General features: G+C 44.2%; 1 protein-coding gene across 2 annotated transcripts; it reads right to left on the reverse strand.

Annotated features, from left to right (window-relative positions):
* Nucleotides 1–7,106: 7,106 nt before the first annotated feature.
* Nucleotides 7,107–46,899, reverse strand: MXD4 (MAX dimerization protein 4). Of its 2 annotated transcripts, none has more exons than XM_059817466.1 (6): nucleotides 46,786–46,899; nucleotides 46,078–46,177; nucleotides 36,513–36,542; nucleotides 14,132–14,246; nucleotides 10,911–11,070; nucleotides 7,107–9,892 (listed from the first exon to the last, which is right to left on the reverse strand). In XM_059817466.1, the coding sequence occupies exons 1-6, from the start codon at nucleotides 46,847–46,849 to the stop codon at nucleotides 9,744–9,746; spliced, it is 618 nt and encodes a 205-aa protein (XP_059673449.1). In that variant the 5' UTR covers nucleotides 46,850–46,899; the 3' UTR covers nucleotides 7,107–9,743. The 2 variants fall into 2 exon arrangements, with proteins under 2 accessions (XP_059673449.1, XP_059673448.1); XM_059817465.1 differs by having other exon boundaries at nucleotides 46,078–46,246.
* Nucleotides 46,900–72,089: the final 25,190 nt, after the last annotated feature.

Below are 72,089 nucleotides of genomic sequence, written 5' to 3' on the forward strand. Positions count from 1 at the left end.
GAAATGAATCCACACAGGGAACTGAGCAACCTCGCAGCTCAGCACAGCTAAGACTAACTCGCATGAGGTTTTCTAGATTAAAATCAGCACCTGTATCGTCTGCAAAGTGCAGTATGTTGATTTCTGGTATAATGTGGTCTGTGCAAGACACACTTTTAAATTAAACCCTGACCAGTCATGGGTAAAAGGAGCTGTAGTGTGGAATTCCTCCCCATCAGATTACAGCCTGATACGCAGCTGCAATTTAGGCTAGCTGAAGTTTTCAAATCGTCTTGCAGATAGAAGCATTGCATCTTTCTGACGGGGAAGGAACAAAAGCATTCACTAGCTTATTTCATAAGACAATGCGGTTTCAGTTCAGTCAGTTACTTGCACTAAAATCAACTTGTCCTACAGTAGTATTTCGGAGGCTTGCGTTTCACCGTATTGTTGTGGGGTTTTTTTTTAAATTTTGTAAATATCAATAACACCTAGAAAACTTTCTAAAGTTCTGCTGTCCTGAGAGCAATTCAGCTCTGTGACTGAAGCCCACATCCTAGATGAAAGAAGACACATCTGATAAAATATTGTCTATCTTTTGTCTATCAAGCTGTCTATCTGGATTGCTGCAACTAATGCCTTCAGTGCCCTGTATGACTGGTTCCTCTCCCTCTTTCCAGACTCAGCACGCATATGATGTCTCTCCTCCCTCATGGCCTTTCACAAAACCTATGTCCCCATCTGTTTCGCTGGGCAAGCAGGACTACTTGCTCATTCTGTAACTGGTTTGGAGCCATGTGCGTGCTGGCCAGTAGCCACCTCTCGAAAAAGTGAAGGTCTCAATTGGGCCAGCTTTTGGGCATGGTCAGTGCAGGAAATGATTTATTTCTCTTTCTACCCAGACATGGAATTTTCCTGAAAGTTTTCACCACGGATTATCATTGCAGCCCCCATCCTGTCTCTGCTTTGTCAAATTTGGTGAAAATTAGCCTGAAGGTTCAAAAGTTATCAAGGAAAGGAGGAGGGGAACAGATGGACAAAAGAGGAGTTGACAGACAGCATGATCTCATAATCCCCACTGGCATAGGAATTCAGGCTAGAATTGAAATATTTTAGGTCAGAACATTGTGCACTTCAACTTCTCATTTTGAAAGAACAAGCCTCTAATGTGAAACAAATTTTCATTTGTTAGACCATCAATGGGCTTTTAGGGCAGAGATTAAACAACTGCTTCCTCCTACAAACGTGCTACAAACGTATCTTCGAAATTTCTTACAGCCCCTTTCCCCACCCAACCACAGCCCCATGTGCTTCAGTGTTTGCTTTTGCAGCTCCTTACAGGTCAAGATTGTTTTTCTCTGATTCATTTTTTCTTGGTTTTGTTCAGTCAAAACATAATTAAACGCTCACCTTACCCCTTTTTTCCATTCTAGGAGCAGTTGTTTTGCATCTGTGTCCAAGAACCGGAGGGGTTGCCTAGATAGCATACTGCCTTTACAGCCATTTTATGGTGGATTCCAGCAGATTAAGACATAGACATTTCTGGAAGGATTTCTCCAAGCTCTGCACTATTCCATCGATGCCATGTTGCGTTTGTTCCACTGCAAAATATGACATTGTTGTGCCTGATACCTCAGAGAGAAGCTATCGGTTACCCATTGGCCCAGGCTGTAAAAAACAGCCGAGGAGTGCAGTTGCCATCATATAGGCATTGCAGCTGGCCAGTCTGTATAAACCCTCCCACTGGGATACATCTGTCAGATGCAAAACTCTTACAAAAGTGGTTTGCTTGTTACTGGATTTTATTTTGTTTTGTTTTGTTTTGTTTTGTTTTGTCTTGTTTTGTTTTGTTTTGTTTTGTTTTGTTTTGTTGTGTGAAAAGAAATAACAGAGAAGGCATGGAAATAAGTTTTTAGCTGATGAACTGTAACAGCGTAGAAGCTTTTTCACGTTGCATCACACTGCACATCTGCTCATAGCAGCAGCAGGATGTTAGAGGTCCCTACTGCAGATTGCTGGAGTACCAACCACTCTTTGGAAACACCCTGTCCTAAAAGGTAATTCCTTGCCTTAAGCAAATTTATATTCTGAATTAAGTACAGCTTTTGAAGTGCCATGTGAACTTTTATTATAACAAAGCCAGAAGACAGAAGTTTGGCACCAGCTTGCTTTCTCTCCCAAGCACATGTATCTTCTCTCTAGAGGAACAGTAGATTTCATTCTGAGACCTTGTATTCCCAGAAAAGCAGGTCAAAGCAATTAGTTTTCTTCTGCTTTGTTGGATTAAATGCCATAAATATTAAAGTGCCTCCACGTTTGGGCTAACACTACTAATGTATTTAGACATATGATGCACGAGGGGTCTTTTTTTCTAGAAAATGAATTGTTTACTCTTCTGACCCTATTTTGGATTAAAACCCTGAGCAGGGCTGAGCAGCTGGGCTGTCTGCAAATGGGTTTTGTTCACAAGAAACTGAACCTTTGTGTGGGAACATACACCAAGACTCAGCAGGGGCCTCGGCAGGGACGGTGAAGGACCAGCCTGATGCCTCCTGCTTCCTTCTTTGCTCCCTCTCTCCCATTGAACTCCAGCTGCCTCCTCCCCAGTGGAGCAGCAGTTCCTTTGCACAGCAGTGACACAGGGGAGCAAGCTTTCAGGAGGCTTTTACAGAGCTGCGTCCTCAGCCTGGGGGAGCGTAAAATCATAGTGGGCAAAAGGAAATCAGCCTCCTACCAGCAGCAATCTCTGCTATTCCAAACGCAGCTCTTCTGGCAGCAGTAATACCAGCCCTCCACTCCTCCTCTGTCCACCACACCGTAATCCTAACCTTTCTTGCATGCCACGGTCTGTAAAAACACTGGGTAATTCACATTTTCTAGAATAATAATAATAACTGAGAACTTTGCCATTGAAACCACTTTAAACTACCTTTTTTAGAGGAAGCTGATGATTATATAATCATGAATTTAATTATAATTTAAGGCTTTTTTCCATTTAAATAGGCTTTGACAAAACATTTTCATCCTGATTGATAGGCAAGGCAAGCTTCTGGACTTTTAATATTAAATTGGAAACATCCATCATTAGCAAAATGATGAAACTTACTTTTCTTATAAGACATTACAAATGTCAGGGAAGAAGCTGTACAGGTCATAAACTGTACAGGATTTACAAAAATAGTGCCACCACATTTGTCATAATTCTGTTACCCCATGCAGTTCTTTCTTGTGCTGAGAAAAGTGATGCTGTCCCAAAAGACAGCACTGCTAAATGTTTTTTATAGCTTTTTTCCTGTTGGAGATTAATTTATAATAAGCTAGTGATGCTCCTGGACTGTGTATTATGCTTATTCTGTGATAGAGGTAATTTCAAATAAAGCTTTCATTAAAAAAATAGTTTACTATGCTTTGCACATGAATATTTTTACTGATTCAAAAGCTCAGCTTATTTGAATCAAGCAAACATATCAACAAGCTACTTGCCATGATTTCAACTTAAAACTACTATTTCCATATTTTTAAGACATCACTGTATTTAAGTGCAACATGCTTGACAAACTGAAACAAAAAAGAGTGGATGTCACACACTACAGCTGAGAGTATAACGATGCAATTTGCAAAAGCATTTCCGTTCTGCCCCTCCTCTAATCTCTCCTAGTAACAAACTAAAATGCTCTTTTTTCTGTCTGGCTGTACATCACTTGTGATGTGACTTTCATATTCAACAAAATAGACATGCAGAATCACAGAATCATTAAGGCTGGAAAAGGCCTGTAAGATCATCAAGTCCAACCATCAACCCAACCCCACCATGCCCACTAAACCATGTCCCTCAATGCCTCATCCACACGTTCCTTGAACACCTCCAGTGAGGGTGACTCCACCACCTCCCTGGGCAGCCTCTTCCAATGCTTCACCACTCTCTCAGTAAAGAAATTTTTCCTAATATCCAGCCTGAGCCTCCCCTGGCGCAGAACTTGTAGTCTGCCTTTTAACGCTTTTTTCTCTGTCTTGTGTAGAGCTGGAATGATTTCAAGTATAATTACTTAGAACAGACACTAATGCATTTCAATTTGCACTTTGTTTTACAGGTTGGTTTGTCTTCAGAAATGTAAAAGTGGAAATTTATACAGCACCCATGGTTAGAGACAAATAACGTTAATGACTGTTGGGGTTACATTAGGCGAACGTATGTAAAAGAACTTTAATTTAAATAGCACTACAACCTTCATACCATACTATTAATTTGAATTGCTAAAACTCAGTGAGCTCCTTATGAAATAGTCATGAAGCCTATCTGAAAAGATTTGCAAAGAGAAGAAACGCTATACCCAAAAAAACAAATGATGAAAAATTGAAAAAAACCTGAAAACCACAACAAAAAGGTATCAAAATTTGTATTTAAATTATGACGAGATAATGATACAACACAATACTCTGCGTGCTACAGAATGTAGCAAGCACCGTGTACGTGCATACAAACGAATCTGTACAGTATAATACATCTCACAGACTATGAACCATTCCTTTGGCTCTGGGACCCGGTGGCTCTGGCACAGAACCCACTCACATACACCTTTAGGGAACAATTTGACCAGTAAAGAGCAGAAGGCTCTCTCAATGCTTCATATGCACCAACATTTCATCGCTTAAAAATCTGTATTGCACAGACCCTCTCAATGACATAAATTGTCTGTAACCAAATTTTACACCTCTCGTGCAAAATAGAAGGAAGAAATTCTGAAATTGGAGCACCTTCACTCTGTTTTGCCAACGGGCAAGTCTCCGGCTGGATGTACCTCCCTGGGAATCCTTTGCTGGGGTTAATTTACAATACTTCAGGTAGAGAGAACAGCCAAGGAGACCAAATGGTTTCTGATCTTTTCTGTTTCATATATCCCCTGCATTTTAATTCTAGGTAGTTACACAACACACTTGGATGTTTCTTTTGCAGCTACCAATTAACAACAGTGCATTTAGTCAGTCACTTAAGCAAATTGGCTCATTTCATTGCTGGTGAAATTAATTTCTGAGTGTTTTTGCCCCATTAGTATTTGAAAGGAGTACAGCCCTTCCTTAAGAGTATCTAAAGGGATTCAATTCTCCTTTCACCAGTTTTGGAAAGTGCAAGTTATTGGATTAAATATCAACACTGTTACTGGCTCTTACCACACATAAAACCAATGGCCTCTAGTAGTAAAAAAACCAAAACAAAACAAATCAGAATTCTGGAACAGTGATATTTTGCAGACATCCCTTTATCAACACCATCATAAAACAGAAGTGTATAAAATTCATATTCCTTGACTAAAAGCTGTGATGGTGTGGTTCTTTTTAAAAATGTGTTTCTTTTCCACAGGGCTGATCTGCGAGGATGAAAAATGTCACCAATAATAACCAGTCTGCTATAAAGTTGGTAAGATGGTGAAATAATCACTTGCTGCAGTAGCGGAGACTGCTGCAAATACCTCCAAGAAAAGCAGAAGTACGTCCTGTGGCTAAACACGCGCCGTGGCTCGGATCGGGAGCAGGTCTGCAGGCGGAGCTCCCGCACACGCAACTTCACCTCTTGCTGTTTCCCAGTTCTCTTCTTCTGGCATTTAAGTACATCCACTGAAATGGGTTATGCAGAGTGTACACTAGGATGCTCAGAATACCGGTATTTATCACAGTAATTTATTTGTAGATCAATAGAAGTAACTTTTTATTTTCAAAATTACGTTAGGCTGCGTGTGGTATAGCTAAACCCGTAACTCATCAATGTCAAAAACCAGTAACACTGTTTAAGGTCAGGAAAAGTCTTAATTCTTTACGTTAGATGCAAGTTGTATTAGATTTTAGTTCCTTTTTTTCCACCCCAAATCTTACACTAAGAAATTAGTATTTAGGATAGAAACTTGTCTATAAACATCAGATATAAAACTGTCCTTCTCATGGATTTTTGGGGGCCTTTTTATTTCTGCTTTTATCTGATAGAACTCACTCTGAACTGAGTTTGTTGTTGCACAAGACAATACAGGATCCGGTCTCTGGGTAGCAATGTGTTGTAGAGTTTCTACTGGCCAAACCCTGCTCTTTTCAGAAGATAAATAAACTAGCTGCAGTGGGCCTGGGGGGGTACATGTTGGGCAGAGAGAGGATGGGCGTGGAGTAGGAGTCATCCGCCCAATTGCAATGGAGCATCTGCAGAAAAAGCTAACAATTTTCGGCTGTTTTTTTAATGCCTCTTTCCTGTGATGGCAGAGAGTACACTCACGAAACTAGAGGAAGAGCTAACCCAGGAGCAACGAAGAGGCATGTATCCTCCCGACCCCTGCGTGCTGCAAGGGAAAGCCCTTCCTTTCTTCTCTCACCAGGAAACGGGCCAAACCTCTACGTCTCCATAAAAAGAACTTCTCGATGACTTCATCTCTCCAGCGCCTTCTCCACAGAGGAAAAGACCTAGCAACCCTGTAATCTTGTCCCTACTCCTTCTTTTCCTATGTGGTAATTGCAGAGAAAATAGATGAACTGAGCAGTGGTATCTCCTCACCTGCTAAAAGCACGGTCATGACACAGAACGGCAGAGCTGCCAAGGCGGTGGTAGCATTTCATCTTGCAGCAAGCAATATGCTTTTTGCAGTCATGTTGCGATTACAGATACAGTTGGACATGCACAGACGGATGGATGTATGCATGCATACACACGGAGCCCACACACAAATATCCAGCTTAAAAAAATTAATAAAAATAGAACGCTTTGCATCCCAAGGTGCCGCAGCCACAGGCAGCACTGTGCTGGCTGCTCAGTAGCAGGTGAATCACATCCCTAAAGGAATGTCAGAGCCCTGACTGTCGCTGCGGGTCGGCTGGGGCAGGGCTGGATGGCAGCACTGCTCAGGGGGCAGGCGGCCGCCCAAACCAGCCGCCAAACCCCACACTTGAAATAGTTGTGCCATCGCCTTCAACTGGGCTGCTTCTGTCCCTGCTGCAGAAAAGGGGGCTCTGCCTGAAAACACCACCTTAATTGGGCTGTACTTGAGGGAGAATGACACAGGCAGTATGGTGTTATTTTTCTTTACTGGCATAATAGCCCCCAGCTGTAATAATTGAAAAAGTAAAAACAAATAAACCTTTTTTATTTCCACTCAAGATTATTCGAGTAATTTTTATTGAAAATATAAGATCTACAAAGCCATGGATACCCAGCGTGGAAGAACTCATTAAGTTAGCACATTCATCTTTAAAAGGAAAATTTCAGGTCGACCTAAGGTACAATAATGTTCAATTTAAAAATCTCGTTTTTCCTTCTGTAAGTTTCAAATCTCTTTTCATTAGGAGGTTCTGTGCAAGAGCTGCTTGTCATGAAAGGAAACACTTTACAATTCATGAATGTGTTCATCATATAATAAATGAACAGCAACAATATACTAGCCTTTTTTTTTTCCTGTTAACAGTCGTGTGTTAAAGTAAACTCTTATTTTATTTTTTTTCCATGATTTGGAAATTAGTTACATATGCACCAAAGGAGCTAGTAATTTCTGCTGCTTGTCAGCTACACACAATGAGTATATTGCTGTGTGCTTTCCCCAACAATGAGGATTTTAGTAATATGCAAGGTGTATAGAACATAATACCAAAACCTGCATCACGGAAAAGGTTAATTGTTTTCTTATTCAGCTGCCAGAGTTTATAACCTTAGGCCCCTCCCCAGAGCCAAAGTAGGGGTGGCCGTCCATTAGGTTATGTAAATTAAACGTATACATTTTCCTTGTTGGCAAGTTCCAAGCAGTAAGCGAGAGTGCAAACAAGGATCTGTAAGCTGCCACAAAATGTATTCGTATTTCTACTCCGTGTTGTAAGAGCCAAAGGGAGGACACGTATGCAGATGTTGAAAGAACAACTGAATCTTTGTTTTTGATCATTATGGTCAGTCTGTCATGAGGTCTTGTATCCGAATGCTAAAAATGGCACCACACTTGGACATCCCATAGCCTTACACAGTACGTTTGTGTTTCCCTAGCCACTGAGCACTGGTCTCACAGAGACCCTGACTTTATAAGCTAACAAAATACAGGTTCGGGTGCTGAAGAATCCATGGGAGGGCTTCTACAAAGACAATTAACCCTCGCACCAAAACCTAATTTTATGATTTTACTTAAAGCCACACTGAATCAGTTGTGAGAGGGTGAAGATATAAATACACCTCTCTGCTTCATCCGTAAGAAGGTGGACAACTGACCATTCGAACTGAGGGTCTTGAAACAAAGCTTAGTTGTCCTTTAAACAATGAAAAGGAGAGGCATACATAAATGGTCACCAAGGCACAATATGACAAAGGTGAAGAGTCCCTGAGACTCTGGTCTGGGTCTGTACCATTCCCCTCCCTATACAAGTAAATGAGAACATTTAGGAAAATATAATACAAAATCTCTTACAGGAAATATAGACTACACTTGCTAAAATCACTTCCCTAAAAGTGTTTATAGCTTTTTTCTTTTTTTTTTCTTTTTTCTTTTTTTTTTTCTTCTTTTTTTTTTTAAAAGACCTTCTTTAAACAGATAATGCAAAGACTGGTCCATTTTTTTCTTACCCGGCAAGCCAAGCTCTAATGACTTCACTAAGCAGAAGTTGTATTAAAATACATCTTCATAGTATTGCTACAATTTGGGTAAATATGTTCTGAACAGCTTGATGAGTACTAAATAAACTTTGCTGTTTTACAGCATACATTTTAATTTTTTTGCACTTTTTTAAGAATAGAAAATGCAATTATAGTGTGCAAAAGAAAAAACAAAGATTAATTATCTTCTAGCTGAATACTGTAATTTTAAGCCATGCCTTCCATAAAAATGTATTGACATGTGTAAATAGAAGAAAAGAAAAAAAATACAAGCAAACAGAGATTTCATTTCCTTGCAAGGGAAGATTAACTATCACAAACTGGATCACTTGAGTCCTGTATTCTTCAGACAAAGAAATGAAAAAAAACAACCCAAAAAACCACTGAAATGCTTCAAATGTCATCCATTCCACGATAACAGGTTAAAATTGCAGTGTTGCTTTCCACTACTCCCATTAACATGGATAGAATGATTTGCTGCTGGTTGGATATTGAATACAATAAAGCAAAAGAAAGTTGAGATCATCCCACATGAAGTCATTATTAGAGCTGGCTTTTCCCCCGTTTTGAAGTACAGTAGTGACTTGTAAATATGACCTTTTCTAAAGATCATCTGAGATTTTAAGATTTATCTGCCTGCTTCACCCAAACAACAACGGCTGAAAGAATTTACTCTATAGAGCCCGCTATACAGCATTCAAAATGTTTTGGGTTTTTTTTATGAAAAAATACCACAAAAAGTAGTTTTAGGTTTTCATATCTCCGAATCACTAACACGTTGTAGAATCCATTTATTCTTCCATGTTTGAAATGGTTTCTGCAAAATCAAAATAACTGTCAAACTCCCTTACGCCATGCTTCCAACAGTTCGAATTTAATACTTCTTGAATGGAATGACATAATTTATTTTCTTTAATTTGCAGTATGGCTACATCAAGCTAGCTTTAAGTCACAACTGTACCTAACCACAGTTCTCTGCAGCAAACCCATGATTTACAATATCTAGTATTGTGGTTACAGTGCAGGGAACCGTGGGTAAGAAACCTCCATGTCAGAGTACTGTGGTTGGGGTTTCCCGGAAGAGTGGCAGTTGACACCTCTGGAATATTCATATATAAGTGCTTCAGTCAGATGGTCCTGAGTTGAAGGGGTAACTCAGGCACTATGAGAGCCTGGCATTCAGTCTGCGGGAATGTGTGTAACCTCCGTCACTTGAACCGCTTTGCAAACTGTAGTGGTCTTCAGCATCACTGGCACTTCCAATACTGTCCATTTCGCCTGGAGTAAACTCCATTCCTTCAATGTCTACTTCTAAAGAAAACAGAAGAAGGCACATTTTCAGAAAGGCAGCGGTTGTAGCAAGTAATCACGGGCCAGTAATGCCTGTGTCAATCAATGTTCAGGTGAAACCTGAATCGTACTTCATTTTCTGTCATTAAAAAAACCAAAACCCGGAACAGTAATTCTCGAGGAAAGGATCATCTTGTCCCCCTGAGAATTAAAATCCCTTCTGTCCTCATCCACATAAATATACTGCATGACATCAATACCAAATGCTGTCACAGAACCATTCCAACCCATGCCTAGACACTGATCTTAAAAAAAAAAAAAAAAAAAAAAAAAAAAAGAAAACCCTCTGAGGCCACAATACTGCAGCACCGTTCATGGCAATTCCAACCTATACAGGTGTCGGCTAGTAGTGACCGTGGTGTAGCCATCTGTCCACCGGTAACTGCACCGTGACCAACAACTCATCTCCCATAGGCCCTGAAAAAGTCAGGCTGTGCAAGTGGTCAGGCACAGAAAAACTTCAGATGAGAAAATAAGAAATGGGGACAGGGAGCTTGAAGAGCTCTGCCTTAAATGAGAACCAAATGTAGAGAAACTTGGTGATCATTACAGAGAAAATATTTTAAAATTTCACAATAAATTATGTGGGATTAATTTATTCACACAAATGAATTGAGACCAGTAAGATATTTTTTTTCCAAGAAGAAAATATTATGCCAGCCTTACCAATAATTACACTAAAAATTCAGAACATTAAGTGGTAATTGTTTAAAAAATTGGCAAAAACACATGCAGTATAAATAGCTTGAAAAATACATGCGGTATTAATAGCTTCAAAACTGATTAGAAAAAAGAAAGTTTTTTAAATAATGTAAAAAAGATGCAGGAGTTTTTTATTCTGCAAATTGCATAATGGAACAATTTTGTCTGGGTTTTGTGGAAAGCTTGCTTTTAGTTCAAAATAATGTTTTCTTGCTCCCCTACTTCCCTTTTCCTTCCTGCTCCTGCAGGTCCCTTTGGGAAGCCCTCGTTCAATTACCTTGTTCAGAGTCAGTGGATATTGTTGATCCCATACTGTCAGTGCGGATACGCTCCATGCCCTGCACGGATAGCTGCTCCAATCTGCGTTTGAGGTAGCGGTGTTCCCGCTGTAATTGTTCTTTAATATTTAGAGCTTTTCGGTCCTGTTCTTCCAATTTCTTAAAGGGAGAGAAAAGATAGTAAGCCGACAGTTTTTACTCATGTTAAAACATAAGTAACCTAAGATCTTTTCGTAAACAGTAATTTTAAAACAATTTACATTTTAAAAAATGAATTTATAACTAAATTTAAATTAAATTAAAAAATCAAATTTTTATTACCATTCTGTAGAGGTCAGTACAATTCAAGCTGGCTAAGCCAGAACTGAATTTGTTTCACAATAAGATACATGGATACAGGGCTAGAAAAAAAATCCCTGAGAGACTCTCTTGCCACTAGCAGACGTTCCTCAGCTAAGACCGAATTATTGTTACCTGGGTTGTGGGGAATATTTAAATCATTTTGTCAGGCAAAACTGGCATCATCTGTGATACCTCGAGCCCAGCTCAGGTTTCAGTCAGAATGTAATGCCTCTTTAGGTGAAAGAAGAGACTTATCACCATAAAGGAACCACTGCGAACCTCCTGAATGCTCTCTCTCCTACCACAGGCCGTGGAAATTTTTACCATTTAAAAAGCTTCATTAACAATAAGCAGTATTAATTATATATATTCGGAGGTATTTACTAACAATTCTCTTTATTCTTGCATTTTTTTTCCTTGAACTTCTGCAGAGCAAATATGATAATTCTGTGATAACGTCCTCCAAAATCAGTGGTATTAATCCAAAACTTCTCAGCAAACAGCCTGTGAAAGGATCCTTCCACACATCTACCTAAAATCTCCCCTCTGCTTGAAAAAAAGAAGGTATTAATTTTGGAAATAAAAAGAATACTTCACACCTGGTAAAATGCACTCCACTGTTGGTCCAAATGCAATAACAGAAATAGTATCTTTAAGAATTCAACTTAACCCTCTTCCAAATCACTGATGGCCATTTAAAAAAATTGACTATATAATTAGGGAAGAAAGTGAGTACGATGGGATCAAAAGCAGGAAGGACACACAAACCAAAACACCTTATATTATTTAAAAATATTATTTAACTGATGAAGTAAATTGCAGGTTGTAGCAGTAAAAGCACTTGTAAGAAAGACCAAATGTCTCTGTGAGCTGTGTTTACACGACCACTGAGATTTAGGAGATGTGCAGGGAGTGAAAACAGCTGCTGACAATTCCTCCCTACTGTCTGAATGCACCCATGCTTGGTTTTCTGAGGAGAGCGGGGTGGGACAGTGCATAGCAAACCACAAGCAAAATAATTTCAGAGATTTTGCTGTTCCAGTGCAAGCCTGAAAGCAAAAATATTTATCTTTGAAAAAATAATTGACACTATTGAACTGGGCAGTTTCCTGGCTGAATGAAATCTAACTTCTGCAGCCTTGTACTAAGCCCCCTCCCAGGCAATACACTACGTAGATATGCATCATACATGGCTACACAATGTTATAATAAGAAAAGGGGTTGGTACATCCCTGTACACAACAAACCAAATGTGCCCAATTGATCAGATTTCCTTTTCCTGTATTTTCCTGGCTCCAGTCCCAAACTCTAACAACTATTTTAGGAATGAACTCAGTGATTCATATCCAGGAGACTCAAAACCATCCAATCTTTCAGGGCAAGTTTCAATATATGGGCATGTGCGTGTGAAAAGTTCAAAACTAATGACTGTATTAGAAACGGCAGACAGGCATTGGCATGCTCTGGCAGTGCAGGGGGGAGGTAGCTGACCTGACGAAGAGGAGCAATTAAGTGGCAACCCAGTTAGGGTAGGTTCAGTTAAAATCTTAAGAAAGCTAAACTTCAGTTTCAGTTTTCAGAAAATGAGTACTTGGTACCATGCACCATGCACTTGGAAAGAATCTGTTCCTAGCTTTTTTTATCAGCAGCTGAAATGGTAACTACATGGCTAATCTCTCACACTTGCCACTTGTAAAAACAGTTTTTCAATTTGTATGCATAAGCCCATGATAGGGGGGCAGCCCAAGACAAAAACCACATGCAGTGCCTTTCACGCACGTTAGCCTGAATTATAAACAAGAGGCCAAAATCTCAAATGGTAAAAACAGGGGTTGCCCAGCTGGAGTAAATGTGCTTACAAGAGCTGAAGAAGTAGCTCAGTAAACTTGTTCACAAGAATGGTTTTGCTTAAATTAATCTTTAATTCTTCATATGAATTACACCCATTTCTGCGACTGCAGTGAATCTGAATGCTGTACAACAGCAGGCCGTTCTCCAGAACATTCCAAGATTACTGGCAGTGTTCAACCTCTCTTGACACTTTTCTTGACCTTTTTCCTATAACACTGAAAAATGCCAGATGAATAATTACAGTGCCAGACACAGCAGCACAAACCTGTTCTTTAACTTCTACATTTAAATACTTGTTTGTCTTATTTCTGTGCACAACCCTGTTCCCCTGAAGACTACGACAGTGAAAATGGGAGTGAAGGCGTCTTTGGAGAAGGGAGGCCTGAGGAATAATTCCCTCTGAATTACCTGTGCAAAGTATAACCTGTACTGCTGCTGGATCACAGGTGAGATTTTGTTTTGTTTTTTGTTGTAAACTTGTTACACACAAGAAACATGCAAGGGGAGCAGCAGCTAACAGGAGACTGCATCTCATTTTAGGAGTCTTTTAAATGATTGTCAAATGCTCCAGGATCTGGTCATCAAGATGTGGGATGGGGATAAGGCTTAGGAGTAGCTATAATCCCTTTGACTCCATTAGTTTTTTTGATCACAAATGGATCTGGCTTTTTACAATGAAATCAGTGCAGTACAATGCTACTTTGCCCAGACCTTAAAAAAAAAATAAAAATCAAAGAACAGCCTTGATAGATATATATTCTATTTTACAATACAAAGTAAAGCATTAGTAACAAAGCAGAAATCATGAAATCACCGTTTTTTGTGTATCTGAGACTGCAGGGTAAACTGCAAAACACAAAACCTTGCTACTGTGACTGAAATCCTTGCAACTAATAAAGGTCAATATATCCAGAAGATTGGACATATAGATATGGATTTTGTGTGAAAATTAGTTTCCTCTCTATGGATACACATTCTGGAAGATTCTGTTTTAAAAGAAATAAAAATATGGATAAACTTTTTTTACCTTGATATGCATCTTAGCTCTTTTCAACAGACTTAGAGTGGTGTGTCTGGTGCTGTCCGGCCCAAGAGGCACAAGCTGTTTTAGCTGTTCCAAATATAGCCGGAGTTTAGCCCGCCTGAAATTATTAAAAACGAAGAGCGTTGTAGTAAAGTTGCACCCGAACAGCATATCCTATATGCAAACACCATCTGTTTGCAGGATCTCTGAGCAGAACTCGATTCAACGGTGGCTTCCTTTCCCCTCCCTTTGGCAAACTTTCAGACCGAAAGGTCACTTGAAATGCAGTAACGCTGCTTAGCACATTCAGATAGTAGTTTCATACTATATTTCAAAGCAGTTTGCTCAGTCTGGTTAGTGCCATCTTAACGAAGGGGGAGTACGCTCAAGAGATCTGATAAATCTAGGCAAGGCTGCACACTGAATTCATGGCTGGGTAAGGAATTAAAACTGAGACTTCACTCCAACCCAGTGATTTTTTCAGGCAGAGATGGAGCTGTGAGAGGGAGCAGGGAGACTGCAGCCCCTGATTCCCCTCTCTCCCATTAGCCCTGCCTGATGCGATAGACATGCTCCTGCTATACAAGGCAAGGGCATCCATGCAGCTCTGCACAGCTCCGAGGTGCTTCCAGCCATGGTTTATCAATATATTGTAACACGGAGGTCCTGATCCCACCTTTCCCCCCATCTACTGAACCACAGTCTCCCCAAGGAGGAGACATTTCTCCTCTCGCTGTACAGCCAGCACAACGTTTATTATAAACGCACAAGAGAAAATAGTTCCAGCCATACTGGGTCCTGCTTTCTCCATTATTCTTTGCAAGTAGCACTACTGCTGCTCTCCACTCTCTCTCCTGTACTAATGACATTAAATCCTTCAGTAAAAAGAGGATAAACAAAGTGGTATCTCAACAGATACTCGGTTTCCAAACGTCTTGTCTGTCTTCTAGAATCAAGTTGGCAATACAGTAGTCCACAAAACAGTAGCTTCAACTATACAAAACAGGGCAGTGGCAAACCAACAACAGTGCACGAGTGTGTTTCTAAAGTTAAATCCAAAAGAAAATCCCTTCTAGTTTTAATGCACAATTCTTGAACAGGAATCCATACAAAATCACCTTTCAGTTTTGCGATGAGCTAGAAATAGATGCAGAAGCATTTACATGAGCAACATCTCTACTACCCTCCTTTCTGCCAGTCTGTTACAGACTGAACAAAGCCATGTCCTGGAGCACGCGAACATCCCCCACAAAGCAGTAATAGTAAGTGAAGTGGATCACAAGTGTGAGATGAATAACCATCTTTTTTCCAAATCTGCTCGATGCTGCATGAAGGAAACAAACTCTGCAGGAAGTTTAATGCTTCTGGTCAAGAATGAACTTTCTTTTGAACAATCATTTCAGAACCAGAATTCAGCATCAGTGTTTGAAATGCAGCTGAAGAGAATTTAACATGCACCAAATGACAAATTACACATGTGTAATTGGAATGATTAGTGTAATGTGAAAACAACCTGAGAATTAATAGAGAAAAAAACCCAAAGCAAAATAAAATCTAATTAAAATACAGTACTGTAATGACTACACACTCACATGTTTAGTTCTGGCTGCCTATAAATCAGCAGTGTATTAGGGAGGATTTCAAAGAGCATTTCTATAAAATTGTTAATTCTTTCTTCGAGCCACTTAGGGAAAAAAGAACATTGGTGAAAATGTGATTCCCAAGAGAAAACTGATGACAGATTCTTTGTTTAGGCCTGGGGTTTGTTTTTAAATACAAGGCTCTAAACATAACCATCTATATGCTTTTATTTAAACAATGGCAACGAAGATTGGGGTAAATATTCACAAAAATAGCTCCATCAGATCGCAGAGCACCTCTGTGGCTGCAAATTTAAACTGGAATCTAATTTAAATAGATCCCAAAGGGGAAATACCAGAATTAAGGACCACTGTTATTTATACAGAAACTCCTAATCTCCTAATCAAGTAAATTTATATTTCTGTGTCTGTAATCTCTAACAACTATCTGGCTGGTTTTGTATTCTAAATAAAAAAACTTGCTTCAGGGACTAAATTCAATTAATCTTTTTGTTTTTTAAATGGCCTCTAAACACACACACACACAATCATCTGCGTCACTCAGCACAACTTGGATGCAACTGTTATTTAGACAGCTGACAAGAAAGTGGGGACTGAAGATAAAGGAGGATGTGGCAAGGAAGAGGACAAGAATAGTAAAGTATTATTATATCCAAGTAGTAAATAGAGAGTTAAAGGCATTGAAATGGAACGATCAATATACTTGCAGTAACTAAAAGTCTGATAAGGAATATACAGAAATGTTGATCTAAGAGCTACTTGATATTAAACCTGGAAAACATTAATGAAACCACACTACATACTCAACTTACCTGCCTCTATTACTATCTGAAGAAAGTCTGCTTACCACAGGGAGAAAATAAGGATTTAGTGCACTTCCTTACCATCAACTGGGGAATTAACAGAAATGTTACCAAGATCCAGCGGGCACGGCTGTGTGTCTTTTTAAAGCGCTATGTTGCTTTATGTTGCTTGTCAGCCAGGTAAAGCAGGACTTTACAGAAGTGCCACAAAGAAAACATGACTGAAGCTAAGAAGAATATTTTAACAGACCTATGAGAAGAATTAAAAAGAGCTAAATATTAAAAAAATTGCTTTAAGGCATTCTCAGCACTAACAATTGATAGCACTAAATGTAATAAACACACTTGCCAAAAGACCTGCTCTAACGTCACCTTTTTTTTTAAAGGGACTTTTTCTTTCGTTTATTTACTCAGCACCTGTGAAACCATTAAAGATTTTAAAGCATAAGCACATAGATCTTTACATAACTACAGGTGTGTTTATGTGGCTAATTCATATATTATAACACAACAGCATAATGGATGGCACAGATTGTGAACATAAAGAAAAGAAAACCAGCCCACCACAATTCCAGTGGTACTGGAGTAAATATCCCCACGTTTTTCATTTTGCACATCTTAGAAAAAACTGTAAGAATGTAAGAAAACATTTCAGGCATGTTATGTTAACAGATCACACCAGGAGGAACAAGGGACTCAAACTTCACAGCAGATAAGTTGTCGCGTACAGACTCTGCCAGCACCAATTTCTCTCTTTTTTCTGCAGGGACCTGACAGCTTTCACTTTTCCTCGGCTGACTGTGACTGCCGCAGGAGGGAAAGGCACTCACAGAGGTAACTGCAACCGGAGCTGCTTTGTGTTTTGCAGCTCATGCCTTAAATTGCACCTAGAAAATAAGTAAAAAAAAAAGCAGCCCGGTCTCAGAGCAACAGGGTAACAATCTCTGTGCAGGAAATGGGGTTGAAGTTTGGTAATGATGCTCTGCTCCAGCTTCGAAACCTGACTGTTACACCTTCGCCCACACGAAGCACAGTGTCAGGCCACGACGCCGGTGCCTAGAGAAGCGGGCACTTTGCTCACCTCATGCGGCTGTGCAGAAATATCCCACCTGTCACTGCTACTGCATTTATCAGGGAAGGTAAGGATCTAAAAAAAGCCGTCCAAAATCTGAATCCTTAAACCTATAGCTCTCCGTTTTGGGTACGGCCCCGCGCATGGAGAGAGACGCATGGGTGACCTGTCTCTGTTTACCGCATTTTCCTTTCTGCCAGAAGATAAAGCGGTTTCAGATGTTCAAGACTTCAGTGTTTCCCCGTAAGTGACCTCACAACACGGTCCTATAAATCTGCATTATAGCTCTTGTAATGCTTAATAGAAATTAATTACTAAGCCCACAGACTTGGTCAGCGTTCCACAGCAGTGGCCATGTCGGGGAGCAGCCGGGTGGTTCATCACGTTCACTTAAAGGAGAATCTAACTTGCTGACAACTAACATAACAGGTGCCAGCTGGAATTCCCTTGAACTGGTTTTGAATCCAGGAAAGCTGTAATGGGCAATACTGGCAGGTATTTCAGAACCAGTAACAAAATGAACCCTGGAGCCCCACAACTTGGAGGCACAAAGCAGCAACACAGTGTTGTTAAGAATTTCCCTGTAGTATGAGGACATCCACCAGAAGTTCATTTGAAGACCACTCACCGACTGTAGTCCTCAGGACTCCAGTTTGCTCCAGCGCTTGGCTATGAAAATGCAGGAGCAATGCTAGCCAGAGAAGCTACGGTTCACCACTTCTCCAAAAAAGGCTGCCATGCAAAAGTAAACTAAGATCTTTGACCCTAACCGATTTAAAATTGTGCTAAATGAGTCTATTAGATAATGGTCAATAAGCTTCCCCATACATATGAAATCCCAGATGCAAATCCATTTATTACACCAAGAAATGGAATACTAAGATGCAGAGAAAAAAAAAAAAGGAAACAAAAAAGCCTATTGTTCACACTGGATAATCTTCATTCCAAAGAAACTGCAACAATTCCATGAAATTCCTACAACTACTTGACTGGTGGTTGCAATAGGAACAAAATATTTCTCAGTAGGGCCAAATAATATAACAAGAGACAATGATTGTGAACTGGGAGTTTCAGGATGGACATTAGGAAACTGATTTTTTACTAGGGCAGTGGTGCACAATCAGAATAGGCTGGCAGAAAGGCTGTAGCAGTGCTGTCCTTGGAGGTTTTTCACGATGTAGCCAGACAAAGCCATCGCCATTCAGAGGTCCCTCCAATGAACATTTCTGTAAGCATTTAAATCAGAGATTGCTTGTAAAGCTGTAGCATTCGAGTCACAAGATTGGTCCCATTCACGTAACAGCAAAAAAATACCCCAATTGTGTGCCTTAAACCTATGCCAGCCTGATCGATAGAGTGCTGGCAGGTTTGTGGAGTGACCAATCCACCTGCAGTCTTTCCACAGAGGCTCTCCAGGACTTTTTTAGGTCCAGCACAGCAGGTAGAAATGGCCTGCAGCTAGCCAGACAGCAAATAGTTGTTCAGGCAGTAGTTGCACAGATTTTTGATAGCAGCAAAGGTGTGTTTCCTAAACCATACAAGTATAAATTTATAGATCCTATTTGTGAGAGGGAACAGCATCCATCGTTTAAGCCACTGATCTGCACAAAGCCTGCTGGAAAGGTAAAGCCTTCCTGCAGCAAGTGCATGTCCAAAACAAGCTGCTTAGTTCTCAACATGGCATGCCTCAGCCAGGCCTCGACAAAATTAAATGGCCACAGACACTCATGGTAGTTTACACGGCGACGGTGAAAAACTCTGTAGCGTGAAACTCGTGCTTGTCAATCCTGCCACCCTGGCTGGGCAGCCCATGCAGACAAAGCTGCTGACAGCCTTCCATGCATTTATGGTGGGTAGCATGGGGTAGGCATTTCCTCAAAGCTACACTTGAAGACAGAAACAACGGTTCCTGCTGTTGACATTGTGCGGCTGACTGCCAGAGATCACTTGCAGAAACCCTCACAAGGGCCATGCTCGTCTGTTTCTCAACAATCATGGGCAAGAGCATAAAACTCACTAGAGAGAAGTCAAATTCATGACAGCGTTCACCTTGCATGTCCTCAAGGTCTCAGTCCACAGCCTCCCCAAATTAGAAGAATGACTCTTTCACATGTACACATTCTCTTGTTGACCCAAAGCTGGCTGTAAAAGGGAAGGAGCAACTCTATCAGCAAAGTTTGTCATCTCATGGAAAGTCCCAGAACAGCTCTGTCTGGTCCACACCCACTCACTCCTACTATCAGATTGCCCAGTCAAGACATGGAGCTCTCTTGGCCATACTGGGAGGCATCTTAGAGCTGCAGCATGTCCAGTTGATGGGCGGCAAGGCTGGGAAATGGACAAAAAGCTACTCAATGTCCATATTCCCATACTGCATGCTCTGAATTTCCCTTCATGCTGGCTCCAGCAGAAGCTGGCTAGGTTAGGCAGTGATGTTGCTTCAACACCCACAGCCCAATGTACCTCTCACACCATAGTTTATCACTGAAGCACGTATGGGCATGAAACAATGCCTGCCTCACAAGAAGGCCCTAAGCGTGCTTTCTGCAAGATGCTTTCAATGCTAAAAATGCTTGCGTGGCTGAACATGTGTCTGTATTTCAGATGTCCCAAATTTAGTCTACTAAACTAGCTGTGTGTACAGGAGGTTGACGTACTCTCAAATCAACTGCTAAATATACTTGCTTGGTGATGTTCTGAAAAGGACACTACAGATCAAACACTCAAATGACATCGAAAATGCAATCATCACAAGCCACACTAGTGAGAACAACAGATATATTTGAAATAGATGCAAAAATTAAAAATTCATCATTTCTGTACTTTAACTATTTCAGTCCAAAAACCAGACAGCCTCAGACCCTATCGCAAGGCAAATTCAGTCCTACTTCACAGAGTTTTTAATACAACCAACCCCCCACTTCCAAGAATATAAACCTATTTGAAATTAATCTAGAGGAAGACAAAAACTTGTTACAAACTGTACAGAGTTACCGAAGTATTTCGGATTCCTTCCCTCACGTTTCACATTTTTTTCCACATTCAAACCTATCCTGGTCCTGGTGTTGTGCAACGAAGTTAATACGCAAAGTTTTAAATATAGAGCAGTTACTACATTTTTCATTGTTGCATAATGACTATGTAATCTGGCTTAATAATGTACATAGGATAAAGCCAGAGAAGAATCTCTGCACCAAAAATTCACTTCTGGAGTCAAATGTTCTCCAGGTACATTTGTGAACCAAAGTGGTCTGGGCTGAGCCCACATCTCTGGGGCAGAGCGCCCTGTGGTGAACTAATGGTTGTGTTTTCTCCCTGAAGAAAGGTGATTTTACCTCCCTACCAGACATGAAATTCAGCATAAAATACAGAAGTGAGCTAACTGCAATTGTAAGATGCTCGCGTTTTTACAGGAAGACTCTTCACAGTTTTATTTATGAAATGCAAATACCTGCGTTCAGGGAGCACTCAAGTTTTAGATAGAGAGAATCGGCAAACACAGAAGTTCAGGATCCTTTGTGACATGCACTGGTCAGGATGAACAGAGACAGCATCATTATTCATAAATTTATCATTATTTCGAAGTTTTTAAGAAATGCACACCAGCAGTAAAAACCTTCCCATTGCGACTTCAGGATTCACCTGCCACCAAGGCAAAATCAGAGAGAGGAACTCTGCCTGCCTTCTGACTCCAACATCAACCCTTTCTTACTAGAGAGCTTGAGGCAGCAAGTCGAGATCACTTAAGGGCTTCAGTTCTTATTTATTTTGTCACACTCGAGCGATGACAGAATTTTGCTGCAAATGGCTTTAACGGTACTGAAAATTAAATGTGTTCATATTATTTTGTATATTCCTGGGTATCATGGCCATACATATAACATAGGTGCACACATAATTATATACACCACTCTGCTTAGTATAAGTTTGTACTCAAGTATACTTGTCTCACTCCTCCTTAAGCTAACACTTTTCTTAAAGTAAGTGTCAGGAATGATATCTTTAGAGCTCTACAATACTTTTATAAGCTAGCAAAGATGATCCTGTACTAATTAAAACACATTTGTTTACAAAGGCATTTAAAGAGATTATATATGAACTTCCATCTTAAATCATAGAAATTCAATCATATAAAAATGATTTCTAAAGAAACCTATTTATTAATGGTCCAGACAGAATTTAGCATATCTTCAGCAAAATATTAAATACAATGGAAGATAACAACCCACAACTGAAGTATAAAATTCTGTCTCTTCCACATTTATTTCAGTCAGAAACACTTTCAATACTTTCTACTCTATAAAGGATACCTCAAATACACTTTTTTTCCAAAAGAGGCTCTAGCTCATACTCAAGCTGAACAATCTATTTCAACTACACAACAAATTCGCTTTAGTGAAAAGGAAAGAAAACCTCTTAGTACTAAAGCACTGTACCATAGCAAACCACCCAGTGTGCCGATTGCTACGAGATGTGTGAAATGCTTGCTCACAGTTGAGCGCCTCAGAGTCAAAACCAGAAAATTCAGTAGCGCCCTTAAAGCAAACCTCTTGGCTTTTTATTATCCAAGAAAAGATAAGCCAAACACCAGAGTTCTGCAATAGATGCCATTTTTTTCCCTCTTAAGAACAAAATCCTGAAGTTTGTGCTGCAGGTGAAGATTCATCCAAGGTTTGTTCCACTTGGCATTTTTGCCCATGTCTAACACCTCATAGAGGCCTCTGCAACTAAATTCAGCAGCAAAGCCTGGGAAGGTGCTGTGGCAACTAACAGGAAGAAAAAGCTGCAAGTGCCTAATTGCAGTGATTGTTAGTGAATTAAACGTAACAGCCCTACTATAAGTGCAACTGCGTGCTTTATTTACTTTAGTATTAACTTGCAGTTTCAGCCTCTCTACACGTTTTCAGTGTGCTGAGTATTTTCATGCATCTGTTTTGCTAAATTGAACCCAGCCAGATAGCTTTAGCAGCCAGGTAGCTGGTGGTCTTGGGGTACCTCTGAAGTACCCAAACACAAGACATCAACTGCCTGCGAAGGCAATAGCTGCAAGTATATCTTACCATCACTAGCTTTCAAAGAGTCAGTGCTGCTATGAACTTAGTCTTCTGCAAGTTTTCACACGGAAGTGTCTGGTGCTGTTCCTAACGCTAAGGAAGACAAGAAAACCTCTGCCACCTATTATTCAGCTTACCATTTCAACGTTTTGTGCATTTTATCATTCTGAAAAATATTTAAGTACTCTATTTCACTATATATACACTGCAGCATTCACAGTGCATTTTATTTACTTTCACTTAGCGCCACTTCAGCCCACTTGCTGAGCCAAGACTCCACACTTTAACTTTGCCTTTTTACCTTCCAAATGTTGCAGCTTGTTCACGTTTGAGAACATATGCATGAAACCAGAACTTATTCCTACCTCTTTCAGCGAACATAAGTTCAGGGAAATATCTGCAGTGCCACAAATGTATGCATTTTTGGCCAGCTAAGCCTCTTGGCAGCAGAAACCTAGAAAGCCGAAAGCTAGCTGGGATGCAAGCCGGGGACAGGTGAGTACTGTAGCTGGTCTGCACGAAGGAAGCTGCTGATTCCCAAGAGAGGGGATGACTGGCAGACCTTGCTGCCCATGTTGCCCTCTTCACCCCTCCCTCCTTTCCCCATCCCTCTAGTAGCTCCCTGCTGAGGGCAATGACAGCTGCCTGTCCTAAAATACGAACGCCGGGCTACATCAACGTTTCTTCATCTCTCAAAATGCCTACAAGCCAACTCTGATGCTCCTTGTATGCCGGTTCTCCCCAGAGAGTGAGCTGTGGTGGCCCATGTGCTGCTGTAAGCCAGGGGCAGTAGCTAAGATGGGCAAATGACATCGACTCCGGAGGCTCGCTTTGGGCTGGAATGACCCTGTAAAGCAACCTGGACAACTCCAGTCTGAGACACCTGACTGGAGCCTCAGCAGCTGGTGGCTGGCCAGACCACTCACATGTTGTTCCTTCAGGAGTGTATCTGACAGCAGAAGCAGACAGACAGACTGATGAGGGTCCCAGAGCTACGTTTGACTTTGGCCAGCAGAAGAAATAAAAGCCCTGTGGTACAGCTAGTGCTTGTTGCCGTATTGTTCCTCGACCTTCTCCCACTCAAGTTCTCCTCCTGCTGCAGAGAGTGAGCACAAGCTGTCAGAGAGGCATGCAAGGTGTGACACAGGCATCCCCCCCGCTGGTACCACCCCACCGCACACTCACCCACGTGCCTAAACTGCCTGCAGACCAACCCAGCGAGATGACAAAACCAAAATACAGTGGTTGGTTTCCAACCAGTCCTTTTCCTTCATGGGCTCATGGCAGGCACTCAGAGGAGCACTTGTGCACGGCAATGCACAGGCAGGACCATGTCAGCAAGGACACCCGGGGTAAGTGGGATGCCAGCAGCTCTGACTGGTATCAGTTTTAACTGCTGGGGAACCGTAGCCTCAGGCTCCGCAGTATTAACAGCTGCAGGACCGACATCGACATCTGACCACCCTCATCTCCTCTCCTTGTTTTTTTCCAGGCTCCTCCCTACAGCCAGGCTTGTCCTCACAACTTTCCACAGGATTCAGCCATCCCACTTTCTTAAGCTGATCTTATTGGAAGAGCAGCCATGAAGGGTTTAACTTCAGTCCTTCATTGTCTCGGAGATAAGTAACAGCAACACGCAGAAATCCGAGATGTGCTTTATGGGAAATGTCAATAGGAATTTATAAGCTATACAGGGATTCCCAAAAGCATCACAAGCAAACATAATGGCAGCTGGATACCATTTGTCTTTCCTGGATGGTGACCATCTCAAATTTACATGTATAGGATTCTCCATCCTTTGACCAGTGGCAATAAAATCTCTGACCTTGCAAGAACGTGAGGCAACAGAAATCAAACATTATGGAAACAGTTGAAATCCCCAAATTCCCTCCAGTAAGTTTTTGCCCTTGTATGGATTTCTTTTCCTCTGGGGAAAAAAAAAAAAAAAAAAGGAGATTCCAACCTATATTTTAGCATTGCAGCCTTCAGGTTGTGCTCATCTATAAAGAACAGTTTTCTATATTTTAAACCTTCAAAGTCAGTGTCAGACAAATCTGAACAATTATTACACTTATAGAAAAGGAACTTCTGTTTCAGGTGTCTTCTATTTTTAGCCCTGTTATATACTGATTATCTTTCAACATTTACCTCTCAAACGCTTTTAAGCAGTAGCAAGAGAGTTATCACCTAGTACCATGAGCTCAGCATCGCACAGTACCTACCTAGTACAAGCAGATGAACAACAGTGCCTTATGGGGAAATACATGACTGACAGAAATACCTTTGTACACACTTGAAAACAAGAGTCCACAAAAAAATAATCACCCATGCTTTTAATAAACATTTAATACTTAATTGATCCAGCCCTCCACCCATTTGTTTCGCACATTAAAATTCACACATTGCAATTTAGTAGTCCTCCTAAATTAGACCTCTCAAACCCATCTGTCTTAGAGCACTCAAGTTTCTTAGATTACACTGCAGTGAGACTTAAGATTTTAAGTTTGCCTGTTACCTCAGAATAGTGACAGGCCCAATTAGATAAGGAAAGTGCCACTGCAAGATCATACCATTCTGGTACCAAGCAGTTTTAATTCCCACTTGAAGTTACACGGGTACACACGTACTTACACATGCTCCCTACTGAAACCCCAAGAGTGGATTAGGACTCGCCACCATTTACATGAGTGTGGTAACGCTTTGGTCCTCGATGGCGGTGGAACACCGCAAAGCAAATTTGCGCAACAAATCCAAACCCACGACATTGGTCTGCAGGTCTGCAATAGGTGTGTTTTCAGTTGCCACCTTTCACGGCACTCCTGTAAGTAGTTTATTGAGGACTGCTGCTTATAGGTCGAAGAGAATTGCATTTATTTAAACAACGAAAAGCTGGGTAACAATGGGTTTGCACTGGGCTTACACGCAGAGAAGAACAGGATGATAACTATAATTTTCCACAAATTAATCATTCACCAAAAGGTGGCTGAAGAGGATGCAGTCACTCTCCCCTACAAGCGGCTCCAGGGAGTGTATATGTCCGTCTCGCAGGGCACTGAAGGCACAAGGTGCAGCGTGGCTCTGCACACACAAGCTACACGTTTATCGACTGACAACACCCCAGAGCAAGTTGCTGCTTACAAATCAGCTCATGGCTTGAAACCGGCTTTAATTATCAGACTGTTTCCCCACATCAAAATGCTAAGCAAGAACATCGTGTCTCAGGACATTTGCCAACAGGAAGGATCTTAAAAAAAAAAAAAAAAGAAAAAACGGGGGGGGGGGGTGTGACTACAATGCTTAGAGAAGCCTAGAGAAGTTGAGCCGTAGCACAGCACTAAGTGAGGAGAGCATGGTACCAAGCCTAGCGAGCTTTTTCTGCCTGATTTTAAACCTCCCTATAGACCTAGTTATTTTATACGTATGTCAAATGAGGGGAGAAATGTGTTCAAGATTTATTTTTCTTTTACATCACTGTATGATGCCAAATTAAAGGAGAGGCAAGTCAAGCTGAATTATTTTAGCTAAATTAAAAACATGCATTCCCATCACACACTGAGCATGAGGCCTTGGGATGGCAGACAGCCGGAATTAAACAGCCTTTTCCTGCATCAAGTTAAGAGTGTGAGGCATTAGTATCTGCAATACTGGATACCTGTGACTCTGCTTTTATTGTCTATTGTACCTCTATATCCAAATGCCAAGTAAATACCAAGCGTCCAATTTAACTAGCCTGACAAATGCTGTGGGGACTCCATGTTCCCACATGCATGAGGCACCAGAAGAAACAACAGCAATTCACACCGCAATTTTAAAACCTAATCAGAGTTAAGGCAACTATATCTTCAGCTCAGCACCTAAACAATCGCTTTCTTGTTCTCAGAGGTAGGAAGTTTAAAGCTCTGACTAGGAAATTAAGTATCAGAAAGGGATGTTCAGCGCTACGTCTTACTTCCTTTTTTGCTTTTGCTAATACTTCCTCAGCATCTGTACCTACCAAAGCTTCGTGGCCACCTTAGAGGGAGTAGCTAATGGTGGCAGCTTGAGCATGCACGAATTAAGTTAATTGGCTTTTGAGGGAAAGGAGGTGGTGGGTGTTGCTGTCTTTTACCGCTGTTGATATTTGAGATGTTCTCCCACGAGACAGTTGGCGTGCCCTGGGACAAGAGCAAGGTGCCTGTTCCAGCCAACCGAAGGCTGGTTCAGACCCCAAGTGAGAATACCAAAGGAAAAGAAGAAAAGAAATCACCCTGAAGTAATTAAGAATACACGTCCCCAAATGTCTTGCTGTACGTCTCCAACTCCATCACTGAAATGTTGTAATTAGAGGTGGATAGAAAAGACAGAGGTGTATATATAAACAAATTTAGGGAAAGGATTAAATGCATTGACTGTAATTAAAGATGGTCTCTTCCAATGGGTACTCTTACTTTCATATGAATTAAAAGCTGAGCAACATTTATGTAATATTTCCCCCCTCAAACAGTGACAAAATCTGGCGTCCCAGGACAGTGGAGGGTTGCAGATCTGACAGTCCTGCTTCAAAGTTTAGATTTAGCTTGCCACAGCACAGATAGTGCCTTGTTTATAATTTAATTTCCGTCCTATTTCCCTTTCCATTGAACAGTACAAAGCTGGTAGTCTCTGTGCCAGACAGGGTGCAGTCGAGCAGAATCTGAAAATGATCCATTTTGGGATGATAAGGTATGGAACAGCTTTTCAGAACTCTCCCCCTTTTCCCCCTTCTTCTTCTTTCTTCCCCACAAAACTCAGCCCAGATTTCTTAAGCACAGCGTCCTGAGGTTATCTGGCAATGGAAGGAAGAACCATAAGTTTGGACACACTTGCCATGTGAGTATGTAAAATCAGGCAGTGGGAACCAAGACACCTGATAGTCTATTTCAAATACCTGTTAGCACCTAAACGCAGTAACTGCTTCTAGCCAAACACATACAACAAGCTCCCAAATTTCCCTAGCAGAAATTATTTGCTCCACCCATGCTGACATTTCAGCAGTCAACACAACAGCACTTACCAATCAGGATTAAGTCAGCTTTCTTGGGTGAATTACAGGGTTTGCTACCTTTATGTTTTGTAAATACCAGCTAATGTGGTATGTAAGACACACAGTGTCTGTGCAGACAGTATTTGCAAACGCTGATGGTACTCCCAACTTCAATAGGAGCTGCTGAGTTCTGTCAGCAATTACATGCCAGGCAGGCCCCTTATTTAGCACCTTGTATCTTCATTTAGTTACCTAAATTGAAACATCAATGAAAGAAAAGCAGATAAATTTGTTAGGCATTAATCCTAAGGTGGCAGTTGGGAGGAGGGGACTCGCAAGCAGTTCCTCAACCTTTTAGAAAAATGTTACTACATTCAGACGTAGTCTTAAGACTGTTTGCCGAATCCTCTGCTTTCTTGCTATAAGGTAGAACCTAATATAGGCTTTCTTAATGTAGGGCATGTAGCCTGTAACTAGAGTTACTAGTTTTCAGGTTAGAAGCATTGCAACAGATGACCTCATGTACATGCATCCAAGCGCACACCTCTTCTGTATCATCTACACCAATCTCCAGGCACGATGCTAGTAGTTACACTGATTTGTATAGAAAAAAAATTGTGTAACATAAACTAGAATTAAACAATAATATTAGTCACTTGACATCCTTTGACAGGCCCTGTCACTTTGCTCTATTCTAGCAGGATGCGTACATAGCTTAGTATATGCATTTCAGTTTCCATCTCAAAACACAGCACTCTATGAAGACCCAAAACAACCCTCTCCTTCCAAAAATAGGGATGGGAGGGCGGGGGGGGGGAAGGAATCTCTTATCCATTCTTGTGAATTGCAGTTCTTTAGGACAAGAAAAGTCAGTTTTAACTGGATGACCTGCACGGAGTTTTTATTTGTGTGGGGGTTTTTTTTCCCCCCAAAAAAGGCCCTCCTGTGAACGAACAGTATTATTCTTTTTCACATTTATGATCTGCTGGCTAAATGTTCCTGCCCAGTACAGTTTCTGGAACCTTAACTGCATCCTCCGTAGCTGCCCGGATGTGATGTGGGGTTCAGCTTGCAGGCAGGCATGCACAGCTCCTAGTGAAATCCCCTGAGCAGGGCACAGAATCAGGCCCACAGCCTGCCACATGCTAAACCACCGTGTGTACCGAGGGGAAAAAAACAGATTAAAAACTACTTGACCTGCAAAGGAATTCTGTGTAGTAAATCTAAGCACAAGTGTCTGCCGACAGAGACCATGAGGGGAAAGCAGCATAAGCTGTAACAGAAAAGTACACATCGTTCCATTCAGAAAGAGACATTTTGAATTTGGGACAAGGCCACGGTATATCCAATACTCAAATAGGGTAAGCAGCCCATGGAAAGGAGTGCTGAAAATAGAGCTAGAGATACCAATACAACATGGAGACAGGGAGAGGAGGGGACAGGACAAGCAACCCACAGAATATAGCCACCTCCTCCAGCCTAGGTTGCTCCCTTAGTGTCTACTCCAACCAGGGACACTGGGCCATTGAAATTTTGTCCTCATGACATATTTGGGAGAAAATAATCCAGCCTCCTGCAGTTTTGGTGTGAATCCTGAGTGCAGAGCCAACCTTGCCTTAAACAGCCGGAACTGCACTGCTGGCTTCCAGGTGCATTTGCCACCTCTTCAAACCATGGCAGCTACCACTTCTGTATACCCAGTTTTCATTTGTGGGTTTGCAGAGACTTGACTGGTTGGGATTCAGCCATGGATTCCCATTGCATTACGTAAGACTCATTTCAGAGGCCAGCTTCTTAAAGCCCATTAGCTGCCTAAATACCTTAAAAAAAAAAAAAAATCAAGTTCCAGCTCACTTGCCCAGATGTAGCTAAGCAAGCTTAAAAGGAAAACATTTTTTTTTAATACCCAATTCAACAAATCTTTTTTTCCTCCAATCAAGAAAGCAGTCACCACCAGGCATCTCTTCCCCTGTTTGCAGGGAATCAGCACCTAGCTGGAAGTCTGGCCATCTCCTTTTTGTACAAGACCAGCCCACTCTTTTTACCACGGCGGTTAAGAATTGGCCAGGTCAATTATCAGATGCTGAGAACATAAACCACCTTTCACATAGTCCATTAGAGGCTGACACACAATGGACTTATGTTTGGAGAGAGGGATGAACAAATTCAACTGGAAAAAACGCAGGTACTTGGTTTCTTGCCCATCTGCTTTCTGCTGGCTGTTTGGCTGGCCAGGAAGCACATGGCTTTCTGGACCCCAGACCCAAGACTGCACTTAGGGTCCGCAGTTCAAAGCCATCTTCAGCAGGAAAAAGGACATTACAACATTACAATTTAGTCAAGATTGTATTTTAGCCCATTTTTCATTGCTGAATAAAAGCTTTGTCCAAAAAATGAGGATGTATATATCCCTGACACCTGGAATATAACTTCCTGAGCAGATTAACTTTGAAGCTTCATCTGCTTAACATACCCCTCCTTTCCAAACCAGCAGTCTAGGTGGGAAGACACTTTTGTTGGGAGTGCATGATCAGGTGAGCTGCTGTGTGCACTGAAAGGACTGCAGTTCAGTGCATGGGCATTTCTAGTAACTATTGCAGCATGTAGTACAGGACAAGCCACAGGTCCAGACATTTGCTGCCTGCCTAGACGTGGGATAAAGGTGAGGAAAGAATAGCATTTCAGTGCAAAGCTTTAAACCTTCTAATTTCTTTAATTCCATGGAGTCATCAGATTCAGAAACATGGGACATTTCAACAAAAGCACAGGACTAAATTTTCAGTTCTGTGGGTCCGGTTCTTTACAGACTTTGCTAAACAAGCTCCACAGAAAAACTCACTACAGTAATTTAAGACACAAACATCATATATACTTTGCCTCTCTGTTGGAAACCTGAGGTTAAGTGACAGGTAAAAGGGGGTCTGAGCTGAGACTCAGCCTTGCAGTGGCTGAGGCAACCCCATTCACCTGACCACCACAGCTGGCATCCTCAGAGAGGCAGTCATAGCTGGGACGGGGGGGCTGATGCCTAAAGCATGGTAGCTGTCTTCTCACAAAGGCAAGTCAGACTCTTAAGACATTACCTTGCTTAAGCAGTGCAAAGGTATGTTTATTGCAATAAACCACTTCACATCAACCAGGTGGTGTAAAAAGTTCCTTACTTGACGGGAAAACCAGAAGAAACAGATATAATACAGAGGTTAAGTTCTGCTAGTGAGATGAGGTGATTCCCACCACTAATGTAGCTGCCACATTATCTAGATGGTTTATGTATAATCTGGACACGTCCTAGAAATGGCAGCAGTTTTTCTAGACCCATTATAACAATGAGATCTGTACCAGGTCAGCAAGACCCATCCAGTGCAGCACTCTCCAGGCAATAGTGGCCAAAACTGGATGCTTAGGAGAAATATGAAACTGATAAAGCCTATTCTGTACTGTAAATTAATACCATCACTCAAAGAACAGATCGCACTCTCTCCCTGTGCTGGCATTTGGGTGTGCCTGTGACAGTGAGCTGGGTCAGGAAAATGAACCAGCTGAAGAAGCAAGCTTCTTCCCTCCCTCTTGTGCCGGCAAGAAGCAGGACCCAGCAGCAGCAGCATGCAATGGGGCTGGGTTAAACTCATGGTGGAAGCACAGCAGCGAGACACATGCTGGATAATCCTTCCCTGGAAGTACCTCCACCAGCCAGTTAGGGATTTCCTCAGCTAGTGGCTGCACCGTAGCCATTCAACATGATGGATCAATGCAGTTGTATCTTTATGCTGCATAATAGTACTAACTGCAATGGTAATTTGTGATTTTGAAAAGGCAGCCCATAATAAAAATAAACATTAAGCATTGTTTTGGTATGCTATTATTTCAATGACCTTTCAGTTCTGTTTCAAAACTTCCAAGTTTATCAGCAACTGGCGATTACGTGCTTTTCGTTAACCCTGCAATTTAGTAACATGAAGAACCACAGACAGAATTTCAAGACATCCATCTATGCACTCTTTCAGCTTACACAAACTTTAAACACCAAGTAACCCTAGTGGGTGAAATTAATGTACCAATGAATATAACTGCGCTGGCAAGCTCATCTGCACTTCCTTCATGAAAAAACTGATTACCTATTAGAACTTAACTTCAGAGGCACCTACTCTATTTACTTTATCAGCTAATACTGTAGGTCATAATGCTCACATCAAAAACATACATATTTTTCATCAAAACCTGCATTTATATACAGATATCTACTTCATATACATGATTATGCACTGTAACAACCTTTTTTCTGGCAAGATTTTAGGTTTAAATACACAAAGCACTACCCAAAACTCAGGACTGCACTGCCTTCTGCACACACCGGAACATTTTCAGTCTCCGCCTGATCAGCACCATAAACAATGCATACATTAGGCTCATTTGGGAAGAAGGAAAGGTTTGTTTTCTCCTGCTGAAAGGTTTTGCACCTTCCCCATCCCGGTCTTGCACTTTAAAAATTCAGGGCTGTCCCACTCAGCTGATCCAGGCTATCTCCACAGCAGTCTCAGTACAAATTAGTGAGCCCTGAACAAGAGAGAATTGCTCCCTGTCCCACCCAACACCCAGTGAATAAGCTAAACACTTGTGCACTTCTTCTCAGAGCAACTTGCATAGGAAAGCAGGGAAATGCCCCTAGAGCACACCGCTCTCAACAGCAATGCCTGGTTTTTACCTCCACCCGGCTCAGCTCGCCAGCTTTTGTCAAACCTATGCCTAGGGACCTGGGATGGGATCTGCTGATTCCTGCAAGCAGGAGAGCACCTGCAACTCAGATGCTGCATTGCTGAGCACTGCCGTGCTCAAGATCACTGGTCCATTCTGCCCAAAGGCATTAATCAGCTTCCTCTTCTAATTATACTCCCACTGTTTGCCAGGAGTTTACTATTTTGTGGAATGCAGGCGGGAAAACTTGTACCACTGCTGATCGCCCCTTCCCTCCTTCTTGACTAAAAAAACCCCACAAAACCCCACAGAGAATAATACAAACGGTTTGACAGAGGCAGCAGATAACCGTCCATCTATATCAAGCTGTACCATGGTCACCCAGCCAAGGCACTTGCTCAGCTCACACGGTGCTAGCTTGGGGACATGGCTTGCCGATTTCGAGGCACACTTTTATTAATTTCCTCACTAATTCTTAAAAGCTGTTCCCTAAAATCATTCCGTTTCACAAGCTGTTTTCAGACTTGGCCATAGAAATGACAAGATCTTGAACTCCTCCTGCAGCAGAGCTCCTCACAGCCAGGCAGGAGTGAAATGACTTTGTCACCAAAGAAGCCCTGACGGGTTGGTCCCAGTATCCCTCATCAGGGCTCCATCTGCTTCCGACAAAAAAGGATGGACCACGGCAGGGAGGTGTCGCTTCCTCCCACAGTCCTGCGCAAGCTGGGGAGACAAGTCCACACACGAATAGCAGAGGGCAGATGACTCACTGCCTTCACAGAGCACCGTGAAGATCTCAGCACAATCTTCAGGGGGATATACCTTGGTTTTTACATTGTAATGTAGAACTAGTATAAACTGATGCAAATAAATGAGATTATGCTGTGTCTTTTTAAGAAGCTTGAGTCTCTCATGGATTCTTGGGCTTTTTACGCTATGAAAGTTGAATTCCTCTGTACAGCTGTCAGGTTAGGTCGATTTAAAAACTGCCTTGCAAAAAGTCATGATTACCAACATACTTGCTATTTACATTGCTCTGTGAAAGCCTACTGATAAAATGCTCTGGCTGAAACAGTAACAAGAAATATATACATGTACATATTTGTCATTAGGAACTAGTGACATCTGAGTGCTATTCTGATTGACCTGTCTGTAATTATTAAAATATCTTCTAGAACCTCATCTGTCCTTAGGATAGATTTCCTGCCTTCCTACTTTTTGTTTAGGGGGTTTCCTGTTTCATGGCTCCGAGATGCAAACCTTAATCACACAGGACCAAAACAGGACTGCCATTAGAGGGATGAGTCCTTACAGAGTTTCACTATAATGAAAACACACTGAAGTTCTGAGCAGGGTATTCTAGGGAGACTTAAAGCAGAGAAAAAGGAATTTTATGTATGAATTGCTGACAAACACTTTACCGTAATTGTAGTCTGAATTCTATCACATAATGAGAGTTTTTGTTGGAATTATGTCTCTACTTCCATTCGTCTTCCTCTGAGCATCTCCTCAAGAGCATGCAGAAAAGAGACCCAGCAGTAGAAAATGCAAATTAAAGTAGTGGTGCAAAACAGGCGAGCCTGCACTCACTGAGAGATCAACCACTGCCATTCCCACTGACATCAAAACCAGAGATTAAAACCTCTTATGGGCAACACCAATGCAGAATCTAAAACAGCACCGTGAACCAGTACACAGCTACCACAGCTTTCTGGTTAGTGGCAGCTCTGGCCACCCTCATCCAGGACACAAAGGCCCTGTAAATGAGGAAGCCATTTCCCTGCCTTCCAGAGCACAGTCCAGCCCACAGACACCACGTGAGGGAGTGGGCAAGGAGGAGGATGTGAGCAGCCATCTCCTCTCTTCCTCCTTGATGGGCTCCTGTGAGATAACCAAGTGTGCCTCAGCCAGAAGCATCATGGCTGTGGTGAGTCAAAGGCGCTGGTCCTGGAAAGGATACACCTCCAAAATCAACATCCAGTGCTTCGCAGCTGGCAGGGCAGGGCTGCGCCGGGGGAAGAGGACGGGCTCTGCTGCAAGGGCCAGCTGCTACAGAGACACACTATGGCTGTGAATCTTCCATTAAACTTTGCAAGATGCTCGATGGATTTTAATGCAGTTTTAGTAAAACAGTGAAAAACAGTACAATCGGTATTATCAGCTCATACACCCACAGTGCTGGAGGAGGGGGTTGTTAAAAAAAAATTAAAATTACAAGAGTCCTTCGCACCAATACGTTAGGTAACTACAACTGTACACACCTCATCTGCTTTTGTGAACATCTCTTTGCACACACAAGGATCTTGCACTAATTTGCAGGTTCTCACCAGGAATAATAAAATCTGGCTTGAAGTATAGTGTAACTGTCGGAGGTACAGCAAGCAGCAGCAGTTACAAATACTAGTTGTATAATCACAAGACATACCTTGCAGTTTACCGATTTTGACCTTGAGATGGCAGAGAAAGAAAAGGTAGCAAGGCAAATACTATATGGTCCAGCTACTACAAAGATACAACACAGAACTGAAAGTGACAACAGAGATTGAACAATTAATAGATCCTTCTTCTGCCCCTGCATCTGCTGCAAATGTTGCTGTGCCTCATTTACTATGCTGCTTAACATGTTAAGGCAGAGCAGGGGGAAGAAGAGGCAACTCCATGCTCATGTTATAAAAATGACTGGAAGAAAAGAAAAAAGTAATAGATTATCGCAAGTCTGTAATGATGGAGCAGAGGAAAAGGAAGAAATGGAAAGATGATGGAAAAAAATGAGAGTGAGAAAGAAGCACAGTTGGGGCCAAAGATTAGTTTTATTTTTTTAAAGAAGCGTGACCGAAGGACAGAATTTTGCATGAGGTTATTTTCCTGAAGACTCTGTCAGCAGAACTTCTGCCAGATGATTTCACTGCCTTAGCCAATGCTCTGTACTCTGCAGCCCAGGCCTGCATTTGTGAGCTTGAGCCTTCCCCAGTTCCTCTCATCTCTAGGATGACCACGTGGTTATTAGGCAGGGCTATAGTTTACTCATATTACAATTAAACTACAGGAAAGCATGTAGGCATGCAAGGGAAGTGATGGTCTAGCTGCTACATAACTGCAGCCACAGAACAACACACAAAAAACACTCCACGTGAGTTCAATCTTGTGCCATCAACCATGTTTCACGTATTTAGAAGCATGCATATAGATTTAAGTCATACTCACACATACACCCCTTGCTTTCTTTGGATGCATGAAACCTGAAAGACCACAAACTACACGAAAAAGAACAGAAAACTACCCAAAAGAGAGTTTGTCCTGCTGCCTGAATGGTAAGTGAAAGGCAGCGATCCTGCAGGGAGGGTGCCACGGCACTGCTCAGCTGGGGAACCGAAAGCCAGTGCAAAGATGGGCACCTTTTGCATTCGGCAGCTCTCTGCGTGCACCTTCACAGCAGCGTACCCCAAGAGACTTCCTACAGCTAAAAAGCCCGTCTGCAAACAAACTCTGACAAGATACAATAGATGGTAAACACTGCCTCCAAAACTGTGCAAACATGAGTTCTTTAAAAATCAGGTCTTCAGGCTCTAATGAATGTCCTTGGTAAGGAAGTACAGCTTTTCACAGTGCTGCATACACAGAACCAGGGCTGCAGCTCAGGAGTTGCTGATTTCTAGCCCACACATAGCTCTTTGGACAGGACACGTACCAGCAAGGAAGCAGACGGAGGTGAAAAATGTAGGTACTTACATGCAAGATGAAAATTAACTGCACTTTAGGCATACTTTAAAAAAAACATAGAATAACCCTGTGTGACATATTGTTCCCCAAAAATCATCCATCCTAATCACAAAAGACTCCTGATTGTACTTATAGCATTTAAAACCTCTAGCAAACAGTTGCTGCAATCAGATTCTTTATTAGTAACAGTATGGTTAACCAGTTACAGCATTAATCAGTCCAAAGCTAATTATCAGGGGTGTTTCAAAAATAGTACATCAAACAACAGAAAAAAAGCCAAATAACATTATACCTATTAGATTTTAGTTGATAACCCCCCCCCAACTTAATAAACTATTCAGTGCAGAATCAAAACAATTTCAACAAAATATTCTTCAATAAGCATGGCAATTCTAATGTCAGCCGCACATCTTTTAATTTGCTTTTTTCTCAAGACTTACCTATGTTTTTCTAGTTCGTTGTGTGATGACCTATTAAAAAGAGAAAAAAAAAATTAGAGAAAAGGATCAATACCAAGATTTAGCATATTTAAAAGCCAACACCTGCATAAGTTGCAAAAGAGCTCTCTAAAACATGTATTTATAAGGATTATGAAACAGCTTCGCTGTTAAATTGGTTCACTTTTACATCCCTTAGATACTTAAAGGTATCAACTTAATTTCCATGAGTAAACCGTGGGTTTGGGGGGGAATTATAATAAATTTGCATTTATTAGCATTCAATAGATTCAGAGACAGAATTGGACATAAAAAAACGAGCAGGTTAGTAATAAAAACAGCCCACAAGATTTTTATCTGTGAAGAAAAATTATGAGGGGGCAGAAAGTGTTAGAAGATCTAAATGGCAACACGTAAGAGTAATAAGCACCCAGAAAGCCAGCTTTCAAGCCCACGGAGAAGCAGCAAGAAAAATCAGCAGCTAACCACTGCTGTTGCTGTTGACATCTTAATGGCAAAAAAAGAGGAATCCTCTTAATTCTTCCAAGTCTACAAACAGAAAAAAAAAAAATAAAATCACAGTCCCTGAACTGATCACATCAGTATGCTATTCTCTTCCAATCCACTATGATTCGAGATTTTTTTTTTCCCCCGAGATGATGCCTCAGGTTTTTCGCCTTTAGAAGGCAGCCCTAACTTCTTGGAGGATTTTTTTTTTCATTGATTCAGCTGGAAATATTAATTTTATTTATTTATACAGCTCATTTATCATTTATCCCTCATTTATCCCTAAAATGAAGTTACTGTCGCCACTTCAAAACGAGCAACTTCCCAGACCTTCACTTTTGCCCAACTGAAAACATTGCCAGTACGTAAGGATCAAAAGATACAAAGGCGGTGGCAGCTTTTACGGCTGGCAGATTACGTCAAAGCAGCTCTCCTACAACGTGCTGTAACCCTTGCCTGCATCTGGGCATGATGTGCTGACCCAGATGGCTTTGTGGAGGTGTAAGTGCACAGTCCATCGAGTGAGCAGAGGCATCCCAGGGTGAGAAATTCTTCCTGCACAAATGCACGACCTGCCCAGTGGCAAGCCATTCTGCCTCTCCCCGCACACGTGCATGCAGCTGGATGCTGTGGTATACTTAGGTGTTACTGATGACAAAAGCATCTCTCCAGCCACAGAAAGGGGAAAAAAGAACACAAAGCTCATGCAAAGAAATAACCAACGAACAAATCCACAAGCAATTTATTTCAGCCCAGCACAGCTCCTGATCCTGCAAGGAATTAAGCGAACTGCCCCTCTGCAGGTAGAAGAAAACTCAAATGCGCACAAGATTCAGCACTGATGTTAATCCATTTTCACTGGAAAGCATTCCAGTATTGTTACCAAGACACCAGCTATGTCAACCATTACCTGCTATCTGTTTCTGAAGAGCCTATGAATTCAATTTTTTTTAACTTGTTGCATCAAATGGGCCACAATCAGGTAACGTATGTGGTTCCTACTGTGCCACATAAGTGCTCCTGACCAATGCAGCAATGCTGGAAGTGTTTTACACATATTCTGTGCTCATTAATAGGTCAAGGTGGGCTGGCTTTGCTGTGATTTACTGCCTTTGCCATTTGACCATAATAAGGAAGCATTGTTTTTATTTTCTACTCCCACACACACAGAGATAGCTCAAACCTTTTCTCCTCGAAAAGTGACAAAACACTATGCCAAATCTGCCAACGGTTACGAAAACACACAGAAAATATAAGTTTGGGAGGAACCATTCTCGCCAAACACCCCCAACAGGCCTGTCAAAGGCACAAAGACACTGTTCGCAGGGAGCTCTGGAAGAGAGAGGAAACACAGGCTGGCCTAGATTCAGCCCTATGGCGTGGCCTCCCTCACACTTTTGGCAATTACACGCAAGACAAACACGATTACTGTAACTAGCCAATTCCGACCTGCCTGCTGTAGCGGAGCTCACACCCAGCTCTGGTGAGCATGCACGGTGACTGCTGCACCCACAGGAGAACCACTGGCCAAGAAATTCAGCCTGCACGGAGTATTTTGCTGGGTTAAGAGAGGATGCAATGCATAGCTGGAAGTCCTTCTGCGTGCAGCACACTGCCAAGGCACCTCTGGCTCACGAAGGATGACCCTGGTGTTCACCTGGGATACGTCCTGCCAGACCAGCTTTGGAAGGGCACAGCTGCCTGCCCTGGTTACGCCAGCTATGAAACGGAGCGGCGGCGAACACGTGCCTCTTTGCAGAGCTCGTAGGGATGCAGAACCCTAATCGATGTGTGCAAACACGGGCACCAGCCACACATTTCAGGAGGTGCAGGGAGGCTGACTAATGCCTCAACTATCAGGTCCTATCTGGGAACCAAAACTGAGAGTTTTGACATTTACCTGACAGTTGCTCCACCTACAGAATAGGCTAAATACCCTATTATAAGCATGAAGGTTTATTTTTTTGTTGGGTTTGTTTTCAGAAGAGATGAACCTCTCCCTAAATATTGTTTATTCTCTCCTTCACTGTCTACGGCACAGTATATTGCAAGAATACCCATCTCCTTCTGCTCTTCATGCAACCTGAAGCGAGCAAAAAACCCGTCAGAATGGGTCTACACACAAACCAGCAGCCCAAGCACCACCTCCCTTTTAAAATGGAGTCTTTTATTACTTCAGTAAAACATAAGGCATGGGCCAGGACTTAGAAGATATATGGATATATACACATTTATAGAGAAGAGTCAGATTCACGACTGTGGTTTTCAGACAAATGGTCTGGTGGAGCCCTTCAAAAGTGGCTGCAAGAGAAGGAAGACTTTTGGTGTTTAGCTTAAGTTCAGTATGTTAGGTTCTGTATCTCCAGGCAAAATCTGGGGGAGTTGGGAGTAGCAGTCATGAAGGAAAGGTGTCAATAAAAAGGTCCAGATAAAAATAAAGGGAAAAAGCCAATAATAAAAAAAAATCATCAGCAAAATCACAGATTGAGAAGGACGAGGTCAGCAATGCTGCTGCTTAGACTACACTGTTGACTTGAGACAGCCCTAATATCCCTTTAGCAAATGCCATGCAGTTCACAAGCTACGAAGTAGCAGTTAAATTTTCTTTGTGAATAAATTGTCAACAGAAGATTTGAAAGAAGGGGAAGGAGCCAAGTAAATGTAGCTGTTGGTTTGCAAGTGGCTGTGCCACTTCCAACAGCAAGTCCCTAATGCTGTCACCTTCCACCACCCTCCCTCCCCCTAAACAAGACTTCTAGGTACTTGTATTTGAGCACGTGGTTGATGCAACAATCATCACAATTAGGACGGGTGCTAACTGAGATGATAAGACTAACCCAGAAAAGACAAGTCGTCCCCCCACCAAAAGATTAACTTTCTACCAGTTTACAGGTAACCAGCAGGAACTGCCCACACACGTACCACGCTGAGATTTCACCGTATGCATGATGCGCTGCCTGTTTGGTTACTAAATCATCTTCCCCTACTCCTCCATCCATTTGCCCCACCAGACGCTGCATCTTGATGGAAGGAAACCAGCACAGCTCCTGACAAAAGCAGGGACGTATCAGCAATGCTGCTGAAACTTCTTCCCCAATGCCAACAGGGGCCAGGTCCAGGCCGTAAGTCACGGATAGGCTACTGGTTGCCAAAGCATTTTGAAGTGCTATAGGAAGCGGAGTGGGCTAGTTAATTAAATGCTTAAAACTGTGGCAAGAGCCTTGCCCACGCCAGGACTTTCTGGTGCAGGCAGGGTGTTGTACAACCCATGAGCAGAGGACAGAACTCCACCTAAGGTCACCCAGCACTTTGAGGGCCATATGCAAACTACCTTGCCTCTACTTCACCTTTAGTCCAGGCTGAAAAAATAAGAACAAACAGAGCAAGACGTTTTACAAGGTGCTACACACTAAGTGTCTGCATCCGATTCCCACTCCTGAGCGTGCTGGTGCACAAGAGCACGCAGTTCATACACCCGCAGTCTTGTCTGGATGTAACTGCTACACAGCTTATGGCTGGAAAGATCTCGATTCGCTTCCAGGGAATTTCCTGTCCGCACACATAACCTGCCATGGGACGCACATGAAAATATTACAGCCCACCACCCGAATCACCTGAGATGAGGAGTGGTGCAACAATAAACCTGAGCATAAGTACATGTCCTGCCCAGTATTCACTGCTCCTGGGTCACTGGGTTTTTTCCAGTTGTTTTAAACTGGACACATCACTTTCAGCCTGTTGAAGAAACAGCCTGTATGGAATTAACCCACTAGAAATTACTTTCACATTCTCCTCACAGCAAAATTTAACCAGCCCTGCAGATTCAGCTGGGATCTGAGAACCAGGTATACTGGCACAGCCTCAGTGCAGAGCTCTGGCTCCAGTACCTCATTCAAGTTTGCACTGCCACGGGTTTACAGTGGCAAGGTCCAAACATGTTTCTAATACGGTGGCAATTTGTTTTCCTCAACTGCATGAGGACTGCAACTCCCAGGCATCACAGACCTACCGCAGCTCCTCAGGGGTGACAGACCAGTTGGTGAGATCTATTATATTGGGACTAAAATGCATCAGTTTTAAAAACAAGCGTGGTGGTATCAATTGCTGTCCCTCTGCTGCCAGCTTTAGAAAAGCAAACCCAGAGGGATCTATCAAATTCAGAAAGCCAGGTAAAAAAGCAGAGGAGCCATGTCTGCACAGTCTGGTTTGCAGTGTTTTATTCTCAGCCTCCCATTTTAAAAAAAAAAAAAAAAAAAAAAAAGGGGGGGGAAAAAGAAAAAAAAAAGGAAAAATAAAATAAAAATCAGGCTCTGATCCCTAAGCTGCTTTGTGTGGGCACAGAATAACATCTGCAGAGAGCAAGGGGCTTGCTCTGCAGGCCACAGGTTGACCCTCCCCGTGAGCCAACATTAACAGCGGAATTCGGACATTAAGCTCTGTTTTTATTTGAAACACCAAATGCAGCTTTCATCTTTTTCTAGATAGAACCCTTCGCCAGAACACAGCACAAAGTACAAGCCTATTTATATAACACATGAGCAAAAATATTAATTAATAGATACAGAAGATATGCTTATAAACTAGCATTTATTTTGCTCTCCCTCCTTCAATAAACCAGCTCCTAAATTAACAGGTCAAACACACTGCACCACCAACATCCAATTCCTTTCTCTGCAAGTAAATTCAACTGTTACCTCAGTAGACTGGCATCTAACACTAAGATTTTAGTTTTCATTTTACCTTATTTCTGACCCTTTTGCAGCAAAGCAGCTGCCCGAGCTCCCCCCATGCATGGGCGGACACACACCTCAGACCCATGCACAGCCTAAGCCACCCCACACCTGCTGAGTGTCATTATAGCCAGGGCAGAAGAAAGCCCCGTTATCTGCAGGCTAGCATGGTTTTCTGTCAAAGTGCCTTGCCTCGTGAGCATACGTCACCGAATTTCAGATTTGTGTCGTATTCCTCCTCGGCACATCGCACACGTGTTACCTATCCATTTCTTTGGATCAAACAGTAAGCTTGGGGGGGACTTTTAAATATTTGTTATTAACATTTCCAAGGCACAACTGCACTAAATCCAGCTGTTTGTTTTATGCTTTTTCTGTAATCCCAACTACACATTAACAAGAATTATTAGACTGCATGTCACTGCTTTAGGAACTACAGCCACTGCTCTGTGAAGAGGAGACATTTATTACATCGTGGCCGAGTACCTGGTAAGTATTAGTGTAACAAGAAGATGTGACCAAGGTCTGCCTTCCCCCAAAATACAATCTTGTTCACAGTCTTTCTCCAGTCTCCTGTCCTCTCTGCAGAACAAGAATCCAGTTTCATTTGCCAGAGGATTTTGGTCAAAACTACTGAGGGGAACAAGTCTGAATCTCAGCTGAGGACACGGTACAAATGGCAAACCGGAAACAGAGAGAAAACAAAGCAGTTTGGTTTGTGTGACATGGGAAAGGGCACATCATAGGAAACTGAGTGAGAAGAAAACACATAAAATCAAGTAATTTTAATGTAGAAGTGAAAAAGAAATGGCTAAAAATTGTGTCCAATTGCTACCAATAAACCCGAGAATATTGTTTAGCAATAAACTGCTAACGACCACTTCCATTTTTGACCCAAAGCTATCGGTGGACAAAGCCAAAATGTTAAATTCCTGTGCTGGACAGAAGGCTTACAGATTTCGGTTAATTAAATGCAATTTTGCTGGTATTTTTCCCTGCATGAATCCAAACCTGTCAAAATTACTTCTCACTTAATAGCAGTCAAGAGGTCGGCAACCTTTTAGCCCAGACCTGAGCATCCTGTCCAAAGGGCGGACAGCCTTCCTCCCCCTTCTCCTCCCGTGGGTCTGGGCCTCACCAGCCTTCGATGAGAGGATGGAGGTCTCAAGATACAATTTCTTACGTGAACGTCGCCACCACCTCGGCAGAGGAAGGAGGCGTCCATCAGTGCCCTCGCTGAACAACAGGGCAGCTGTAATCCATCCCTGCCCAGTCCCCCAGCCTGCAGCAGCCGGTCAGCACACCTGTACTGCACTGGGTACGTTCTTCCCCCCCGCTCCCCCGCAGGCAGGCAACATGGGGGAGAAAATACAGAACAAAGAAGAAGGGTACAGCACACCAGGCTTCCTCACATCTGACAGTTTTTCTCCTCCTTCCCTCCTTTCTGATTTTTCGAGAATGAGGAGGAAGATGTTTTGCATGCTTTTATATACGTATAGCTCATAAAGCATGAAAAAAATATATACGTATATATATATCACTTTTTAATCTGATCAGAAGCTGCAAGCAGCAGGATACAAAAATAGATAATGAAAAAAACAACAAAGCCCCTGCAGTTTTGAAATGTGCAGTTATCTGCTCCTTTCCTACTTCTCCAACCTTAAGTATATATTTTTATATGTAAGAAAAATAATGCAATAATAAGGCCTAATTTCAGGCATGTATGCCATCATGTCCGCCTGCAACTGATGCTCCAAACCCAGTGCACCTGGGAAATGGTTCAAGTGGAACTATACAGACAAACACTTTGCCCGGTGGTTCGTATCACCCACGACCACTCCAGATCCTCTGAACTTTGGCCAGTCGTCTCCCTCTGTTAATCTTTGAGTTGCTTAGGAAGATTTAACTGTATTATCAAAAATTCAGACTCTAGTCTGGGGCTCAGATCCTATAGCTTATAAGCGCCAAGTAACAATAAACCAGTGATGCTAGTATACTTCATGCATTTTAGACTGCATGTTCAAACGTAAGGATAATTTCTCCCCCTCAAATCTAAGCTCACAGGCAGACTTAAGCAGCGATTGCTAGACGTGGGTACAGAGTCGGTAGGTACAACGCAGAGGTGCCCACACGGCCCTGCTGCTGCTGCTCCGTCCCTGAAATAGCAGAGTGCTGCATTAAAGCAATGCGCCTCAGTTTCTCACACCTGCAAGCAAGCCCAGTGTCCATGCTGAACCAGGCAAACCACCATCCCGGTATGGCCACCCTTGAAACCGTTTCTCCACAAGCATTATCCCGTAACACAAACAACTCATCCTTCATCCCTAATCATCACTGCAGCTAGAAGAAAAGAAAGTGTAAGTAAATGTATACATCGTGTACCACAGGATGGCATTTTTGAAGGTTGCCACTGCTACAGAGTGTGAATTAGAGCAAAAGACCAAGCAGGTAAATATAAATCTACAGGCAGAAAAAAGCAGGAAAGTAACTGCAAGCAGACGTGTATGCCTCAGCTGTAATAACGCTAGCAAATCTCTAACCAGAAATCTTTTAATTCTGCTGTATTTGATAGATTACAAATCCTCTCCTAAAAACTCCTGAAAGCAGCTTACAGATCAGACAAATAACTATTTTGCAGCGGATGACAAGAAACCTAAGAACGGAAACGATGGAATAATAGCTCTGTAAGTAACACAGATTTCTTGAATGCAAGAGACAGGAAAGAAATCCGCACAATTCAGCGAGCAGTTTACAGCTGGAAATCCTACGAGACCTGTTTTGGTTAACTGTGAGGGTTTTTTTAAAGGCAGCAAGCATACTTCGTAAGAAAATAATTAAAAATCTTCAGGAGCAAAGTGTCTCAGGAAACAAGACACACCTCCCACTCCTGATGACTTTCTTTTTTAAAATGAACTGACGTCTTCTCTATGCTCCAAGATGAGACAAAGAATTCAACTAAAAACAAAAAACGCAGGAGTACTGCAATGAATACCCCCTGAAATGGTTGCCTTGCTTGGAGTAGGGGCATAGGGGAGCAATTTGCTCCCCCTCAGTTATCTTCAAGACACATTGCTCGGTTGCGGTAGGCGCGAGCAGGGCGCTCACCAGCTCATGTTTTTCTCAAGGAGGGAGCTCGTCAGCTTTTGATTTCACTTTGCACCTCTGGTGCCCCAGGAGCAGCCGCTGGCCGCCCGCCCCGCACCACCCCAGTGCCAGCAGAGCCAGCTGCCCGCTGCCATGCGGGATGTCCGCCGGAGGAGCGAGAGCCGAGCGGGCCCGCAGAGACTCACTGCTCGTTTGGAAAACAAGTCACGTGCAAGCCGAGTTCATTTTAGGCTATTCTACAGGAGCCACCATCCAGCACCACCGTGCAGAGCAGAGCCTGCGCTGGGGAGAGCATCGCCGCTCCGGGGCGAAGCAGGCCCAGCTGGGCACGGTCCGTGGTCCTCTCCGGAGCAGCCCTGGAAGAGCAAAGCAGAGCAGGCACAGCACAGGGCTGGAGGAGCTTCCAGGCAGGGGCCGGCACTGTCCCTGTAAGACAGCCTCCTGCACGTACACAGCCGCTGCCCGAGCAGCAAACAAAGCTGCAGAGAGCCTGCGCACAGCAGCCCTCCGCTCATGCCATCGCAGCACAGGTAGCGGCTGCAGGGAAAACAACAAAACCACCGCTACCACGACAAAAAGGCGGATGATAATCGTGATAAATAACGACCAAGTCATGCACGCTGACGGCTCGCATGCGGCGGGCGGGCGGGGGGGGCTGGCGGGCGGGCGGTGCAGCAGAAGCCCCGGAGAGGTCAAGTTCACTCCAGCACCTTCTCGCTTAATACCGACAGAAGTTCACGCGTGCGGGTGGGGCTCCCCCCGCCGCCCCGCACACGCTCTCCCTCCGAGCGCCCGGCGCTGTGCTGCAACCGGAGGCTGCATCTGCTCTGGCTGCGCTGGGGGAGGCGGCCGGTTCGCTGCCTGTGGTTTATAAATAAATGCCGGGGGGGGAAAATTAGTGCCATGCAAAGAGAAGTCTGGGTGGCGATTACGGTGTTAAGATCTGCAGTAAAAGCCACCGTCGGTGAGCGCGGAGCAGAAGGAGCGATGAGGGCAGATGGTTTAGAAGTGCAGCGAGTACTAAGGAGATGGTGTACGCGTGGCAGTGTTTATATGAGAGATCAAAACAGAGCCAAGCCCATCCAGGGAAAAAATGGCGACTACCGGGATGGGGGAAACTAAGACACTGGATTAGTTATTATTTTTAATAAATGTATGCACTGCACATAAGCTAGACACATCGGAAAAGCTGCCGATTCATTCTGAAAAAGCGGTGCGTCTATTACCTGTTATTCTGGGATTTTCTGGCCATGGTGCCTGCCTTTGTTTTCTTTCTGGAATAGTCACTATCGAAGGGTAACACTGATGCATAGCCATGTTCTGCTTCTAGGGACAAAGTCAGCATTAGTGGCAATATATTTTTTCCATGCATTTTTTTCCTCCTTTGCAGGAACGCTAGGGTAAAGAACAGAATTTTTTCCGGTTGATTTGTTTGGATTTTATTCTGGCATCTCTTAAAGAAGCGAGACAAAAAATGTAACAACTCGGTAAACCAAAAAAAAAAAGAAAAAAGTGCCGAAATTAGGAGGATTATTTGAGTGCACATTAAAAACGAGGCGGATCATGCAAACCCTTGTCACGCTGCGCTGGGGGGGGGGGGGGGGGGGGGGGGAGCACTGCCATACAATTAACGACTGCCACACACAGAGAAGTGTGAGGTATCCTGAGCGCTGCAACACACACACCATCCCCATCCAGAGCTTGACAAAAAAATAACCCTTTTTTTTTTTAAAAAAAAGCAAAGAGAAGAGCGCTGTTCCTCCCCCAGCGCGGTGCCTCTGGCGAAGCCCTGGTCACTCCCGCGGCGCCCGGGCAGGTGAGGGCGCGGGGCTGGTCCCCCGGCCCGGGCCGCCCGCCGCCGCCACACAACAAAGGCCGAGAGCGGCTGGGAGCGCCTGCGGGTGACTGACTGACTGCCCGCCTGCGCCCAGTACCTCGGTCTCTTCTCTCCAAGTACTCGGCCGCTTCCAGGAGAATTAACAGAGAGTTCAATTCCATGGCTGCCTGTGCCGAGCCGAGCCGAGCCGAGCCGAGCCGAGCCGAGCCGAGCCCTGAGCCCCCCGTCGCCCCGCGTCGCGCACCGCGCCGAGTTCACGCGCGGGGGACTTCCAAGCCCCCAGTTATAAGGCACCTCTCTCAACCTACATTTGACACACAGGCGACGGGCAGCCCGCGCCGCCAATAGGGAATCGTCGTTCGGCGCGGGGGCGGGACGCAGGGCGGCAGCCGGCCCAACCGGCAGCCAGAGCACCCCCCCTTTTCCTCTGGCTGGGGCAGGGAATGTTGACAGATCCCCATCGCCCCCTCCGATTGGCTGGCCACTATAGTAACAATTTAGAAGCCGAAGCTTAGCAACAGCACGTGGTGGCCCGGCCCCCGCGCTCGCTGACTGGCCGGCTTCTTGCATGTTAAGCAGGTAGCGGCCGCCGATTGGTGCGCGGGGTGCCATGCAAATGAGGGCGGGGAAGGAGCCAATGGGGTGGGAGGCGCGTGCCGTGCGGCAGGAGGCGGGGAGGCAGGAAGGGGGGAGCCAATGGGCGGGCGGAGGCGCGGCGTTGCTGTGAGGAAGAGGCAGGCGGGGGCGGGGCGGCCCGAAGCTCCGCCCCCGCCGCCCGCACACGCCGCTGTGCGCGGCACGCTCGCCGGGCCAAGGAGCGCCTCGGCCGGTGCCCCGTCGCTAACGTTAACAGCAAAACCTACCGCGGGAACGCGGGCTGGCTGAGCTAGGAGAAAATAAAGGGGGGGGAAAAAAGAAAAGGAAAAGGGCGGGGGGTGGAGGAGCTCGGCCGCCCCCGCGCGCGCCGCCGCCCCAGGCGGCAGGACCGGAGCGAAGCCGGGGAGCGCCTTCTGTGAAGGAAACCCGCTGCCGCCATAACCGCGCCTGCTCGGCACGGCTGCAGACTCCCGCCCAGGGCGCTGCCGGGGCCCGGCCTGGCGTGCCCCCACGCGTAGGGCGCTGCAGCCTCTCACTCGCACTACCGGCCCGGGTCAGACCTCCACCCCCGCGGCCTCCCCGTGCTGGGCACGGGCGCTAGCAGCGGCTCCGTCCCGGGGAACGCCAGCCGGGGCTGCCTACCCCTGCGGCGGCGCTTCGCCAGCGCTCCCAGGCCCCCGCGGTGGGGCGGGCAGTGCTGAAGAACGGCGAAGCCCCGCCCCTTCCCGGCGGGCTGCGCATGCGCGCGGGGGCGCCTGGGCCGGGGCGGGTCGGGGCGGGCGAGGGGGCGCGGAGCCGCTTCACCGGAAAAGAAACCCGCGGAGGGGAAGAGTTTGCGGGGCAGCGCGACTTCGCGGGTCGTTTTTGCCAGCGCCGCGCCGCCCTCTCGCTGATGAGGGCCGCGATGCCGCGGCGGAAGGGGCCTTCAGCCTTGCTAGCCGCCGGGCCTGCGCAGCGCCTGTTGTCCCGTCAGCGTCGGGCAGTTTTCACACAAGAAAAGTATTCTATTTCCCTGTAAATAGGAGCGCGCTGCTCACTCCAGGCCGTGGGGAGGGAGGCGGGGCCGGGGGTCCCTGGTAACCCCAGACACCCCTGCAAGGAAGGCGAGGGATGCAGGGCAGCGGGCCTCAAGGAGATGCCTCCTCATGGTACCGCCCGGGGAGCTTGGCAGGCGTCGAGGGCAAAAAACCGACCTCCTCCCCAGGCATCAGCAAATGGAAGGCCCTTGGGCCTCACCAGGCCATTGGGCTGGGCCCTTGTGCATCTTAAAGTTAGAAAGGGCCTCTTGGTGTGCCCGCTGTAGGATTTCTCACCACCACCACTGTGGGAGGGGTTTCCTAAAGCTAGCTGGCATTTCAAGCAGATTTCAATTGTGTTTCTCCTTACCATCAGGGCTGTAAGTCAGAAGAAAGTTGGCATGTGACTACAACTGAAGGAAAAGCCTCCTGCTTTCGTAGTGGAAAGTACGTCAAGAAATGAATCAAAATGGAAAGGACGATACAAATGGGATGCCGAAGATGCTGTAAAATTGTGTCTGGCACATACTTCCGTGACCCCTTACAGTGTGCAGGCAAGAGAGGAAAACAGCAGTACTGCAAAAACATGCACAGAGATTTAAAAGAATTACTAAACTCTACACAATAGTCTAACCTGCTGAAAAAAGAAACAGTGGAAAGCCCTCAGAAATGCAGTCAGAGTTACTGCCAGCTTTCCAACCCTTGCCAGCATATTCAGCTGGCTTTCGTCATTTGGATACACAGAAGCCATCTACCAGAATAGCCTGGCTCCTGGCATACAGGCTGAGCAGGAAGGAGCTCAGCACCTTTCCTGTCCACACCATCCTATTTATGCTGCTAACTTTGCATCCTTATCTCAGATAGCTGCTGCACAGCTGTTGCCTAAAACTGGTTGGTTTTAACACAAGCAAGTAGTTTTAAGCTGTGCTGTGATCACACATTCGTACATCTTCAGGCCAAAAGTGCTGAAGCCTGTAATCAGTCCTCCTGCAGAATAGCACTTATGCACACAAGTGGCCCCATTGATTTTAATTGAACTATTTGAGTAAGAGTTATTCAGCATATAGGAGGGTTGCAGAATATTGTCCTCTGTGTTTATTCCTTGGCAAAAGATGTCAGCTACAGTTTCCTTTCAAGAGGGTAATAGTGATTCTGATTAAAATAAGTTTTATGCTGTAGTCTTTTTACAGGATTACGTTAGAACTACATATGCGTTACACCTGATAATTTATTAGTCTGTATCTTGTTGCCTCAGATATGCAAGTGTAATGTGGCTCTTGATCATTGCTGAACACAGATCACATTTTACTGCCATTTCGTCCAGGCATCAGGGATGAGACAAAATACAAGGCTGTGAAGAAAGCAGCATTGTGACCGTAATGTAAGAGGATTTTATATCTGCTTGCAAAAAGTCTGACTGCGTGAATTACAAGGCAGAAGAGAATTTGGTGCATAGATTGCAATGGTGAAAAAATTGCTGTAACGTTTTCCACTTGCTGCTTGAACTGTTGAAATTCTGCTGCATGTGGGTGAGACAGTACTGTTTTCACTGTAAACTCATTGAAATTTATGGCAGTTTTGCTGTTGACTTAACTGGAAGTAGGTTTAGACGCTATTTGACATTGCTTTATGTTACGAAATAGCATGAAACCATGTTGTCCACACAGGAAAGAAAGTTCCCTTTGCCTCACCATGTGCATAAGGCATATAGTAAAGAAAATGCAAAGATGTACAGACAAGACACTGTAGTTCTCTAGCCACAGCGATCTAGCAGTACCTCAGATTTTCAGAGCACATACATTTCTTTGTATATGTGTCTAAATGTATCTTAAACGGTTTCATACATGGCTGTGGAATCAGTCATATGTCCAGAAAGGAAGAGGAACGTGCTAGGTATATAAATGCACTTGGGTGAAAGTGGGATACATTTGTATAAAAGGCCAGGATTCAGCTACGGCTTTACTGAGGCGCTGAAGGCCTGAAGCTTCTCGCGCTCTTCTCCACCATGCTATGAACGCACATCATTTGCCTCTAGAAACACAGGAGTCCAAACAAGCATAGCATTGCACAGGGGCAGTGCTTCAGGAGAGTGCATAGCCCGAGCCGCACACCCCACCAAGCACTGTCTTCACCAGACATTAATCTGTGCTCAGTCCAATCTGACTGCTGGGTCTCGCTCCCTGGCAGCTTCAGCCCTTGCCCTCCCCTGCACCCCCTGGGACCCAAACCCAGCAACCTAACCTCTCCTGGGGTAAAAACCATCAGACTCAATATGATTGCTCTTTCTGCTTTCTAATGTGGACAGAAGTATTTTGAAGACAGTTGTTTTAAGGTGATCAAGCACAGTTTCACATTGATACTGGCACTTTCCAGCGTCCTATGCTTCCACCCTTCCCTGCATGGAAGGGGTGCTTTGGGAAGAGAGGGGCCACTGAAGCCAGCTGGACTATGTGCATAAGTGTTGTGCAGTGCTGTTAAGAACTGCAAAACAGGGACCAGTGCAGTCACAAAAAATGGATGATTTCTGTTCTGTTCTGTTCGTGGCCTCAGGAGTCATAAACTATACTAGTCTGCCTGAACTATAAGTGTGTGTGTAACCACACACACACACACACACACAGAGCCCCTGCTGATGAAATCCCGAGCAAACCCATGTGCATTTAGGAAGGACAGTGTATGGATTGGCTTATCCCAAACAAGCGCTGACACACATTTACCTGTAGCTGCGTCGAAGGAGCTGTCTGTACAGTGTGCAACAACATGTTAGGGAACTCAGAGTAGTTTTACCAAGATTATTTCTCTTAGAGTGAATTCAACTGAGTCCTTCTTAGGTGGTGCCATAAAAAATTTTCTATACCTAGAAAGAATCTTTCTGGATCTGTTTTTATTTGTGCCAGTGAACCAGGACTAGCTTTAGTGGTGTCAGCATGGGTGCAGAGGTGTAAAATGGGTGTGAAAGAAGATCAGCTGAATTACTTTAGGAACTGAAGGACATGCTCCAAGATGTACATGTACTCAAAGGCTTTGCAGATTTGCGTCTCTAAATAGCTTTTTTCCATTTCTACGAGCAAGAAGCAGGAACAGCTGGGTGCTAAAGAAACAGCTGGCCTTCAGTGATAAGGGGTGGCTGTCACTTCATGATGAGGTTTGAAAAACTTTATATTTAGAAGCAGAAGGGAGAGCCATCAGCAGCCACACCCCAAAACCTGACTGTTTGCGGTTTCTTCACTGCCTGCACTTTGTGATTGGAGTGGTAGTATTTACATTTTTAAATGTTAGAACGCCTTTCTTTTCCAAAATCCATCCTGTGTTGTGACATGGCATGTGGAATCAGTGACATCAGAAATGCTGACTGCCCTGAGCTGTCATGACAGCAGAGCTCTGAAGCTGAGGACCCATAATTCAAGCAACTTCATTCACTATTCCCCATGTACGACCTTAAAGAAATAATTAGGCCTTCCATGCTTTTCAGATTTTGCTCATTGCAGCTACTGCATGTTTCTTTCTTCCATGTTTTTAAATTCCTTACTGTGTCTTATACCTATGTCCAGAAACAACCTCCTTTGCTGTGCCTTAGAGTCCATCCCCCTGTTTCCTTGGGTGTTGCAAGGCTTAGGTAATTAGCAAAGGTTTAGTTGTCTTCCCACACAGGAGGGGACCTGCGCTCAGAGCTGGCATTGGCAAGTTTCAGCTCCCGGTTTCAGCATCTCAAATCCCATTTAATTTCTCATCTCACCTGTGATTCAGACCATTAACTCTGTTTTCTAGATGCAGAAACCAAAACACCTGAAAGCTGAATAGAAAGAAGTTTCAGAAGTAACAATTTTGTCAGTGCCTAAGCCCAATTTCAGATGCTCTGATTATATCTAAGCTGCCAAATAAAGCAGGGCCAAAGACCGTTCTCCATCCCTGATCTCAAATGGCAGATGTCACTGCAGCCACTTGGCCCTGCATCTCCTCTGGGCTGCTACTGGTGCACACGTGGCTTTCAGTCATCACTTTATTTTATGTGTGGTTTGCTTTTAGTTTGGGGTGGGTTTTTTAAGTTCAAAGTGCCTTAAGATGTGTGGCAGCCCATCAGAGAGCTGCTTTCCGAGCTTAAAGCTGAGGTTATGTGACATGAGGATTTGTGGAGTATCGGGGTTAAAGAGTTGCTGCTACAGTATTGAGGGACGGTGTAGTGTGGAGGAGTCATGTCTGTGCAGTCTCATCCAATGCGCCTTCCGGATTGGTCCCGAGGTGTGGGCTTGGAGAGTAGCTTGGTCCAAGGACCACAGCAACAAATCAACAGTATAGATACTGTGGGGTCCTATGGGCCTGAGTGACTCCCGTGCATTTGAGTTGGTGAGCTCTCTACGTGATGTTTGCTAGCCCAGCTTGCTGCCTGCTCTTGACCAGTTGTTTGCTGCACTGTTTGAATCACTGGCTTTCACAAAACAATTGAATTTCTCCTGGTTTTGTTTGGGATTTAGCAAGGGTTTATGAAATGCTATGGAACAGACATGCTTGAAAGTCAAATCTGAAAAAAATAGTATTTCATACTGAATGCCAGTCCATTGTAACATTCATTTCTTGTTAATTGCTGTATTATGAAAGACAACATTTGTATCTTAGCGTCCTTGAGAGTTTGGCTGCAGGGACCTTGAATGCCCCTCTGCGCCAGCACTCGCCGACCAGCGAGACGTGCAGTACCCTGCCGCCAGGCCCTGCAGCCATTTCTGTGATCAGGCATAAAATTATTCTTAACTGATTGAAGTGAGGCATAGATTGAAAAGCTTGAGAGACACTGATTTACTCCTTCATCCTGCTCCGCCTCTACTCTATTTCACCTAAACCATGCCTGGCAATTTTGGATAGCATTGTTCTAAAAATCTTCACTGGTGCTGCCAGGCTCAAAGCACTTTACAAAAGGCAGTGGTATCACTGCTTTCATTTTAAAAGACAAAAAAGAAACAAGACATAGGTGAAACAACTGGCCAGTGTCACTCAGCAAAGGCAGGGGAAGAGCTGGGAGGATGACTAGGTGTCCCAGTCCCCAGTCCAGCATGTTCGGCATTATGTTACACTGCAGAGGAAGGATTTGTTATAGGATTTCGGATCTGAATCTCAGACATGTTATGGCCTTATTACATTCCCTTGGCGTAGAAAAGGGGCCTTGTATACATTTGTATTGCATTAAGCTTCCACGAAGTATATAGACTAGTGCAGTGCAAGGAGGCTTTAAAGAAAGCATGACTCAGACCCACTTTGTGTCAGAGTGCTTTTGGGGGGCATAGGCTGATGTCACTGCTTGAATGAGCTGATAAATTAAACATTTCTCCTTTATCCAATCAAATTTGCAGCCAGGCCTTCTTGTTAGATAACTTTGATATAAGCACATCATATAGCAGTAAAAGCATATTCTACCTCGCTGTGATCATCTTCTAAGCTGCCTTGATGCTTAGCACCACGGTTGCAGTCCGGGACAGACAGAGAAAAACAGAACAGGGTTGTGCACACGTGCTGGCAAACGGAGCTGAAACCAGTCTACCTTTCGCAAACAGAATGTCCACTTTAAGAAGACAGGGAGGCAACTGTGGGCTCTATGAATAAAATCAGTCATTGATAACACAGTCTCAATGGCATCTATCCACTGAACATAAAAATCTTACCCAGGGTACCTGCTTCCTATGTATCTGTGAATCATGTCTGCTGAGTTTATAGGAAGAAGCTCTAACAAATTTGTATTGCCCTTTGGTCTGAAAATCCATCTAGATATTTAAGAATGAGTTCATGCGTCCTATGGAGACTGGCAAAGTAGTTAGCAGACATTAGTTTATAGAATATTTATTACAGATGAGGAACCAAGAAAGAAGAAGTTATGTTTACAAATTTAAGCATGGAGATTGCTCACCTGGGTGCTTGGACATCCAAAATTTTTTGAGATGAGAAGGAAATTAGAGGTGGACTCCTGATGTCCTTTCATACAGCCATTCTTCAGGACCCAATCTATGTGCATACATATATGGGACAACAGATTTTTGTTTATCAAAGAACGGATATCTGTAACATTTATAGGCCTGCAGTAAGTATCTAAGCAAATTGTTGAGTTCTGTTCCCAGTAGGGAAAAATTAATACCTAATGTGGCCGATGCAAATCTACTACCAGCAATAGGATTCTGTCACTTACTTGTATTAGCCGTGATGGATCCAAGTGAATCTGTGATGGGAAGATCGTAGGTGCGTCCCATATTGTACAGTAATGGTAATACTCTGCATTTCTGTAGTGTGTCCAACTCATGCCTTTTAGACTGGTTAGCCAAGATTTGCTAGTTCAGGCCCTTAATAGATGTTAGTAATTAGGTAAATAAAATGCTGTTCAGCTGAATGAGGGAGGAATCAGTATTGATCCTGAACCTCATACTGCTGGTATAGTTGGGCCAGTATTATCGTGGTAGAGATAAGAGAGCTCGTACATCAATACACACGTTCGAGAGAAGATCAAAACAGCCCAGGTGGTAAATAACCTGGACAATTGCCTGCAGGACCTAAAATTAGAGCTCGGCACAAAGACTTGGCAGGTGAATAGTCAGCAGATGCTGTCTTATCTCTCTATTTGCTTTGGAAGATTGGGTCTGACCCAAAACATGTTGAAATCAATTTGTATGTTCTCCTTTATTTCGGTAGGCTATGCACCAGGCTCTAATCAGTTGTGGGCCTAATTAAATTATTTTCCTCATTGCAAGCTAATTAATCCTATGGAGAAATGAAACTGAATGTTAAATGAGCACTTTATAGGAACTGTATCTGTAATGTATGGTTTAGGATAAAAAATTATGGGCTTGATTTCACACTGTCTTACATAGTTTCTTATTCCACATAAAGCAAGTACAATTTCCCACTCTCTTTTATTGGTATAAGTACGGAAACTGAGTGAAGAGTCAGGCAGAATGACTGTAACAAGCTCCCTTCCTTATGCAAAGAAAAAGCTAGCGCAAGCAGGAAATCATCGGCTTTCAGCATCCAAGAGGAGAAGGAAGAATGCATTTAAATTGCAGCAAGGAGGTGGGATATCAGCAAAATGTTCTGACAGTGAGGACCGCAAGGCACTGGGCTGGGTCACCTGGGGAGCCTTTGGCTCCTCCAGCATGAGACGCCTGCGAGAGGTTTGGCTCCAGCCTTGGGCAGGGGATGGAGCACCCAGAGACCTCCTGGACTGCTCTTGCTGGTGCCTGGTTGGAATTTTGCACCAATTTGGGGAACAATGCAAGGTACAGGACAAAGACAAATTCAGTGCCATCACCTTGTGGTGACGGGCCATTTGCTGTTGTTGAACAAATGGCAAAGTAGGCGATGTGAAAATGTGAAATCTGCAGTAATTAATTAGATAATGGGAAATCAATCACGCTAATGAGTATGTAAGTGTTGGCAGACTCTAACTATCACTGTGTGGATGCAATTTATTTAGTGAATACTTTTTTCAGGGATTGCGGGTGGGAGGCTGTGTAGGTCTGGCCAACAACGATCGTATGTGGTGCTTTCCATAATACTTCCCAGCTAAACCTTCAAGCTGAGTGTTGGTTTTGGTGCTTTGCTTGAGGCACTGAATTCCAGCAAAGGGAAGATCTTTGCTCAGCAACCCCAAAACACTGCTGTGACAGCATGGAGAGGAAAAGGAGTGGCCTCCAAAAGGCACAACTTGCTGAAAGCAACCTTGCATGCACAAAAAAAAAAATATTGCTTAGGCTACTTTGTTTGGGAACCAGAATCTAAAATGCTGTAGCACATGGTGGTTAGGACTCAGCCTTATGGGACCCACATAGCACTGTGTTTGCTAAATGTGGTGTCTGCTAAATGTGGTGTCTGCAAAACGCAAAAATTACAAAGAACAATCTTCATGCTCAGGCAGATGTTTACCATGCAAGTGTCATGTGGGGTGCTATGTCCTTTGTGTTGATGCACCGATTTTAGCATTGGGAGAAAATTTCAGTAACAAGGTGCAAGTGAGGTGGAAGAAGCTGGGGGATGGGATGGAGAACTTAACTTACTTGGTTTATTAGTTTTCCTTCCAGCTCTCCACGTGTCTATTTTTTTGCCTTGTACTTGGCTCTGTGTCTTTGATCCCGTCTGTCCTGTTTTTTGTTCGCCTTCCTTTGTTGCTGATGGTTTCACGCTGGTTCCATTCCTCTCCTTTTGTGTGACACAGATTCTCCTCCTGAGCCACGTCCAAGGTGTTGGACTCCCTGCAGTTACGGCGCAGAGACTTGATGCTGAGGACAGAACTTCCTGCTTCGCTGACAGCGTCTGCATTGTGTAAGTGAGTGTGTGCTTTACCAACCCACAGAAAAGAAGTTTCAGGGCATTACTTAATGGATTCTCCTTTTTCTAACTTGTCAGGACGCTGGCAGCTCTTCACCTGTTCTTCATTGTTGCTGGTCTCTTGGTATCTACAGGAGACCCAGACCCCGCTAGTCTAGATGATCTACACACACTGAGACAGCTTTTTTTAATGTGAAGACCTTACAGTCAACACGGAGAAAACAGACAAAGGTATGAGAAAGTTGTTATGAATAAATCTTCCCTATGCAGAGAGAAGTAGAAACACAGTGAAATCCCCCATATCTCATTACTAGAGGTAATGGGATACCTGTAGTAACTTGGATACCTCGAGTCCAGTTCAGGGCTTTCACCACAAAATGGACCTCCTTCTCTTCACTGGGACCAGTGTAATGCAGAGATGGATTTTCACTTTTGCCTCCCATTCGGATGTGCTAAGGATGGTGGAAGGTGGACCCATATCAGATGACTGCCATGACAGCACTAGGACAGGGCATTTCACCACTCACTCACTGATTCACTTACTCACATGGGAAGGTCTAAGTCATGCCAAGTAACTCTGTCACCTCTCTGTTTTTGAATGAAATGATGAGGGTTGTTTAAAAGTGTTATGTATATTTGCCGTTATCCCAAGGGGTGAGAAGATTAGTAAGAGTATATTCCCATATATAAAAAGATAGCTGCAATACTCAGAGGTACACTGATGAGACTTAAAGCTTTAACTTCTAATAAACATCTACCTGGAATTTGAAGGCACCCCTGATCTACATCTATAAGGCATTGTAATTAACATCCAAACTCCCGTGAACTCAGAAAGTCCCTGAAGGCAGGTAAACTCCGATTGCTGAGCAATAGTACTGCTCATTGCTGAAATGCTATCATAAACTACTCTATAAATATGAAGGAACGGAGGCTGACACGACCCATACAAAAGGTAGCTTTTGTGGAGACTCGGGTAGCAGGGACCTCTGCCAAAGGAGGCTGGGGCAGGACCTTGTCACAGCCTTGTGTGAAGCAGCACAGATCTTGCACCCAAGGGGAAAGAGTCGGTGCTGGGGTACTTTGGCCCTACTGTGTGGGTCAGCGGTGGGGGAACAGGTTGTGCCTGGTGGGGACAAAACCCCTGGGAGATGGCAGGTTCTTGGTCCACCCCAACTTACTCCACTGTGACTGGCCGAGGACTACACTGTAAGTCTGTCTTGACATCAGGTAGAAATGCCCTATCTTATGACTCGTTCCTCTGTTTACAGGCTTGCCTTTGCTTCCCAAATTAAGATATATGCTTTACAATAGACAGGCAGTATGATGGCTTAATGAAGAGGAGGTCGGAAGTGATACCTCAGTGTGACCTCTGCTTTCAATGTCTGTACCTTTGACATCTAACCAAACACATTAAACTACCCAAAATGCACACATCTGGGCTCTTTGTAGAGTATGCTTGTTTTATTTTTTTAAAGCTTCGATTGCGAAGTCTACTATTTATTGTATGATGCTTTTTGCCACTTAGGCACTATGCTTAATCAGATTTGTAAATTAATTCTCTCCTGGGGTTTCTCTTTGTGTGTTCAGAAAGCATAAAAAGTGTTCATGACACGCTTCAAAACACACACTGGTTACATTAGTCATCCTCTCAGCATAATAGTTTTATGGAGAACACTTAAAACAGTTAATCCAGTTTCTTTCCCCCACTTCTGATCCCTAGAGTTACGTTACGTGTTAGCAAACAGCTACGTGACACGCAAAGGCTGTAACTGTGATTTTTTTTTTTTTTTTGCTGGAGGAAAAAAGCTACTGTTTACATCTTGAAATATCTAGTATTACTTTTTATGATACATTCAACTGAAAACATTTTCATACAGGAACGTTGCCGCCTTCTGGCAGCTGGAAAGCTGGTTGCAAAAATGAGCGCTGCTGAATCATGGCATGCCTTCCGCCTGCTTGCCGTTTCCCCAGCTCGGCGGTCCCAGCCCAGCGGCAGGGCCGGGGCCGGGTGGGAAGGGGCAGCTTGGATGGGAAGCACAAATCTCTACATCAGTGCTGCCTGCATCTTCGTGGACAGAGCATCCCTCACACCTACCGTGCCCCTTCCTTGTCACAGCTGTTTGAAACGCCTCCTAGTCAACAAAACACTTCTGTGGCAAACATTGCAATGTAGGGAAGGATTTGAATGGTGGAAAATGTCACTGACATTGGTGAGGAAGAGAGGGTGCTCGGCAAGCACTGCATTGCCCACTGGCAAGAGAGGAGGACTGCCATGGCCATTGAACCTCAGTCTGAGAGCTACAGTGACAACAAGCTGCAGCACATCACCTCGGGTGTGAGGGGTACTTTCCAGAAGTCACAGACAAATGTGGCTGCAGTCTTCTTTTTTTATGCCAGTGGGACCCAAGGAAAATCTCTCCTCCTGATACTGGAAACTCACCCTTGTACTCTCTAAGCAGCCTTATCTACCCCCCCTACACACACCTTGCACAAACTCTTTGCCCTTTGTGTTTCACAGGAAACAAGTAGATAAACCGCAGCTCTCAATTCCCTAATTATGCAAAAAAGTAGAAACTCCTAAACCTTCAGAAACTCAAAAATGCTGAAGTTCTTGGAAAAAAAGGCAAAGAAGACCTGAAAGCAAATGGGGATTTCACACTGCAGATGTTGGGATCTCGTAGACGTTACAAAGATGCATGGTGCTCTCACAGCACGCTTACGCTTATGTGTGTTTGCTAGAAGAGGACAGTAGCGCATGGTAGAGAGACCCCCATCTTTGAGGAAGGACACAGCAGCAGGAAAATCTTTTGTTTGATGGAGCAATCCTTGATCCTGAAAAGAGAAAACATTTTTGTTGAGTTGCTGCAGAGAGGAACTTGCTCAGCTCAGCAGGGAGGAACCTGGCTCTAGCACAGGTCTCCAGCAGAAGCCTGGGGATTTCTAGACATGTTTTTTGCCCAGACCACTTCTCTGTCAGCCTCCCTCTTTCCCTGGACCTGTGCCTGCCTCAGAGCTGTGGGATAACCAGACCCCCCAGGACTTCACCCAGTCTGCACCAGTGGAGGCACATGCAACTGCAATAAATGCATGCGATGGAGCCCCAGAAAGAAGCTGGAGGGCAGCTATGCCTGTGCTGTTGCTGCCCTGCTTCTGAGTGCTGCAGTCGCTGCCCACCCCGCTGCCTTCGCCGTGGCTGGCAGGGCACGTGTTCGTGTTTCTGGAACACCTGGAGGGGCTGAGCTCATCCCGTCAGAGCAGCTGCTCATTCCCCTTCTCCCTGGTTTCACACATTCACTCTCAAATCTTCTCCTTGCCAGTTGGTTTACAGTGCGTGATTTAACCCCTTCCAAATTTTCCTGCTATTTGGTAACAATTTTGGGAAATGGGAAAGGCATCCAAAGAAATGCATCTGCAGGGTGGAGTGGGCTGGTGGCCAATGGAGCCTGCGGGAGCGTCCCTCTCCCCACGCCGCTAGCAGGCAATGCTGAAGCTCATGATACCGGTACTTACAGAGCCCATTTTATCCCCAGTTCCCGTATCACAACAGCCTGTAAGCATCTCTAGCTTCTGTCTTGCTCTTTCCTTCCTCAGATGCCTGTATTTTTTCCTTTCCCTTGGGGGACAGCAGAGTGACGTGGAGGAAGGAGGATTCCCCGATTCTGGTGAGTTCTGGGAATGAGTGCCACAGTTTTCAGCCAGATGCCAAGAAACCCATGTCATTCACAAGCGCAACTCGCATTTGTTTCCTTAGCAGCTCCTTTGTTCACCGGCACATCATCAAGGTCACAGGGAGAGGGGAGGTTCTTCAGGCACTGTTGGCCAGGCTTGCGGGCAGCTTTGAATTTTAGGACCGAATCATGAATCGTGGAGGATTGACTCTGGCAGCAGAGCACAGGCAGGACTTTCTCTTTGCAGCCTGTGCTGCTGCCTTCACATCGAACTGCTGACATCCTGTAGGTTAATATTGTTTCCATTTCATATGTGGGAAAACTATGGTAAAACACCAATTTGAAAGGCAGGACTGTCATGAGGACCTGAGCACCTTCCTCCTGAGAAGCATCCTTGACCTGCGAAAGCCCAGGGGCTGGAGCAGCTGCAAGTCTGGCAGAGCCGCGTCGCCTGTGGGGCAGTGGCACCAGTTTGTGCTGGGTGAGGACCTGCTGCCTGTCCTGTCCCAGCCCTGCCCCAGCCTCCCTCTCTGTTCCCACGCAGAGAGCAGAGCGTGCGGGTGGTGTCTCTGTGGCTTTTCAGTCCCTGCTTTATCCAAGAGGATGTTTGTTTCCTGCAAAGGAAAGCACAGTCGGATGTCACGCGAGAGGAAAATAAAACAGATCTGCACGGGGCCAAACGGGTATCTTTTACGAGTCTATGTAGAGATTTCATCAGAGATCAACTTGGCTCATCAAACTAAACGCTGATTTTGTCCAGCACTAGTGAACAAGCGGACAAGCTCAGGGGACTAACACAGGGACAGGAAGATGCTCAGTTTGTTCATGATGTTGCACGTCACATGAGGCAGTCCCAGTCGGAGTGAGCGTTGGTTACCCTGTATTGAAAATGGAGTGCTGACACTGACCACGCAGAGCTCTGGGGATGGAAAAATATGATATTAATGGCACAGATAGTACACACTCCTAGTGATGTGCTATTGAAAGGTGCCACATGGCATCACTGCGTGATGCTCGTCCGGCACATTTGTCGCTCCAAAGAAACTTCATTCCTCCAAAACACCACATACGCTGAAGTGGTACAGGTTGTTCTGTATGACTGTGAGAATCAGAAATTCATGGTAGCATTAGGTGGATCAGGAAGACGGGCTTTGTAGGTGGGGAGGGACCTTACCATCCCCTCCTAATGGTGGCCTTGGGAGTGATTTGGAGAATCGCACACCAAAGCATGTCGACTCCGCTGGGCTCCTGAATCTTCCTGTTGTCACTTGCAATTGCTTTACCTGTATCTATTGCAGAATTGCTAATAGTGCCTGTTTCAGCCTGAGATTGTCCTGTTTCCTTTTGGTTTCCCCTTATTATATTACACATAGCAAACATTTTTGCCCACGTACTTTTTTTTTTTTTAAATTGAGGTATTTCTCATAACAAAAAGCTTTCTAAGTCTGGTTACTGTTTTTCCTTATTGGGAATATTCAGTCAGCAGTTACCTTTGCCAAAGATGATGTAGTGCAAGCAGGTGTTACAGCCTTACTTTCAGCCGTATGGAAAATACATTTCATTTCTGTCAGCAATCCTGCTGTTTCAGTAGAAGGCTACCCCATGCAGAGATAGGCTGGTTAGATCAAACTGTACTAATTGCAGAGTGATTTGGAAATCTGTTCCACTTGCAAACAGAATGAATCCACCACTTTGTAACATTGAATTAACAAAGGTCACATTTCATAAATATTACAGAGCAATTTTCATAGATAATGCAGCAGGCTAGTTAATGATTAGAGCAGTAAACTCCTGATGTAAAGCCATGATGAATAAGGGACATATTTTTACAGCTTCTGTTACTATTGCCTCAGGAATCTTAACCAAAGGCAGCAGAAATTATTAGGGTCCAACGTATCTTTAAAATCTAGCCCATCAAACTATATCTGGTCTTCCCAATGCTTTTGGATTAGAAACTAGAAAATTTAAAAGTTTTTAGAATATCAGTCAGATTCTCGATGGGAAAATAAGTGTGTTGGTTTCAATCCAGTTCTACTGGATTCTGCAAGGAAAAAACCAGCCTCGATAACTGGTGGGAATTGGCAGAGCTCGGGCTAAGCAGGGATGCAATTTTCCATTTTTCTCCAGCTGCTGGAGCTGCTGGGGTCAGGGCAGAAACTTTTAGTAAAGATCTAGTTCTGCTCCTAGGACTGACCCCAGAGACTGGCACCTCCCCTGAGACTGGGTCCAGCACTGTTTCTAAGACGGAAAGGTATTTGAGCTACCTGAGCAGTAATCTTGCTGAAGTCTATGGGATTAGCTCTGTAGGGAGGCAGTGTGGTACATATTATATGTAAGAGAAGGCAATGGAATGAACCCTGGGATTACTCAGAGGCATAAAAACAGAAATCTTGAGGCCGGGTACAAACAGGGGACTTAAAACCAGAGAATGTAATTTTCCAGGATTTAATCACGCATGTTTTATATCTAATAGCTGCACACACATAGGCAATCCATATTTCTCAGTAGGGTTTTATCTACTGTGATCCATTCATGTCTGAATTTGATGGGCTTGGTATAAAACGGTGGGACAACTGCCATCCAACAGTGCTTAAGGGTGGAGGGCTTGGGAATCAGCAAAATTCCAGCAGTCATTTTATATTTCTTGCATCCAGAAGAAACCCCCAGGGGATGGAAAGTGGCTAGTGTCACTCTGTAATGCATTATTGAGAGAAAATAAATGTAAAGCCCACGTGGAACATGCAGCGATGTCCAGGCACTTGGATGAAGAGGTGGAACCAGTTATGTCTCCATTTGGGAAAGCTGTTTGATGAGAAGAAACGTGAACTGTCTGCACAGGGATGCTGTTTGAACATTTCAGGTTTTAATTTTCAATTTTTAGATGCCCATGCTTTGAGGCCATTCAGACCCTAAACCTAAAAATATAATTCCTTGAAAATCTAGTGCAATTCAAGTGAAAAAAAACAAAACAAAAGCCCAACATTCATGCAAGTAGCAGCTCAGCTAAACATAAAACAGCCCGAATTGTGAAAACCAGCCCAAAGCGGCGTCAGTGTCAGAGGCAGAAGAAACCTAGAAGGCTTTTCCCACAGCTGGACATGGGCAGACCCCGACAGGCAGAGGTTCGCCGGGTCGCTGCTCCCTGGAGGGCTCACCCTGCCTGCAGCCAGCACTTTCTCCAGCCCTGCTTCCATCCCAGCTGGAATGGGCTGAAAAATAACTGGAAGTTTCTTGTCAGAGCAGACGCATGGCACAGCCAGTTCTTCCATTGACAAACGAGCAAAAGAAAACAAAATATCACACTGTCATTTAAAAATAGCTTCAGTAAAAATACTGCAGGGAGTGCTTTTGCCGAGCAGAGATTGGCGAGTGATTAGGGAGGGTTATCAGCGTACCTGGTGCTGGATAAAACCCGATCCCACTGGAAGGCATTCTCACTCAGTCGGACAGATTGTCGGTTTGCGATGAATTTCTGAGAAACTCTAGAAGTTTTCTGATAACGCAGGAGTTTGGAACAAGGGTTTTCTGCTCCTCAACTGCAACGCAACTTTAGAAAAGCTCCGTGTGGTCTGATGCTACAAAGTGGTATTCATGGAGTTTGGTGAGACAGGGCAGTTAGGAGGAAGCAGAGCAGGGTGTAGGTGTTATTCCTCTCCCATACCCGTTCCCTGTTCGTGCCAAATGCGAGCTGGCTTGGTCCACTGCCAAAGTGGGGTGAGCAACCCTGTGCAAGGGTGATCGCAACTTGTAAATTAGAAGTGAAAGCATTCATAAAGGGTAGACACCATCGTAAAGTTCAGCCTACATTTGGAAACTTCCATAAGTGGTGTCTGTGCCTTGTAACCACGCTCTGAAGTGGTATATTTTGATCACAGACTTTACCATGCGATTTTGGGAAGTTGATCTATTGAGCGTTCTTGCAGGGTCATCAGTGTTATTTTTAAAGCACAGCATATACGTGCAACAGTTTTCCAATGGCAAAGCTCAAATTGCATGATATAAGATTTAGGGTCATTGCAGCTTTTAACATTCCTTCTGGTCTTCAGCCTTTCAATTCTGCTGATACAATGAATTCGGGTGTTAAAATAGATGCATTTTTCTTGTTCTGTTTATTATAAAGTACGTAGAGCATCATTTAATTTGCAACTGTTATTTGGATCAATTTACATTATTCCAATTATTTCACCCAATAGGGCAATGAATATTCACTAGCTGAAGAAAATCGAGCAATGAACCAAAAAACATCTATTTGTTTAAGGGACTCCTGGACATATTTCAAGACGAAAGAGTAAATGGATGGAAGGAGAGCAAGAGCAAGTCCTGAGCTCTTCTGGGATGGTATCATTTGTTAGTTCACTGCAGTGCTCTCAAGACCTACCTCGACCCATCACTTATTTAAAACTTCATAGCTAGAGACACTGCTGAAATGCAGAGGCTCAAAGCACTGTCAGTACTGAAGAAAAAACAAGTACATTAGAAGTAAAGCAACTGGACGAGTAGCTTTGCTAGGTCAAGTGTCATTCTCATGACCCTAAGATTAAAGATCTTTCCTGTTTTTACATAGTATATCCTGACTGCTTTTTACGCGTGACTGCATTAGCAAAGCACATTACGATGAAAATATGTGAAAAAATGTAAAAAACATAAAAAGAGACAAATCAGGTAACACAGTGACGTACCCCAAAGCAGGGAAACCCCAAGCGGGGGCTGCCCTTGCAGCTGGCACCTACCCACAACTGAATGTGTCCTCTGACGGTCGGATCACATCACATGCAGCATGCTCGGGATGGCAGAGTCCCTGTCTCCGCGCTCGGGATTCGGGATGCAGGGTCTGCTGGCTTGCCAAGGCTTCACAAAGTGGCTACTTCACTGGGCAACAGCCCAATAGCACAGCAGTGCCCGGGGCCAGCATGGCACTCCCCTGCTCCTGGGGTACAGCTGTGCACAGTCGTGCCATGCAGCGAGTAGCCCTGTTTTGGGTCTCCTCTGCAGGGGTGCGCATCCGTATGGGGTCATCTCACAGCTCTCCTTTCCCCTCCCTTTGCCCCATGCCTAGGATCTCACCCATGCAGATTTCCCACCGCTCCTGCTTTTCTAGGCTTTCTTCAAAATGTTTCCTTGGGTGATTCTCAAATCTCCCAAGGGAGCGGCATTTCAGAGATTTCCCTTCCTGTGCAATGTCCATTCCCTGGTGGGATCCACATGGGTCATTCCTGAGGGCAGAATCCATCACACCACTGGGTTTCCTGCTGTCCCACCTTGAGGCCAATTCAATAACGGGGTTATCTGGGGCTGGTTCTTTACCAAAGCAACGAGTTACTATTCTTCAAACTGAGAGGACAGCAAGTGACGCCTAAGACCTTTCACTCCCAGATCTCTTGCTCCTTCCAGATACCACCTGGAAGGGAAATCAGCTGCCCCCAGCTCACCCAGTAACCCATGAACAGCAAAGGTGGGAAACTAAAACTCCCACAGCACAGCCTGTTGCCACATCCACTCAGCCTGGACCAGTGACTCGGACCGTTTTGCTGCTGAGATCCCGGGCAGGAAGGATAATACTTTATTCATCTTGTCAAAATGCCTTTTAGCAATAGCAGGATACTCTCTGCTCTGAGCGGAGGAGGATACATACCAAGCCTTAAGCTGTTCCAGGCTTCACAGAACAGCAGACAGCAAAATACATCTGGCTGCACTGGGACATGTTGTTTTCAAATCCCGGTCTGATAGCACCAAGTGGCATAAATCAGAATTACCTGTCACAAATCATGTCCCTCTACGGCCATTTCTCCATCCAGGCTGAGTGGCAGCTCAGGCTCTCTGAGCCAGTGGTTGCACTAGAAAGAAGGCAAAGAAGCAGCAAGGCATGAGATGGAATGGGGAGATGGTAAGAAGGCATTGACACTTGAAAAAAAGTGTTGACATGCATCCCATTAGAAAGTTGTGCCAAGCTTGTGTTAGGGCAGGAACACGAGGGGCTTTCCTGTTTCCTGAGAGCCCACAACTGGCTCCAAGAGCCGCTTTCTTTAGCATCACTTTCACAGTCAACATTTTGGCTTTTCTGTACGAAGGAGTGGAGGACTCTGCCCTGATGTACACCTTCTGCAGACCCAGGGTGTCCAGTCTTCCTCTAAAACAGTCTGCAAAACTTACAGCATCTTTCAGTTAAAGCTCAGCCCATCCCCAGGGAACCTGTAGAGCGAGGCCAGCTGCACATTGTCCTGAAGCCAGCAACATCCGTGCTGCTAAATACTTCAGATTCCTCTCGGACACCAATGCAGACTCTAAGATGTACTGGAGACCTGACATGGAGGTTACTCAGTGTGAGACTTTTTCCCCAGGGAACTCTTCTGACTGGCAACAAGTCAAGTCAAAACCTCAGTCCAGACCTCACCTCTGAATCCAAGCCGTATCCTGACCAGCCTCAAGAGCCTAAATGTGGGGAGTCACAACCTGGGGGCTCTGCCTGCTTTGGAGACTTGTCTTTGGCTCGATATCCCAGGTGTTGAGCTATTGCCACGTGGTATTTAAAGGTCTTTTCACTAATTTGTCTCCATAGCTCAGTCTTCTGTTGTGATGCCATCCTTCTCTCTAAAAGTGTCTCCCTGCCCTTTGCAAGACACATCTCATCAGGGTTGTCTTAAAACATAGGTAGGTGTTGGTTTATTGTCACGCTCCAGTTTGGGTGAAGTCAACATGCTTGTTCTCTTTCAGTACACGAGCAGGTTAGCAGTGAAAAGCAGCGTGACTTGGACTTTTCATTGCTGAACGGCTTGTAGGCACTGTGCTATGGTAACTAAACAACCCTGTGCACATCCTATGGATCTAATAAGTATTTCCCCTATATGAGATCAAGACATTAAGAGCAGATTTTGAAGAGTTCAGCACCAACATGTCCTGCTGAGAACAAGAGAGGTTGCTGAAAAATCAAGCCAAAAGTCATTTGCCCATGAACACAAGATTCAGCGCTGGCTGGGATCAGAGTGCCAGAACTCATAGCTGCTACCCCATCCTGCTGCTCTAGCATTTGGAGATCAGCCTCATTTTTGGAAGGAAGAAGTCCTGTTCTTCCCTGGACTCGAGCATACAGCAGTCAGGACAACAACTTCATCAATTTATTTTGTTCTCCCTGCCTCACTCCTCATTGACTTGTTCCCACACTTTTTGGCAGCCTCTAGCACCATTTTCATTTTCCCCCTCAGACTGATGTGCTGCTTCTGTGCAGAGATAAGCTTGTGTACAAGAGGCTTAAGCAAAAAGAAAACCAAACATCCAAGGCCTGTATTTTAAGAATTACTGAAATAGATTCTGGTATCACTTATTTCTTAGGACAAGAAATCATTTGTATATGTCAAAACCAAAAGAAAACCCTGAAGTGGTGAGTTTCCCCTCTCTGTGATCATAGTTATTAAAAAGAAGGTACCATTTGCCATCTGCTTCTGCTGACACCTACACCCAGGCGGTCTTTCCACCCGCCCCAAAGTTTGTCCTGGGGCGCTGCTGGGCTGTGCTTATTACTCCTAATGTTGTCATTCTGCAGGGTTATGGGAAGATGCAGCAGCACAAGGTTTTTCAAATCCAGGTTTCAGAAAGAAGTAAGAGGCATATATCTCTGCAGTCTGTTGGGGGAAAGAATGAAAAATAAATTGTTCTGGTGATATGCAGTTGCTGGCTATTAATTCCTTAGAGGATTTTGTATTGCTTCCAAGGCAAATAGAAGATTAGCTGTTGGAGTAGCGGAGTAGTATGGGATACAGATCTAGGGGTTCTTGTAACACAGATGTTATTTATTTAGTCAACGCAGAGCAAATCTACTTACAGATGTAATTTTGTGTTTGTATGTTCCCCGTGATGTCTAGCTGCCCAGTAGCCCCCCACTATGACCTGAGAAGACAGGGGTCCTGCCTTTGTGGGCCAAGCCCCCAGCTCCCAGGCAGGGATGGGTACCCCATATACCCACCCCTGCTCGCGCAGGTGCCCCGTGAAGGCGTCAGCCCTTTTGGTGCAGCCACTTGTCAACATGCAGAGGTGAGCAGGGCAAAAAGCAACCTGGCTGCAAGAAGGCAAGTGGAAAGCAGGTCCCACTCGCCTGAAACCTTCCTGGTGATTCACCCAGCTGCAGGGGCTGCCCATCCCAGCTGCACCAGTCGGTGGTGGTGCTTGGAAGAAATGCCGCTGCTATAAGAATGCCACTATTTTGTAAAAGCATTTTCAGGACCTTCCAGTGCCAGATATCCAGACGTGCTAATGCAAAATGCATTAGCCCAAGCAGCAGGAGCTCTGGGGCTGCTGGCGCCATTGAGTTCCACTCATTTCATCTTTATTATAAATACTGCATTGTCGTCTCATGCTTTTCTCTCATCCTCTCTTTAGAAAAGAATTATAAGGCTCTAGTTGACTGGTCCCTTTGACTTAGTACAGTTGTTAAACCACAGGCAGTAAATACCTCTTTCAATTGTTTAAGGCGGATGTATTTATTTCACTGGAACAACTGAATGAAATCTGTAAGAGCTAAAGAATCCCCCCTTTCACGGCAGCTCCACTTTCCTACCTCCAAGCTGAATGCAAAAGAAACTCCTCCTAAACCTGCCGTGTGAAATCAGCCCACCTTCAGGCTCGCTCCTGCTTTCAGCTTAGTTTTTAGCAGTTCAAGAAGTATTCCAGCCTCAAAAGACTCACCGCCTACTTGTAAATAGTGATCTTTCACCAGGCAGATCTCAGCTGACAAATGTTAATTATTATGCAAACTATCCAGAAGATGAGCTCTTCTCCCAGGACTGAAGGGCAGCCACCTCCCAGATGAAACAAGGCAGCTGTTTAAACAGTGAGGGGCTGCTCTGCCCCCGCTGCCAGAGCAGGGGGAGAGCCAAGTGGTGCGAGCGGAGCTGGAGCCGTGCCATGCCACCATGGTTAACACCCCTGCTTTTGTGCAGAAAACCTCCGCAACACAACTCGAGAACTTCAACAGACCCCACGCGATCAGGAAATTGATGCTATGTTTCAGTGGAAACCAGATATAAAAATGGTTTCTTTGGGCTTATGCAGTGGGATGCTCCCCCCTCTGCAACTGGGGAAAATGAATTCTGGTTGCTGGGGCAGGATCAGGGTGGGAGAGCACGGCTTTGCCAGCCCACAGGGTTTGACAGGGACCAGGGATGCTGAAAATGCCATGTGAGCCTTGTTCTTACCTGGAGGCAGGTCAATGCCTGAGGCAGGCAGTGCTGCTGGGCCATGGCTCCTGCTGGAGTCCCCTGGGGAGCCGGGAACCATCTCCCCTTGCTTGGAAAAGGCAATGTTCCTGCTCAATGGCTGCTGCTTATAACTCCACCATAGGCAACAGCTGACGGGAAACTTGAACGTGCTATCAGCTCATTTTTCCTTCCAGTCCCATTTAGTCGCTGCTCCTTCCCTCCTCAGCTGCTCCTGGTGCAGGGCTGCTCTGCCCAGTGCAGGGTCTTTGGGATCACTACGAAGCATGGGAGTCACCCCGGAAAGACAGCGGGACTCACCACGGCTGCTTGTAAAAACCATCCTGATGGGGTGGGTGGGAATTTGTACAGGTAGCAAGTCTTGCTCTTGGCCTGCACTTGTCCAGGCTTCGGAGAGCATAGCCTCGGCGAGAAGGAGGTGGCTCATTGGAGCTGAACGGCTCCAGGAGAGCGAGCTCCCACTTTCTGCTCTTACGCCGAGTCCAGACCGGCTGCAGGGAAAATTTACATTTCAAGCCCTATAGGAGATGTACATAAAGCTCACTAGTGGATGTTGCCAAACCTATCTGTATCAGCTACATCATTGTTCTTTTGGGGTAAAAAAACACCTTTCTGGCCATCAGAGAACATGGAAAAGTGTGTCTTTCCTGGAGGTTACTTAGGATAATTTAAAGGGGTTGCTGTGCTTCCTAACGAACACATGGAGAACTGTCTACTGTAGGTGGCTGCGCTGAATTTCTGAGCACTGTATTTAACCAGGGCTTCATGCCACCCTGTAAACCTTGTAACTGGTTTTGGAGGGTTTTTTGTTTGGGTGGGTTTTGGGTTTGGGTTTTTTTTTCATTTTTAAGATAGCTTTGTGTTACTGCAACAGGGAACTTCAGGGTGGTTTTTTTTTAAATAAAATGCTTTATCCCACCTGTACCTGCATAGTCTTCAGCTGTAGAGGACTTCGTAAGTTTGACCCAGTGCATTTTGAGATGGAAATACATAGAAAGGGAGAATGGATTTGAAGATTCAGGCAATGAGGAAAAGTTTTCACTGATTCTAAGGCCTAGTATTGTTTACTTTCTTTAAATTTAATAGCAACATTTTCATTGATTTCAGTGGCAGCAGGGCTGCAGTCTGCTTAAAAGGGGGAAAAATGGCATTTGACCCGACAAATCTGTTCCAACCTCACATCTCCTTCCCTGCTTTTGCATCACTTTCCAGTATCTGGCTGGGCAACATAGCCATGTGCTATCTCCATGCTTCACTTTCCCCTTCAATGGCTCTCTCTGGCAACTTATTTTACACAATATGGTAAAAGTCCTTTCCCAAAGGGCCATAAAGGCATGGATTCAGTTGCCAAGGAAGGCCACCGATGCCTCTCAGCAAGGGCACTTGGCTTTGTTGACAGTGTCTGTGGTTGTTTTGATCTGAGACTGAGCTGATAAGGGGATTTCCTCTCAAGTGGAAAAGAATAAACTATATTTATATGCAGATAATTTCCTATTTGTTGGGTTTAGCATAACAGGCTGAATTTCTGGCCTGTCTCTCCAGCACTCTCTGACCACATGAAACGTACTCACAATTGTCCGGGTGGGAGATGTTTTGCTAGAAGCTGGAGAAATGCCACAGTACAGCTGGCTGTGGAAGGACACGACCAGGCTTTAATTTACTCTGCTTTTTCTAGAAGGATGTAATATGGACCACAGCACCTGCTGAGCATTTGTGTTCATTACAGGTGCTTATGCTATTGACCCATCATTTATCTGGGCTAACTACAGATATTTTGATAAAAAAAATTTTAAAAAGAAACCCTTAAAGCATAGCTAATGCCCTCTGAGCCACCTTCAAGACTTAGTGATTTTGCAGGGTACAGGCATGTAGGGCTTGTAGTACAGGCTAAGGAGCAGGAGAAACTGAATTACATATGTAGTAGAGGAAGGATTTACTGAAAAAGCTGGTAGAAGATTCTCAAACTATTCATGCCCAGGAGGAGGGGAATATTGAACGAGGAGTACTTCGTGTCCATCTGTGAAACCTACCCTATTCCTGTCTGCAGGGCTTTCCAGAAGAGGAGACCCCAGTTCACAGCAAACTGATAATTATTAGTCTTCTCTGTATCATTTTACAGTTGCAAAGCACCTCAGGATTCCACCGTGCAGGAATTCTTCATGTTTGTTATATTATCTGGGGGGTTTATCTTGCATTCACTTTAGTGACTGCCATGGGAGTATGCTTTTGAGGTTTAAAGATTAAGCTTTTATATGAAGGTATATTCCCCTAATGTCATACGTCTGGTTTTGTTTAAAAGTAATGATGTTACTCGGTTTAGAAATCCTTTGTTTACTGGGTCCTTTATTACAGGTCCATCTAACTCTCAGGCTGCAGATGTTACCAGCAGCTCCACCTGAGCCAATGTGCTTTCAAACATCTGGACTCTTCCAGTTTCACCCTCCTGGGAACTCACGTGTGGCAGATCAATGTACATAAAGGTTTTTCTTAAAATCACCTTTGCTTTATACTCAAGAAAGTCCAGCAAATAATAAAAACATCTCTGAAAAACAATAAACACCTGAATGCCTCTCCCTTTCTAGGAGTACTTACTGCTTCTTGAGTCCTTTGAGGTTT

This window comes from Gavia stellata, chromosome 5 (assembly GCF_030936135.1).
Source record: "Gavia stellata isolate bGavSte3 chromosome 5, bGavSte3.hap2, whole genome shotgun sequence".
NCBI lineage: Eukaryota > Metazoa > Chordata > Aves > Gaviiformes > Gaviidae > Gavia > Gavia stellata.

What these genes read in the sequence shown, in the direction of transcription:
- MXD4 (XM_059817465.1), bottom strand. Translation starts at nt 46,849, where the DNA reads ATGGAATTGAACTCTCTGTTAATTCTCCTGGAAGCGGCCGAGTACTTG. An exon ending in AACGAACTAGAAAAACATAG is followed by an intron (nt 14,247 to 36,512) that starts GTAAGTCTTGAG and finishes TAATAATTTCAG; the next exon opens with GCGGGCTAAACTCCGGCTAT. An exon ending in GAGCTAAGATGCATATCAAG is followed by an intron (nt 11,071 to 14,131) that starts GTAAAAAAAGTT and finishes TCTCCCTTTAAG; the next exon opens with AAATTGGAAGAACAGGACCG.